Source organism: Aegilops tauschii, chromosome 4, assembly GCF_002575655.3.
Source record: "Aegilops tauschii subsp. strangulata cultivar AL8/78 chromosome 4, Aet v6.0, whole genome shotgun sequence".
Classification (NCBI taxonomy): Eukaryota; Viridiplantae; Streptophyta; class Magnoliopsida; order Poales; family Poaceae; genus Aegilops; species Aegilops tauschii.
Window position 1 is genome coordinate 41,160,787 of NC_053038.3, and position 72,089 is coordinate 41,232,875.

The 72,089-nt window shown below is 48.5% G+C and overlaps 3 protein-coding genes across 3 annotated transcripts; all 3 read left to right on the top strand.

The window, feature by feature from the left end:
* The first annotated feature begins 19,260 nt into the window (after positions 1–19,260).
* Positions 19,261–23,620, top strand: LOC109786463 (glycosyltransferase BC10). The gene is made up of 2 exons (XM_020345035.3): positions 19,261–20,101; positions 22,732–23,620. The coding sequence occupies exons 1-2, from the start codon at positions 19,565–19,567 to the stop codon at positions 23,371–23,373; spliced, it is 1,179 nt and encodes a 392-aa protein (XP_020200624.1). The 5' UTR covers positions 19,261–19,564; the 3' UTR covers positions 23,374–23,620.
* A 143-nt stretch (positions 23,621–23,763) lies between these two features.
* On the top strand, positions 23,764–25,136 carry LOC109786464 (uncharacterized). The gene is made up of 3 exons (XM_020345037.4): positions 23,764–24,093; positions 24,198–24,244; positions 24,741–25,136. Exons 1-3 carry the CDS (start codon positions 23,895–23,897, stop codon positions 24,873–24,875), a joined length of 381 nt encoding a protein of 126 aa, XP_020200626.1. The 5' UTR covers positions 23,764–23,894; the 3' UTR covers positions 24,876–25,136.
* Positions 25,137–25,425: 289 nt separating this feature from the next.
* Positions 25,426–26,594, top strand: LOC120961789 (uncharacterized). The gene is made up of 3 exons (XM_020345036.4): positions 25,426–25,747; positions 25,834–25,880; positions 26,259–26,594. The coding sequence occupies exons 1-3, from the start codon at positions 25,549–25,551 to the stop codon at positions 26,391–26,393; spliced, it is 381 nt and encodes a 126-aa protein (XP_020200625.1). The 5' UTR covers positions 25,426–25,548; the 3' UTR covers positions 26,394–26,594.
* The last annotated feature ends 45,495 nt before the right edge of the window (positions 26,595–72,089 follow it).

A 72,089-nucleotide genomic window follows, 5' to 3' on the forward strand; every position in this document is an offset into this window, starting at 1 on the left:
GAAATAGTTTCACTACTCACGCCACCTGGAACACCACAGTGTAATGGTGTGTCCGAACATCGTAACCGTACTTTATTAGATATGGTGCAATATATGATGTCTCTTACCGATCTACCACTATCGTTTTGGGGTTATGCATTAGAGACAGCTGCATTCACGTTAAATAGGGTACCATCTAAATCCGTTGAGACGACATCTTATGAACTGTGGTTTGGCAAGAAACCAAAGTTGTCGTTTCTTAAAGTTTGGGGTTGCGATGCTTATGTGAAAAGGTTTCATCCTGATAAGCTCAAACCCAAATCGGAGAAATGTGTCTTCGTAGGATACCGAAAGGAGACAGTTGGGTACACCTTCTATCACAGATCCGAAGGCAAGACATTCGTTGTTAAGAATGGATCCTTTCTAGAGAAGGAGTTTCTCTCGAAAGAAGTGAGTGGGAGGAAAGTAGAACTTGATGAGGTAACTGTACCTGCTCCCTTATTGGAAATTAGTTTATCACAGAAATCTGTTCCTGTGACTCCTACACCAATTAGTGAGGAAGTTAATGATGATGATCATGTAACTTCAGATCAAGTTACTACCAAACCTCATAGGTAAACCAGAGTAAGATCCGCACCAGAGTGGTACGGTAATCCTGTTCTGGAGGTTATGTTATTTGACCATGACGAACCTACGAACTATGAGGAAGCGATGATGAGCCCAGATTCCGCGAAATGGCTTGAGGCCATGAAATCTGAGATGAGATCCATGTATGAGAACAAAGTATGGACTTTGATTGACTTGCCCAATGATCGGCGAGCCATTGAGATTAAATGGATCTTCAAGAGGAAGACGGACGCTGATAGTAGTGTTACTATCTACAAAGCTAGAATTGTCGCAAAAAGGTTTTCGAAAAATTTAAGGTGTTGACTACGATGAGAGTTTCTCACTCGTATCTATGCTTAGGTCTGTCCGAATCATGTTAGCAATTGCCGCATTTTATGAAATCTGGCAAATGGATAAACAAAACTGCATTCCTTAATGGATTCATTAAAGAAGAGTTGTATATGATGCAACCAGAAGGTTTTGTCAATCCTAAAGGTGCTAACAAAATATGCAAACTCCAGCGATCCATCTATGGACTGGTGCAAGCATCTCGGAGTTGGAATATACGCTTTGATAAGTTGATCAAAGCATATAGTTTTATACAGACTTGCGGTGAAGCCTGTATTTACAAGAAAGTGAGTGGGAGCACTACAACATTTCTGATAAGTATATGTGAATGACATATTGTTGATCGGAAATAATGTAGAATTATTCTGCAAAGCATAAAGGAGTGTTTGAAAGGAGTTTTTCAAAGAAAGACCTCGGTGAAGCTGCTTACATATTGAGCATCAAGATCTATAGAGATAGATCAAGACGCTTGATAAGTTTTTTCAATGAGTACATACCTTAACAAGATTTTGAAGTAGTTCAAAATAGAACAGTCAAAGAAAGAGTTCTTGCCTGTGTTACAAGGTGTGAAATTGAGTAAGACTCAAAGCCCGACCACGGCAGAAGATAGAAAGAGAATGAAAGTCATTCCCTATGCCTTGGCCATAGGTTCTATAAAGTATGCGATGCTGTGTACCAGATCTATTGTATACCCTACACTGATTTTGGCAAGGGAGTACAATAGTGATCTAGGAGTAGATCACTTGACAGCGGTCAAAATTATCCTTAGTGGAATAAGGATATGTTTCTCGATTATGGAAGTGACAAAAGGTTCATCGTAAAGGGTTACGTCGATGCAAGTTTTGACACTAATCTAGATGACTCTAAGTCTCGGTCTAGATACATATTGAAAGTGGGAGCAATTAGCTAGAGTAGCTCCGGGCAGAGCATTGTAGTCATAGAAATTTGCAAAATACTTATGGATCTAAACGTGACAGACCTGTTGACTAAAATTATCTCACAAGCAAAACATGATCACACCTTAGTACTCTTTGGGTGTTAATCACATAAGTGATGTGAACTAGATTACTGACTCTAGTAAACCCTTTGGGTGTTGGTCACATGACGATGTGAACTATGGGTGTTAATCACATGGTGATGTGAACAATTGATGTTAAATCACATGGCGATGTGAACTAGATTATTGACTCTAGTGCAAGTGGGAGACTGAAGGAAATATGCCCTAGAGGCAATAATAAAGTTATTATTTATTTCCTTATATCATGATAAACGTTTATTATTCATGCTAGAATTGTATTTACCGGAAACATAATACATGTGTGAATACATAGACAAACAGAGTGTCACAAGTATGCCTCTACTTGACTAGCTCGTTAATCAAAGATGGTTATGTTTCCTAGCCATAGACATGAGTTGTCATTTGATTAACGGGATCGCCTCATTAGGAGAATGACGTGATTGACTTGACCCATTCCGTTAGCTTAGCACTCGATCGTTTAGTATGTTGCTATTGCTTTCTTCATGACTTATACATGTTCCTATGACTATGAGATTATGCAACTCCCGTTTACCGGAGGAACACTTTGTGTGCTACCAAACGTCACAACGTAACTGGGTGATTATAAAGGTGCTCTACAGGTGTCTCCAAAGGTACTTGTTGGGTTGGCGTATTTCGAGATTAGGATTTGTCACTCCGATTGTCGGAGAGGTATCTCTGGGCCCACTCGGTAATGCACATCACTATAAGCCTTGCAAGCATTGTAACTAATGAGTTAGTTGCAGGATGATGTATTACAAAACGAGTAAAGAGACTTGCCGGTAACGAGATTGAACTAGGTATCGAGATACCGACGATCGAATCTCGGGCAAGTAACATACCGATGACAAAGGGAACAACGTATGTTGTTATGCAGTCTGACCGATAAAGATCTTCGTAGAATATGTGGGAACCAATATGAGCATCCAGGTTCCACTATTGGTTATTGACCGGAGAGGTGTCTCGGTCATGTCTACATAGTTCTCGAACCCGTAGGGTCCGCACGCTTAAAGTTACGATGACAGTTATATTATGAGTTTATATGTTTTGATGTACCGAAGGTTGTTCGGAGTCCCGGATGTGATCACAGACATGACGAGGAGTCTCGAAATGGTCGAGACATAAAGATTGATATATTGGACGACTATATTCGGACACCGGAAGTGTTCCGGAGAAGTTTCGGATAAAACCGGAGTGCCGGAGGGGTTACCGGAACCCCCCGGGGAAGTATTGGGCCTTAGTGGGCCTGAGGGGAGAGAGAGGGTAGCAGCCAGGAGGTGGCGCGCCCCCTCCCATGAGGAGTCCGAATTGGACTAGGGGAGGGGGGCGCGACCCCTCTTTCCCTCTCCCTCTCCCTCTGTTTCCTTCCCCCTTCTCTCTTCCTAGTTGGACTAGGAAATGGGAGTCCTACTCCTACTAGGAGGAGGACTCCCCCCCTCTCCTTGGCGCGCCCCAAGGGCAGCCGGCCTCCCCCCTTGCTCCTTTATATACGGGGGCATGGGGGCACCTCTGAACACACAATTGATATACGATATTTTAGCGGTGTGCGGTGCCCCCCTCCACCATATTACACCTCGATAATATCGTTGCGGAGCTTAGGCGAAGCCCTGCGTCGGTAGAACATCATCATCGTCACCACGCCGTCGTGCTGACGAAACTCTCCCTCAACACTCGGCTGGATCGGAGTTCGAGGGACGTCATCGAGCTGAATGTGTGTTGAACTCGGAGGTGTCGTGCGTTCGGTACTTGATCGGTCGGATCGTGAAGACGTACGACTACATCAACCGCGTTGTGATAACGCTTCTGCTTTCGGTCTACGAGGGTACGTGGACAACACTCTCCCCTCTCGTTGCTATGCATCACCATGATCTTGCGTGTGCGTAGGAATTTTTTTGAAATTACTACGTTCTCCATCACAAGGCACCCCAAGGTAATATTCAAGGACAAACAAGAGCCTAAGCTTGTGGATGCCCCGGAAGGCATCCCCTCTTTCGTCTTCGTCTATCCGTAACTTTACTTGAGACTATATTTTTATTCACTACATGATATGTGTTTTGCTTGGAGCGTCTTGTATGATTTGAGTCTTTGCTTTTTAGTTTGCAACAATCATCCTTGCTGTACACACCTTTTGAGAGGGACACGCATGAATCGTGATTTATTAGAATACTCTATGTGCTTCACTTATATCTTTTGAGCTAGACAATTTTGCTCTAGTGCTTCACTTATATCTGTTTAGACCACGGCGGTGGCTTTATTTTATAGAAATTGATGAAGTCTCATGCTTCACTTATATTATTTTGAGAGTCTTTTTAAACAGCATGGTAATTTGCTTTAGTTATAAATTTAGTCCTAATATGATAGACATCCAAGAGGGATATAATAAAAACTTTCATATAAAGCGCATTGAATACTAGGAGAAGTTTGATTCCTTATGATTGTTTTTAGATATAAAGATGGTGATATTAGAGTCATGCTAGTGAGTAATTGTGGATTGTAGAAATACTTGTGTTGAGGTTTGTGATTCCCGTAGATGCACGTATGGTGAACCGTTATGTGATGAAGTCGGAGCATGATTTATTTATTGATTGTCTTCCTTATGAGTGGCGGTCGGGGACGAGCGATGGTCTTTTCATACCAATCTATCCCCCTAGGAGCATGCGCGTAGTACTTTGTTTCGATAACTAATAGATTTTTGCAATAAGTATGTGAGTTCTTTATGACTAATGTTGAGTCCATGGATTATACGCATTCTCACACTTCCACCATTGCTAGCCTCTCTAGTACCGCGCAACTTTCACCGGCACCATACACCCACCATATACCTTCCTCAAAACAGCCATCATACCTACCTATTATGGAATTTCCATAGCCATTCCGAGATATATTGCCATGCAACTTTCCACCGTTCCATTTATTATGACACGCTTCATCATTGTCATATTACTTTGCATGATCATGTAGTTGACATCGTATTTGTGGCAAAGCCACCTTTCATAATTCTTTCATACATGTCACTCTTGATTCATTGTGCATCCCGGTACACCGCCGAGGCATTCATATAGAGTCATATTTTGTTCTAAGTATCGAGTTGTAATTCTTGAGTTGTAAGTAAATAAAAGTGTGATGATCGTCATTATTAGAGCATTGTCCCATGTAAGGAAAGGATGATGGAGACTATGATTCCCCCACAAGTCGGGATGAGACTCCGGACAAAAAAAAGAGGCCAAAAAAAGAGAGAATGCCCAAAATAAAAATGAGATAAAAGAGAGAAGGGGCAATGTTACTGTCCTTTTACCACACTTGTGCTTCAAAGTAGCACCATGATCTTCATGATAGAGAGCCTCCTATGTTGTCACTTTCATATACTAGTGGAAAATTTTCATTATAGAAGTTGGCTTGTATATTCCAATGATGGGCTTCCTCAAATTGCCCTAGGTCTTCGTGAGCAAGTGAGTTGGATGCACACCCACTTAGTTTCTTTTTGAGCTTTCATAAACTTATAGCTCTAGTGCGTCCGTTGCATGGAAATCCCTACTCACTCACATTTATACCTATTGATGGGCATCTCCCTAGCCCGTTTGTACGCCTAGTTGATGTGAGACTATCTCCTTCTTTTTGTCTTCTCCACAACCACCATATTCTATTCCACATATAGTGCTATGTCCATGGCTCACTCTCATGTATTGCGTGAAAGTTGAAAAAGTTTGAGAACACCAAAAGTATGAAACAATTGCTTGGCTGCTTGTCATCGGGGTTGTGCATGATTTGAATATTTTGTGTGGTAAAGATGGAGCATAGCCAGACTATATGATTTTGTAGGGATAAGCTTTCTTTGGCCATGTTATTTTGAGAAGACATAATTGCCTTGTTAGTATACTTGAAGTATTATTGTTTTTATGTCAATATTAAACTTTTGTTTTGAATCTTATGGATCTGAACATTCATGCCACAATAAAGAAAATTACATGGATAAATATGTTAGGTAGCATTCCACACAAAAAATTCTGTTTTTATCATTTACCTACTCGAGGTCGAGCAGGAATTAAGCTTGGGGATGCTTGATACGTCTCCAACGTATCTATAATTTTTTATTGTTCCATGCTATTATATTATCTGTTTTGGATGTTTTATATGCATTAATATGCTATTTTATATTATTTTTGGGACTAACCTATTAACCTAGAGCCCAGTACCAGTTTCTGTTTTTTTCCTTGTTTTTGAGCTTCACGGAGAAGGAATACCAAACGGATTCCAAACGGAATAAAACCATCGCGGTGATTTTTCTTGGACTAGAAGACACCCAGGAGACTTGGAGATCAAGTCGGAAGAGCCACGAGGCAGCAACAAGGGGGAGGGCGCGCCCAAAGGGGTAGAGCGCGCCCCTGCCTTGTGGGCCCCACGTGACTCCACTGACCTACTTCTTCGTCCTATATATTCACATATATCCCCCAAACCACCAAAAGCATCCACGAAAACACTTTTCCACGCCGCAACCTTCTGTTCCCGTGAGATCCCATCTAGGGGCCTTTTCCAGCATCCTGCCGGAGGGGGATTCGATCACGGAGGGCCTCTACATCAACTCTATTGCCCTTCCGATGAAGCGTGAGTAGTTTACCTCAGACCTACGGGTCCATAGCTAGTAGCTAGATGGCTTCTTCTCTCTCTTTGATTCTCAATACCATGTTCTCCTCGATGTTCTTGGAGATCTATCCGATGTAATATTCTTTTGCGGTGTGTTTGTCGAGATCCGATGAATTGTGGATTTATGATCAGCTTATCTATGAGTATTATTTGAATCTTCTCTGAATTCTTATATGCATGATTAGGTATCTTTGTAATTCTCTTCGAACTATCGGTTTAGTTTGGCCAACTAGATTGGTTTTTCTTGCAATGGGAGAAGTGCTTAGCTTTGGGTTCAATCTTGCGGTGTCCTTTCCCAGTAGGGGCAGCAAGGCACGTATTGTATTGTTGCCATCGAGGATAAAAAGATGGGGTTTACATCATATTTCTTGAGTTTATTCCTCTACATCATGTCATCTTACTTAATGCGTTACTCTGTTCTTCATGAACTTAATACTCTAGATGCAGGCAGGAGTTGGCCAATGTGTGGAGTAATAGTAGTAGATGCAGAATCGTTTTGGTCTACTGGACACGGACGTGATGCCTATATTTCATAATCGTTGCCTTAGATATCGTCATAACTTTGCACTTTTCTATCAATTGCTCGACAGTAATTTGTTCACCCACCATATTATTTGCTATCTTGAGAGAAACCTCTAGTGAAACCTATGGCCCCCGGGTCTATTTTCCATCATATAAGTTTTCGATCTACTATTTTGCAATCTTTTATTTTCAGATCTGTAAACCAAAAATACCAAAAATATGTACTTTATCTTTTTTTAGTTTTATCTATCTCTATCAGATCTCACTTTTGCAAGTAACCGTGAAGAGATTGACAACCCCTTTATCGCGTTGGGTGCAAGTTGTTTGATTGTTTGTGCAGATATTGGTGATTTGTGTGTTGTCTCCTACTGGATTGATACCTTGGCTCTCTAACTGAGGGAAATACTTATCTCTACTTTACTACATCACCCTTTCCTCTTCAAGGGAAAAACCAACGCAAGCTAAAGAAGTAGCAACGGTTCATATAATACAACCGTTTGCGATATTAACGTGTCAGCTATTTGTTTCAAAAGGACTTCATTGGCTATTAATGTGTGCGCCTTGTCTCAAACTGGACGTTTTTTTTACCACGGCATATATGTGCCATGTCATGAAACAATGCCAAGTTTCATGTTTTTGGGGTGAGTTTTCGATTTACTGGGATTTAAAAACCAAGATTCTCAATGTTTCGGGACGACGAGAAGTTTGTAATTCATTCCCATTCCTTCAATGAGACCTAAACATGCACCCAATGAAACATGTACGATTTCCCACCCATTTTGCTTCACTGGAGCATGTGTTTGTAGTTCAAATTTGAATTATGGACTACATTAAATGCCTAGAAAACTCAATTAATATATAAAATGGCCGAACGAACCCTGAACAGTTTCAAATTTCAGCACGACACTCCTGTTATTTTATGTTGCCTGTAGAAAACAAAGTTCAAGGCGAGAAGAGGCAGTGATTATCGTTTCGCCCACAAGAGGGGCATGTTTCCCTACCGGAACCACGAGGGTTGCGAGAAGCTTCGGTTCGTAAGAGGCTTGCAATATAGCTTGGCCCAAGTTAGACAATTATTTCACCACGACATATATGTGCCATGTAGTGACACCATGCCAAGTTTCATGATTTCCTGGTGAGTTTTGGATTTATAGAGATTTAAAAACCAAGATTCGCAATGTTTGTGGCTGAGCCAGGATGCCGAGACGGTTGAATTCATTCCTATTCCTTCCATGGGACCTAAACATGCACCCCAAGGACACATGTACGTTTTTTCTAACCATTTTGGTGCACTGGAGCATGTATTCGTAGTTCGGATTTGAATTATGGACATTAAATGCCTAGAAAACTCAATTAATGAATAAAAAAGGTCAAACGAACCCTGAATAATTTCAAAGTTCAGCGCAAATCTCCCGTTGTTCCATGTTGCGTGTAGAAGAAAATACAAGGCTAGAAGAGGGAGCGGTTATCGTTTCGCCCACAAGGGGACACGTTTCCCTATCGAAACCACGAGGGTTCTTGCGACAGGCTCCGGTTTGTAAGAGGTTTGTAATAAAGCTTGGCCCAAATTGGACAATGTTTTTACCACGACATATATGTGCCATGACGTGACACCATGCCAACTTTCATGACTTTTTGGTGAGTTTTGGATTTATGGCGATTTAAAAACAGAGATTCCAAATGTTTGAGGACGAGCCAGGACGTCGGTACGGTTGTAATTCATTCCTATTCCTGGCATGGGACCTAACCATGCACCCAAGGACACATGTATAATTTTTCTAGCCATTTTGGTGAACTTGAGCATGTATTTGTAGTTCAGATTTGAATTATGGACATTAAATGCTTAGGAAACTCAATTAGTGTATAAAAAGGCCAAATGAACCCTGAATAAGTTTAAATTTCACCATGGATATCCTGTCGTTCCATGTTGCCCGTAGAAGAAAATACAAGGCGAAAAGAGGCAGTGATTATCGTTTCGCCCACAAGGGGGACACGTTTCCCTATCGGAACCACGAGGCTTCTTTGAGAGAAGCTCCGGTTTGTAAGAGGCTTGTAATAAAACTTGCGCCAAAATGGACAAAAAAATTCCTCGACATATATGTGCCATGTCGTGACACCATGCCAAGTTTCATGATTTTTGGGTGAGTTTTGGATTTACGGGGATTTAAAAACCGAGATTCTTCTCACAAAATGTTTTCAAATAGCACACGGTTCACTCACGAAATCCGTGTGCCTACCAAACTGTGGCCGATGCCCCCCTGCTGCGCGCGCGATCTGAGTCGTGCGTTCTGATTGGCCAGAACCCAAACCCCACGGATCGTACGTTTGCACCGTTGGATGCTCCCGATCGAACGGCAATCCTCATCCCTTTCGACAGCACATGCAGTATATGGGTAAGTACTATGCGCATGCGTCGTGCTAGCTCACGCTTCCTTCTCTACTAAGTTTTCTATATTAATGTTGTTATATATCCAAACACGCTACTGTTTCCCGCCACTCCTCTCATCAGTTTCCCGCCTCTTCTCCCATCGTTTTCCCGCTGCCTGTGTCAGTGCTCATTGAAGGCTAGGCGGCGACACAGCGTCCATGTAAATATCGCACACAGTTTCCAAAAGCACAAATGTGTGTGATAGGAGGGAGTAGGTCCCATAGGGTGACCAGTGTGAAACGCCTTAAAGGCAAGGAGGCAATTCCTATCAGGTAGGGGCGGCTTCCCATCCGCTAGCCTAGTCGAATAGAACGCATAAGTTAAGCGTGCTCGGGCTAGAGTAGTCTAAGGATGGGTGACCCAGTGGGAAATTGCATATCTGAAGCTTCATTTAAACGCTATGACACGGTCATTATAGAGATAAATGTCTCTATAGTGACCTGTCATGGCGATTATATAAACCTTGGTATCCTTGTTTGGTAATTTGTAGACTATGTTTTATTGGTTATTTTTTGTTCTCAAAAATCAAAGAATGATTGACATCTGTAGGCCCACACAAATTATCCCTTTGACTCAACGCATGAGAAGGTTTTACTCTTTGCTCCGTGCTATGTTAGAGCAAATCAAGTTTCAGCACATGCCTTGGACGGCACCCGGCCCCTACCCCCCATCCGCCTCGAAGTTGCGTTCACGACATCGTACGTCTTTAACCTGGCCGCGGGGGGTACGATGTTTAGTTTGTAATGTTATTGATGTAGTTGGTGCCCCATCGAACTTGTGCTTTCGGGATTTGAACAATCACACACCAGACCCATACATTTTTCAGGTTGCATGCAGGGTATAGGGGGCCGGGTGTTCGGATCGAGCATGTCTCCCTTGTGCGGTTTATAGACGCCGCACATATCTGTGGGTTCCCCGAGGTATATATCATATCCTTGACGATAACGAGGGGGGGCACACAATCTATCCCTTTGACCCAACATACGAGAAGGGTTTGACCATGATGGTTTCCTATTGCTATGTGTGCCATGTTAGACCAAATAAAGTTTGAGCGCATGCGTTGGACGACACCCCCCCTCCGCCGCCTCGAAGTTGGGAAACCGACATCGTACGTATTGAACCAGGCTTGGGGTCGGGTACGGTGTTCGGTTTGTAATATAGTTGGTGGCCCATCGAAGTTGTGCATTCGGGATTTAAACACATCACATACCATCGTACCCATACATTCTGATAGACCACGTCTCCCTTGTGCGGTTTTTTGTGATGACACGCATATCTGTGGACTCCCTGAGTGTATATATATAACCCCTTTGACCGATAACGAGGGGTATGTGTTGGCCATGAATGGATTCCACCTAGTCCGTGTTAGGGCCGGTCACCGTCACATGTCGTTCAACCAAAGCTCGAGCTCATGCGTTATCAGGATTCCCTCCCACATGCTCGGATTGTTGGGTTCGACCTACACCGTACCATGTGTATCTCGTCCTTAACTACATGGCCTTCATGGTTGTTGTCTGTATCGAGAGGCATGCACCACATCTAAATTGTACATTATTCTATATTGAAAACACACATCACCCCTTCCAACGTACATCATTTTGGGCCGCATGCAAGAGGTGCTGGTTTTGTGGTCCCTCTCGTGCGATTTTTTATGATGGTTCAATCTATTGGCCCAAGCGGTTTATCGATAACAACAGTTGTCGTTTGACCAAACGATAGTTCACTGGTCCATCTTATGGTAGGTCATGGCGACATGCATGTATGACCAAAGTATCATTACGTCATCCGCCCCGCTTACACGAAGTGGGAGGTGGGTCAAGCACCGCAGCTAGCTACGACATTGTGTCATTATATATATATATATATATATATATATATATATATATCCAAGGGTGCTTTCGGGTTTGTGAGGCAGGTGCCACCAAAGTTGTGCATTGTGTATTTAAAGTTTTAAACATCACACCCTATATTCCTACATATATTTGGCCACTTCCAGGTGGCTTTTGACTTTTGGCCCCTCTCATCGATCTTCGACGACGCGCCCAACCATGGGCCCGCGCGGTCAAAGTTGTGCATTGGAATTTTGAACATCACATACCACCCTTTTCACTCATATATATTTGGGCCACATGCTGGTGTGGCTGTCTTCTGACCCTCTCTAACTTTTTTTTGCTGCAAAGACTCTGATGACGCTCAACGAACACGGGTATAATGTCTTAACCGTGCGCGATGCAAGTGCGCTGTGAATCACCACAACTGCGCAAGCGCGAGCAAATGTGTGATGGGAACATAGTAATTTCAAAAAGTTTCCTACGCACACGTAAGATCATGGTGATGCATAGCAACGAGAGGGGAGAGTGTCATCCACGTACCCTCGTAGACCGTAAGCAGAAGCGTTATGAGAACGCGGTTGATGTAGTCGTACGTCTTCACGATCCGACCGATCCAAGTACCAAACGCACGGCACCTCCGAGTTCAGCACACGTTCAGCTCGGTGACGTCCCACGAACTCACGATCCAGCAGAGCTTCGCGGGAGAGTTTCGTCAGCACGAAGGCGGGATGACGACGACGATGATGCTATCAACGCAGGGCTTCGCCTAAGCACCGCTACGATATGACCGAGGTGGATTATGGTGGAGGGGGGCACCGCACACGGCTAAAAGATCAATGATCAACTTGTGTGTCTATGGGGTGCCCCCCTCCCCCGTATATAAAGGAGTGGAGGAGGGGGAGGGCCGGCTCTCTACTATGGCGCGCCCTGGGGAGTCCTACTCCCACCGGGAGTAGGATTCCTCCCCTTCCAAGTAGTAGGAGTAGGAGAGAAGGAAGGGGAAGAGAGAAGAGAAGGAAGGAGGGGGCGCCGCCCCTCCCCCTAGTCCAATTCGGACTAGGCCTTGGGGGACGCGCGGCCTGCCCTAGGCAGCCCCTCTCTCTCCCCTAAAGCCCAATAAGGCCCATGTACTCCCCGGCGAATTCCCGTAACTCTCCGGTACTCCGATAAATACCTGAATCACTCGGAACCTTTCCGATGTCCGAATATAGCCTTCCAATATATCGATCTTTACGTCTCAACCATTTCGAGACTCCTTGTCATGTCCCCGATCTCATCCGGGACTCCGAACTACCTTCGGTACATCAAAACACATAAACTCATAATACCGATCATCACCGAACGTTAAGCGTGCGGACCCTACGGGTTCGAGAACTATGTAGACATGACCGAGACACGTCTCCGGTCAATAACCAATAACAGAACCTGGATGCTCATATTGGCTCCCACATATTCTACAAAGATCTTTATCGGTCAAACCGCATAACAACATACATTGTTCCCTTTGTCATCGGTATGTTACTTGCCCGAGATTCGATCGTCGGTATCTCAATACCTAGTTCAATCTCGTTACCGGCAAGTCTCTTTACTCGTTCCGTAATGCATCATCCCGCAACTAACTCATTAGTCACATTGCTTGCAAGGCTTATAGTGATGTGCATTACCTAGAGGGCCCAGAGATACCTCTCCGACAATCAGAGTGACAAATCCTAATCTCGATCTATGCCAACCCAGCAAGTACCTTCGGAGGCACCTGTAGAGCACCTTTATAATCACCCAGTTACGTTGTGACGTTTGGTAGCACACAAAGTGTTCCTCCAGTATTCGGGAGTTGCATAATCTCATAGTCATAGGAACATGTATAAGTCATGAAGAAAGCAATAGCAATATACTAAATGATCGAATGCTAAGCTAACGGAATGGGTCAAGTCAATCACATCATTCTCTAATGATGTGATCCCGTTAATCAAATGACAACTCATGTCTATGGCTAGGAAACTTAACCATCTTTGATTCAACGAGCTAGTCAAGTAGAGGCATACTAGTGACACTCTGTTTGTCTATGTATTCACACATGTACTAAGTTTCCGGTTAATACAATTCTAGCATGAATAATAAACATTTATCATGATATAAGGAAATATAAATAACAACTTTATTATTGCCTCTAGGGCATATTTCCTTCAATGTGGAGGTACTGGCTCAACCGTGTGCGATGCAAGTGCGCTGTAAAATCACCACGACTGCGCAAGCACGAGCAAAGGTGGAGGTACTGGCTTAGCCGTGTGCGATGCAAGTGCGCTGTAAAATCACCACCCGCGCAAGCTAAAGGCGGGTAGTTTATTTAGATTGAATTCCACATCTACGTTTGAAAATTAGGACGCACCGTGTGCGATAGACCAGCTAGCTAGAAATCTAAAAACAAACTACATGCCTTGAGCGTTGCAAAAATCGGCGGTTCCGCCACTTTTCCTTATTATCATACACACATATTCTTATTCGACCGTGCGCGATCTTGGGTACTCCCGCCCTGCATCTATTCCTTTACCCAAATTTTAGTAGCCGCCGTACTTCAACCGTTGCCCACACTCCTCCAGCACCGACCTTATAGTAAAATTGTAGTAGTCGAGGCATTTGAACCGTCGCCCTCCCTCGTCCACCACCATCTCCACCGGCCATTACTAAATTTTTTAGTAGCCACGGCGTATCCTCAAACACCACCCTCTCCACAGTCCCCCCACCCGGCCCCCTCCCCCCTCGAACCCTAGCTCACCCCCGACGCCGCCAACCCGGTCTGCCCGTTCCTCCTAGCTTAGATAATAAAGTTCAGGTTACCCAGCTATTCCCATACCATCGCCCCACTCCCCTGAGTACTTAGATGAAGCCAGATCCACATCCCCTACTCCGGAATGTTGCAGCCTAAGACCGACCACGTATCCCGGGGAGCCCGGCGAGCGTTTGGCCAGGAAGAGGTTTATCATGGCCTCTCCGGCGGACGTTGGCGAGGTGGCCGTCATTCGCCCCGACCTGCCGATCTCGGAGCAACACCTCGCCGCGGAAGCCGGCGAAGACGTTGACTATGTTGCCATGCCGAAGGCTTGTCAGCGGGCCAGCGTATTACTGTATCTCGGGAAAGCTGGCTACGACATCAAGCTCGTCGACAGCGACGGCTTCACGCGAGCCATGTCACAGGTTAAGTGGTCCATCCCCAATCCCTCTGGTTCAACCGCCGTCGATCTCTTCGACGGCCCTGCCACTGATCTCCTCCGCCACGCGGTCAAGGATTTACGATCCTTGTACACCATCGAGCCCATTTTGTCATTTTTGAAGGACACATTCTACGGCGGCGGCTTGGGATCCTCAATTGCCAAGTCAGATCTCATCGACCACGACCACGCGGAGGGCACCCACAAAGGTTTTTCCAAGGTGAAACAACCCATCTGTGACATCAGAGAGCGCACCATGGGTCTGTGCTCTTCCAACTGGAAGGATTCCGTCCATGACATGTGAGGCAACATCCGATCAGCAAATCTTACCTTTTCTAGCTTGCCAACCCGTACCCTTTGTTGTAGTAGCATTTGCCGTGCGGTGTTTTAACTGTGTCGTGTTTAATTATTTCAGTTATGCAAAAATGTATTCTTTAATAGGGCTATGTGATGTTTAAGTATGAATTGTCCACTTCAGTTTCACGAATGGCTATTTTTGGTTGTTTATAGTGAGTAGATGCCTTGTTTATCTATATTTGGTTGTTAGGTTGGTTGTAGTGAGCATTTTTCCAATTATCGAGCAGATGCCTTGTTTATATGTATTTGGTTCTTAGGTTGGTTGCAGTGAGCATTTGTCCAGTTATTAAGCAGATGCCTTGTTTATCTGTATTTGGTTGTTAGGTTGGTTGCAATGAGCATTTGTCCAGTTTTCAAGCAGATGCCTTGTTTATCTGTATTTGCTTGTTAGGTTGGTTGCAGTGAGCATTTGTCCAGTTTTCAAGCATATGCCATGTTTATTTGTATTTGCTTGTTAGGTTGGTTGCAGTGAGACTCTGTCCAGTTTTCAATGGCTATATTTGGTTGTTATACTGATCATTTATGCCTTGTTTATTTTAGTCATTCACAATGTGGTGTTCATTATGTGCAAGTCGGAACTGTGCCGCTCGATTGCATCAATATCAGTTTGAACTGCTATATTTGGTTCCATTTATGCCTGATGTAGTTAACACATGCCCTTTATTTCAGTTTTACACATTTATCCAGTGTGATGTTTAAGCATTACCTACGTTCTATTCATTTATAACAATACTAGTTTGAATTGCAATATTTGATGGCTGTTAAGCCTGTCGTCGGTAACATTGCCTTCCATTTTATATCTACTTTAACAACATGCTGAAACCAACTCATTCAAGCTATCATTTGGAGATGATGTTGTTTACCTTTGCTATATTTGTTTGATGTTAAGGTTGCTGTACTTATCATGCCTTTCCACTACTTATGCAGGACAACAACGGGAGCGGCCACCATTTTCCGCCGAGGTTAGTTTCATCCCTCGGCTTGTACTCCCCCCGTCGTTCCATAATGTAGCGCATATAGATTCAGGATATAGATTCAGGCCTGGACACTTGTTAGCTTCTAATATTGACTTGTTGCTTGTAGGTACATATGCCCTTGGCAAGGATCCATGCATCGACCCTTTTTGCGTATGGGGCAATGAGATATTCATGAACAAGCATCAAGTGAGGAAACTGATAAGGATTATTTGCAAAAAGGTACGAATGGTGGCAAGCAAATTATTTGTTTATGTTCTATCCAACACAACAGTGAGTTGTAGGATGGTAACTACAAACTCTGCAGCCTTCTCTTTTTACTGCCCATAATGAGTTGTTAGACAACAATGTCTGAATCCTTTTCGTTCGCAGTGGTTCTCGAAGCAGTTCACTCAAGATTACCTCGCAAAGTACATGATTGGTGGACACGCAATGAAGGTTAAAGTATTTCATCCAAATTACAATGAGCATCGAGAAGTCCTAATTAAGACAGTGAAGGATGGACGGGCAGCCACCACAAGGGGTTGGCCTAGAGTCGTGCGCGCAGTACGCATGGAGGAGGGCACAATATGGGCATTCCGCTTCACCTTATCCAGCAACCAGAATGTCTTTCGCCTCTCTCTTTACAGTCTTTAGTACAACCGTGGTTCATCATTCTTTATTTGGTGCTTCTGTAGTTCTTGGGTATATGTACCTGTGCATCGAATTATGCATTTGTGGTTGAACCTATATTTGTAATAAACATGGTTGGATATGAAATAAGTGATTGCCTACTTTCAAATTCAAAATGTGTGATTTTTTAAATTAGGGATTATTAGGGATTACACTGCACATGGTTTGCGAAAGCGAAACGTCTGCGATAGACGTGGAGATCAGACACGTTTCTAGGATTCACTACATGTGCGATCAATCTCTACTGCACACACGATCAGCCAAAAAAAAAACGTGTGCGATTAACAACAGCATCGCACACAGTTCTTTCTTATTAAATGTTTGCGATAGTCACCTTATCACACACGCTTCGCAATTATGGATTGTTTGTGATGTTGTGCGCATCACACACGTTTGGTCATAGAAGAACGCGTGCGATAGATCGATCATCCGACGTGGGTACGACGGATGAATCATGTGGGATGTATTCAAGCTTCGCATACAGTTTTATGGCGACAACTGTGTGCGCTCTTACATCAAATCGCATACAGTCGAGAAAAAGTAAATGTGTGTGATTGTCTGCTTCTATAATCGTGAACCGTTTGTGATGGGTCACGCATCGTAAACGTAGCACCACAGAATATCGACTGCGATGGCAACCCGAGCACAAACGAGTTGCAAGGATGGAGCGTTTCGGATATTCGAGATATCAGAAACAGTTTAGTAGGGACAACTATATGCATCAAGGCCCCCTATCCCCGACGGTTTCTGGGTCGTGTGGGAAGGACCCCCCTATCGCAGTCACTCACTTAGCGACGGTTCGAAACGCCGTCGTGAAAAGGGGTTAAAAACCGTTTGTATAGCACCTCGCTGTACCAGTGATCTTATTAAAATCAAGATATTGAAGCAAAGGAGCATGTGTTAACTTATCTTTCAATACCGTGAAGGTTTCTTTCTGTGCGGTAGGCCAAACAAATAAGTATCCTTTTTTTCTAAACTCATTGAGAGATGCAACAATGATGCTGAAATCTCTCACAAAACGCCTATAAAATCCAACGAGTCCAAGAAAATTCCACACTTATGTGACCATTTTGTGTTGCAGCCAATTCTCAATCGCTAATCGCTTCGATCTTGGCTTTATCAACTTCAATTTTTCGTGAGCCAATATTCAGTCGGTGCAAAAGGTGCACTTTCCAAGCTTACCAAACAAATGTGTATCGCGTCGAGCAATAAAAACAACGCGTAAATGATCCAAGTGTTCCTTCAAAGATTTACTATAAATCAGTATATCATCAAAATAGGCTACCACAAACCGTTTAACAAAGGCACATAAAACTTTGTTCATTAATATCATGAAAATGCTAGGTGCATTATTAACCCAAAAGGCGAGGGTGTGATTGTGAGGTGAGACAAATGGGTACGCCCGGTCACTTTCAGCGGACACGCCCGGACGCGTCACATGTGTATAGGGAGCCAAATTAGACAACTCCCGTTGTAGGTATTCGACATGGCCAATGCTTCATGCTGGACAACTGCCCCAATTATCACATCAGCCACAGTGATTCAAACGAGTTTTTTTTCTTTTTTTGCGGGTGGATCCAAATGAGGTTAACTAAGTTGCTTTTTTTGAGAATTTTTTCATTCAAATTACGCAAACAATACAACGTAGTTGACCCTTACAAGCACACTGAAACGCAAACACAAAGGACCATGGACACCTAGAGTACCCTAAGACAACCATAACACAAGATCTCCGGAGCCCTGTGTCATCATCCCTAAATCTTGAGAGAAGACCCCTGCAACAGAAGGATCTGCAACCAGGCGCAAGCAGGTCATCATCTTCGACCACGGTACAATTGCCGCCACGCTGCTTCCTCCTTTCTTGACACCAACGCTGAGAGGGCATGGACATCAATCCAACACACCTGCAACAGCCGCCGCCATCTTTGGCTTTGAGTACCGCGAAAAGTGTCCCTTCCGGAAGGAAGAGAACCCGAGTCATTCGACCGGTCCAGCACCGCGGCCGGGCCATCCGCCCAGACAAAGCAGGATCTCCCACCAGCATCAGCACAGAGGAAGGAGAAAGCTACCTCTTGCAAGTTAACCGGTCTCTTCCCTACAAAAAAGATGAAGGAAATGGGGAAAAGAGAAGAGATAGAAAAAAGAAAGAAATAATGAAACGGTGAAAGATGGTGAAAAATGCATGAACAGAAGAGTGAGGGGAGAGGAAAAGATAGTCATTGATGTCTAATAAACTACTACTATTGTGTTGTCTATCTTGATGCGTGTAAATCTCACTGGTAGCCTCATCTACCTGGATGGGCATGAGGCAGGACCAACACGACGGCCTCCATGGTTCATGCCCTAATGAGCATTTCTGGAGACGCATGAGACCAGATTTCTTGGATGTTGTTAGGGAATTCCGGTTCTAGTGGTACAAACATTGCTCTCGGGATTGGCCACTCCACCGAAAACCACGGCAACACGTCGTCACGACTCCACGAGACACAAAGATCTCTCCCGTCCTCTGCCAAATCCGAAACCTCGACGAACCCGGTCTTCAAGCACCGCTCTCCGTACCCAAGAGCACAGAATCCTCTCCCCACCTTCGCAGCTCCCGTAGACCCAGTCCACCCATCCGCAGCTCCTCCGTCACTGAGTAGGGCACCCGTGAGACGTTACTCGTCCCCTAGGCGGCCTCCACCCTCCAACCCCACCCCACCCCACCCCCACCACCGCCGTCCCCCACCGCCACCAGCCGCTCCGTCCGCTGAATCGAAGTCCGCGCCGCACCAACCACCGCCCCCTCCCAGATCTAGCCCCCCCATCCAACCTACGTGTTGCCCCTCGATTCGGCGCGCCCCTGACCCGGCGTCGTGCCCGGAGCATGCCACGCGCGGCCTCAAATCTGCCAGATTCCACCACCTCCCGATAGCAGCAGCACAGCAGCACCACCACCAGCCGCGAGCCGTCCGGCGGGCGCGATGCAGGCGCGGGTGGCGTCCATGGAGGACATGAAGGAGGCGAGGCTGGCGGGGCCGGGGCAGGGCGGCGGCAGGGTGTTCCCCACCGGGATGCTCAAGGTCTTCCTCGGCTTCCTCCTGCTCGGCGTCGGCCTCTCCGCGGCCGGCATGTACATGGCGCGCCACACGCTGGCGGCCGCCGCGCCGGCCATCTTCCGCCCCTGCCTCGGGGCCTCCGCCGGCGCGGGGGAGGAGCAGCCGCTCGACGGGCTCGAGCGCTGGACCCGCCCCCCGTCCCGCGCGCGCCACGCGATGACGGACGAGGAGCTGCTCTGGCGCGCCTCCTTCGCGCCGCGGGTGCGCCCCTACCCGTTCCCCCGTGTGCCCAAGGTCGCCTTCATGTTCCTCACGCGCGGCCCGCTGCCGCTCGCGCCGCTCTGGGAGCGCTTCTTCCGCGGCCACGAGGGCCGCTACTCCGTCTACGTGCACGCCCTGCCCTCCTACCGCGCCAACTTCACCAAAGACTCCGTCTTCTACCACCGGCAAATCCCCAGTAAGGTTAGTTAGCTCCCCTCTCGCGTGCTCGACCTGGCCTCCTCATGCCGTAGTACACCAGTAGTGTGATCGCATACTCAACCTAGCAAGATGCCGTGATAGTGTGATAGGTGGCCTGCCCACTCATGCTGATCTAGTGATACCAACAGCAAACCATATCCAATCGTAGTGCCAACTGCCAAGATTGTACATTGAGCTGTACTGTACTGCACTGTACTGTTTCTCCACGACTTCATACGTTATACCATGACAGACCAAGATTGTACATTGAGCTGTACTGTACTGTACTGTTACTCCACGACTTCATATGTGATACTATGACAGACTTGTAACTGAATCCCAACGTTTCAGCCATTACACTGAGCTGTGGTTCTACTTACTACTCCCTCCGTCCGAAAATACTTGTCGGAGGAATGGATGTATCTAGTCATATTTTTAATTTTAGATGCATCCATTTTTATCCATTTGTGCGACAAGTATTTCCGGACGGAGGGAGTAGTTACTACAGTAAGGAGCCTATGATCAATGCACATGTTAGAGCTCAGGCACTGCATATGTTGGGCAATGTTCAAGAAAGCGGTAAGCGTAAGGCCTTCCACTATGTAGGCCAAAAGCGGTGCCAAATTCAACTTTTACATATTTGGCACCGGTGCCCTCCATTGCTCAGCCGATGCCAAACAAAATATTCAGGGCATCGATGCCTCTACTTGCTCCGGTGCCACATTCCTTGAGGCAATAAACTAAGCTCGTCACTGTACTTTCTCAAGCGAAGCAACAGCCGGAGACACAGGCTTGGGCTGATCTATTACTACTTTATATATATGTGGGGTCAAGCTGGAGTCGATGCCAAATCCTCCACGCTGTGGGAGGGGTGCTAAATTTCTCTCATTTGGCATGGATATGTACGTGGGATACTTTTCAAAACTTTAGCACCGAGCACACAGTGGAGGGCCTAAGCGGAGCGGAAGGCCACAGCTTAGAGCAATGGCCGCTTAAGCGCAGCTTAACCGGGATTAAGCGTTTTTTTAAATTGGCCAGAATTTGGCTGTTTTCAATAATATGCAGAAGAAAACAGGTAACATAGCACATAAGTAACTGAAAATCTGAAATAGCATATAATATTGAGGTTCAGTGGTTCACACACCATAACAAATAGGCAAATAACACATAAGGATAAGGTTCAGTGGTTCACACAGCAAGCAAAAATGCATAATATTGTCTTAGAATGAGCATATAAGATAAATGGCAGCAGCCAAGCAGCAGCTCATGAAACTGCAGCAGCAGCCCAAGCAGCAGCTGCAGCAGCAGCCAGGAGGAGCTGAACTGGTAGTAGTGGATGTCCAGGAGGAGGAGGAGGAGGAGGAGCTGCCGGCGTCCAGATCCAGTAGCTGCTGAGGAGGAGGAAGAACGCCAGAGGAGCCGCCGCTGGATGCAGAGCAGAAGCAGCCGCCACAATGCTCTCTTCTTTCCCCTCCTGGAAACCCAGTAACCCTAGCCGAACAGGCCTCTTTTGGGCCAGGCCTTATATACCCCCTTTTTCCCCTCCCGCCTGTGGGCTATTTCAGCTCCCGTCTGACCTTTGGGCCTGCCTTCTACGCTTTTCTGCCGCTTAAGCGCGCGCAGCGAACGCTCAGCCAGCGCTTAGCGCTTAACCGATCGCTAAATCACGCTTTTTTCCGCTCAAACGCTAAAAGTTGCGCCTAGGCCAAAAGCGAAGCGTTTAGCTACCGCTCAGCGCTTAAGCGCGCTTAAGCGACACTTAAAAACGCTTTCTTGAACACTGATGTTGGGTGCTGACTTGGGTGATTAAAATAGTTGTTGACAGTGAAAATTTCTGAACTTCCTTTGTTAGGTTTGTTTTTATAAATATACAAAAGAGAACTGTGCATTTTTGCATTGAAGGAGAAAATGTAGGTACAGCGAGCTACCTTCCTGAGCATGGACCACCATTACAACGAAAAGTTTAGTAGGTGTGTTGATTGATAGCCCTGATAGGTTTGTATTATGGTGCTGTATTTATGAGTTTACTTGACGCCTACCTGATGTGATCCACATTTTACTAACTATATTACTCTGGGGCAAGGTTCTTAAAATGAGTAACTGGTATGCATTCTGTCACCCATATATCTAGTAGCCACCGCGCCCTAACTGGAACTCGTACTATAATAGGTAGAGTCAGAGAACTCTAGAACAGGCATAGCTAGGGCTCTAATCAGAACTTATAACCCATTCCTTGTATGCGGAAGCGTATGGCCTAGTAGAGCCATTTTCTAGACAGTCTGTCAGGAGACAAACATTTCCAGCTTGACCAGAACCCAAGCAGATCTGCAGTTGGTCAGACTTGTCTCTGTCTTCTTTCACCGAGAACAACCTATGACTTCTCCTTTCAGGATTTCCGCATATCAAGTACTCCCTCCGATCCAAAATAAGTGTCGCAGTTTTGAACTAAGTGTCGCAGTTTTGAACTAACGTTAGTTCAAAACTGTGACACTTATTATGGATCGGAGGGAATAGTAATTTAGCAACACACCCATGTAGGAAGACTAAAAAAAATCTTTACCTTCCCTGTTGTGCTCAGAACTTGAGATGACCGTGTACCTGAAATTAATATGTGATCTGTTTGGTGCTCACAGGTTGCCGAATGGGGTCAGATGACCATGTGTGATGCTGAGAGACGCCTGCTGGCAAATGCTTTGCTGGATATATCTAATGAGTGGTTTGTGCTTGTGTCCGAGTCATGCATTCCCATATTTGATTTCAACACCACATACGACTACTTTCAGAATTCAAGCCAAAGCTTTGTCATGGTGTTTGATGATCCTGGACCATATGGACGGGGCCGATATAATTATAACATGACCCCTGAGGTTGAGCTCGAACAATGGCGCAAAGGCTCGCAATGGTTTGAAGTAGACAGAGATCTTGCCATCGAGATCATCAGAGACACACGCTATTACCCGAAATTCAAGGAGTTCTGCAGGCCTCATTGTTATGTCGATGAACATTATTTCCCTACAATGCTCACGATTGAAGCTCCGCAAAGCCTTGCTAACAGAAGTGTCACCTGGGTAGATTGGTCGAGAGGCGGTGCACATCCAGCCACGTTTGGTAGGGGAGATATCACTGAGGAATTCCTGAGAAGAGTTCAAACGGGACGGACTTGTCTATACAATAATCAAAATTCGACAACATGCTTCCTGTTTGCTCGGAAGTTCGCACCAAGTGCGCTGCAGCCATTGTTAGTGCTAGCGCCCACTGTGCTGGGTTATGGTTGATGTGTGCTTTCAACAGGTGCCCCCCCTGTAAGTTTTGATACTAGATCATAGGTAGGTTTACATGTGTGGAGGCATGGGCTTATTTCTGTGGATGACAACCTGTACTCTGCCCACATCATTATACACAAATTTGTACTATTATTTTGTACAGTAACCTGACAGTGGACAAGAGAACTCTTCCCTTGCTCTATTGCACTGTATATTTTGTGTTAATCAGAATGTATTACCAGACATTGTGTTGGAAAAATGTCTGAGATAAAGGCAACAAAAATACTTCAAACATGTGGCCCGAAAATAAAAAATAAAATGCAGATACCAGGAAAGCAAAAATGTTAACGGAAGTATGTTTATACATATGTAAACAGTTCTGCATGTGGTCAGATTTGCCCCTGTCTGTTTCCATCCAGAGAAAAACCTGTGGCCTTGGTCCATTCCAGGATTTCAACATCTAGCAACCTGGCGACGCTTCCATGTAGGAATTGAATTAAGAGAGCACACAGGAGAGCAAACTCATCTCACCCATGGCTCAGCCTCAAGGTAAACTGATGGACACGATCAGAAGGCCGGTTGCAGCAGCTTCATCTCTTCATCATTCAGCGGCTAAGCATCTGGTCACCTTGGCCCAGAGGAATGGAGTTAACAGGAGGTGCCTCCTCACTCTGCTGGTATCCGCCGCAGCCATACCTGAGGCCGGTGAATCAAGAAAGGCCCTATTGCAAGGTACGCAAGCATCCGGTCCGATTTTCCGGGTTTATTGCATCCGATGTTTGTAGTCGGTTTGCTGTTCACCTTGGATAGATAAATAGTTCTGCCTGCATTTGTAGATTATGTGAAGAGATCAAAGGAAAACAAAGAAAAGAATGACAAGGAGGTATGTAGCCTTCCTTCAACCGTTTCCTTGGTATCCCAATCATTGCTAATGGAAGAAGCCTTTTGCTTTTGTTTTGAGTCAGTAATCTATATGCATTTCTCTGCGAAATCATGAGCCTTTTTCAACTACTAATTTGGATCCGTATGCTCTCAGTTTCATTGCTTCTGTTGCTTTATACTTATTGTCCCTTTGCTTTTTCATTTTTCATGAAAAACTTGGGGATGGTTTGACCTGTGTTGTAATTTTCTACCCTTATTACTCGTAGTACACGTTCTAGTTTGTTTGTTTTGCAGTAGATATCTCTGATTAAAATAGGGAAACCTTGTGCAACCTGCAAACCATCATACCAGTTTACGTCTCAAGTGAAATCAGCTGCAGCCCTCTTCAGAATGTTGTCAATTTTATCACTATAAGTTTACTGGACTAACAAATTGACCGAGAAGATTTTACAGCGTGGTTGCAACTAATTGTGCTGCTGTTTTCTCATATATTCCAGAGGCGGGACGCCGTTTACAAAAGGAATTACAAGGATTATTTCGGTTTCATGGAAGGCCCGGTCAGAGAGAAGCCGGCGGAAGAGCTCACGGAGTCGGAGAAAGGAATTCTTGCGTGGCTTGACAAGAACAAGTAGCTAGTGTTGGAACATGGGAGGAACATGCCAACCAAATAGCTGAAACAGCTTTTTTCTGTAGGGAAATTCCTTCCGCGGTGAAGTTCTCATTGAGTTAATAAGCTTAGCATATAGCACCTCACTTGCCTCTTAAACCTGGTGCAACTTGTTCTGTTTCATCATTGTTTCTTATCTGTGCAGTAGCACAAATTGTTGCTTGACAGTATGTTTCATGTTTGCAAAATCAGAAAAAATCAGAAAATGGACATCATTATACACAAATTTGTACTAGTATTTTGTACAGTACCCTGACAGTGGACAAGGGGACTTTTCTCTTGCTTCTTTTGTTAATCAGAATGCAATACTAGAAATTTGTTTGGGAAATGCTGAGATAATGGTAAGAAAAATAATTCAAATATGTGGCCTAGAAAAATAAAAATAAAATGCAGATACCGGAAAGGCAAAAAGATTTAATGGAAGAAGGTATACATATCAAACAGTCTGACGTGTGACTTGTCCAAAACCCAAGCAGGACTGCATATTGTCAGATTTGCCCCTGTCTGTTTCCGTCCAGAGAAAAACCTGTGGCCTTGGTCCATTCCAGGATTTCATCATATCATATCATATCAAGTAGCAGCAACCTGCCATGTAGGAAATCAAGAGAGCACACTGGAGAGCAAACTCATCTCATCCCATGGCTCAGCCTCCAGGTAAACTGATGGACACAATCAGAAGGCCGGTCGCAGCAGCTTCAACCCTTCATCATTCAGCGGCGAAGCATCTGGTCACCTTGGCTCAGAGGAACGGAGTTAACAGGAGGTGCCTCCTCACTCTGCTGGCATCCGCCGCAGCCATACCCGAGGCTAGCGAATCAAGAAAGGCGCTATTGCAAGGTATGCAAGCATCTGGTCCAATTTTCAGGGTCTAGTATTTGTGGTCAGTGTGCTGTTCACATATGATTCTGCCTGCATATGTGTAGATTATGTGAAGAGGTCAAAGGAAAACAAAGAAAAGAATGACAAGGAGGTATGCGGCCTTCCTTCAATTGTTTTGTTTCCGTGGTATCCCATCATATGTCTAATGGAAGAAGCCTTTTGCTTTTGTTATGCATTTCAGTGTTAAATCATGAGTCCTTTTTCCAACTACTCACTTGGGTCCATATGGTCCTAATTTCATCGCTTCAGTTGCTTTATGCCTATTGTCCCTTTGCTTTTCCGTTTTTCATGAAAAACTTGAGGGAAGTTTGAAATGTGCTGTGACTTTCTACCCTTAGTCAGTTGCAGCCTCTTTAGAATGTTGTTAATTTTATCACCATAAGTTTACTGAAGCAACAGATTGATCGACAAGAGCTTCTATGCCGTGGTTGCAATTAACTATGTTCTGCTGTTTTCTCATATGTTCCAGAGGCTGGACGACTTTTACAAGAGGAATTACAAGGATTATTTTGGTTTCATGGAAGGCTCGGTTAGAGAGAAGCCAGTGGAGGAGCTCACGGAGTCGGAGAAAGGAATTCTCGCATGGCTCGACAAGAACAAGTAGCTAGTGTTGAACATGAGAGGAGCAGGCCAACCACCAAATGGCTGAAACAGCTTTTCCGATAGGAAAATTCCTTCCCCGGTTAAGTTCTCAAGGAGTTAATAAGCTTAGCATTTAGCACCCCACTTGCCTCTTAAATCTGGTGCAACTTTCTCCGTTTCATCATTGTCATCTCATCTGTGCAGCACAAATCTTTGCTTGACCTGATATTATGTTTCATTTTTTGCAAAATCAGAGATTTTCGTAAGTTTTAGAATTCAGGACAGGGAAAAATAGAAAATTATTCCATCCCAAATTTGCAATCCACATACATTGTTGTTCTGCCCTCAGAAAAATATGGCTCCTTCTCCTCGGACGGCAGGGTCAGGTATGATATTAAGAAGGAATGACGGGAGCGTAATCTTTGCTGCGTACCGTCACTTATTCTTTTGTGATAATGCTCTTGAAGCCGAGCTCCATGCAATCAGTGGTGATTCAATCGGATTTCTCAACAGCCTTGATCTGTTGGCTTATGGTCATCTTATTTTAGAGATCAGAGTCTTATGGTCGGTGCTCGGTAGGGAGTTTGTTCCAATGAAAATTTACAGGGACCAGAACAGAGTGGCAGATCATGGTAGAACTGTCTATAACAGAGCTTGTTAACTTCAGAATAAAACTCCCCTTCCCCTCACAAATAAAAAAAGAAATGAAAGCTAAACTCAATGTGCATGGATAACCAAAAAAAGAGAGGCAAATATACTGATTTGAAGAAAGGGGATTATATATATTAATTAGGTGATCACAATTCACAGACACATCCCGGAATGACTGAAGATATACATGTTGGTACGTTAAACTAGTTGTCTCAGAACAGCGTCATAACCAAATACTCAGATGAGACGGAACACGTAGCTAAGCCTTGCACAATGAAAATTCTAGCCACTGCCGATGCCGACAGTGAAACCAGCACAAGCTCTGGCGAGCACGTCGTATGTGCCCTGCAGCGGAGCCGGCAGATCGGCCCCGTGTATGCAGTTGGAGCGCGGTCGACGTTTGTCTCCGGCAGAGAACACGTTGAGCAGCTCATACGGCCCCAGATAGTAGACATTACCCTGCGTCAAACCAAGCTCCCATGCAGAATACGACGCCGCGGAATGCAACCCGCCCAAGAAGAACACCTGGTCGTAGACGCGATCCACCTTGGACCATGCAAGCGACGAGAAATCCATCTTGTAGAGGGCGATGCTGGCCAGGTAGAGCCTCCCGCGGGACTCCACCAGATGAGGGAACGCCAGCTCCCAGGAATCCCATGCGACTCTCGCTCCCTTGGTGTCCATCATGGTGAACGTCGGGCCCGGGACGAAGTCGAGGACGCCGAGCTTCGAGGAGGTCACGTCGAAGTAGAACTTACCGTCGACGGCGGCGATGCTCCGTATCTGGAATCGATGGTTGTCATGCCCGTCGCTTGGTATTCTTACTCTTTTCCAGTTGTGTCCCTCCAAGATGTATTCTGTTCTTGTTTCTTCGTCGGGAGAGATGAGGTTCGTTGCACACCCTGCTTCTTCGAAAGACTGTTTTTTTCACCAAGCGAAAATTGGGTGAACCCCGTGGTTTCTCGACAATGATCTCGTACTCGTGCCTGGTCCATTGCTCGCCTCCGACATGGCAGAACCAGATCTCCGGCTCGTCGTCGTCGACGACCAGCACCACGCAGCCGGCGCGGGAGCCGGGCTCGCGCGACAGCAAGCACTTGCAGTTCTGGGGCAGGCCCTTCTCCATTGATGGGAGCTCCACCTTCTCCTTGGTCGAGGGGTTCCACAGCGCGGCGCGCAGCGAGGGCGTGTCCAGCGTGAGCAGCCACCGCTGGGGAGTCGCCCAGCACCTCGTCGTCTTTGCCGCGTCAGGGTCGTCGGTCTTGGTCGCCGCCGTTAGCAGATGCTGGAGCGTGCTTATGAACACCTGGGACTCTTTTATGCTCCAGCCGCCGCAGAAGAGGGCGTGTGCTTCCTTCATCAGTTCTTCCATGGATGGACCTCGGTTTAGTAATAGACACCACAAGTAATGGACGGATGGGGTAAAGTAAACTGAGATCGATCTTGATTCTGTTCAATTCAGTTCGATTGTTCAACAACAACAACAGCAGCAGCAGCAGTCGTGAGCTGGGGCTTTTTTGGGGACGCACGCAAACAAGGGGTTTGGGGGTGAGAGCCGCGGACATGCCAGAGGCGGGCTTTGATAAGTCCAGCCACGCGGGCTATGGTGAGACGGACCGTGTCGGACACCAGGTCTTGTCCTATTAGCTAGGAGTAATTCCAAAAAAAATATATTAAAAAAATAGGCCGTGAATATCTGACGAACTTCGCTTGGGAGCAAAATTTAAGGCTACGGGGCCTGAGCACTCCGTAAGCTAAATTATACCCAAATGATAATGCCCACACGTGTGTCATATTTGCACATTGTCCACACGTCTTGATCCACGTTAATTTTATTTTGCACGAATTCTAAAGAAATCTGTTAGAATTTGAGTGCCATATGGGCATCATCGTGTGTGTGCGCGTTGGAGAGTTCGCCCACACGCCCCGCAACACGCGGTTTGCCAGCTGCGCTGTGTGGGCGAACTAGTTTCTGCCCACACAGCCACCACCTAGTCCATCCATGCGTGGGCGAACTGCTTTTCGCCCACACGACACTCGCATGTTGTTGGATGGCAATTGCAATTGCGCGTACGTGGCAACTAGGTAAACACACGTGGCAACTATGATCATTGCTAGACGGCAACTGCAGTTGCACGTACGTGGCAACCATGGTACACACATGGCAACTGTGATTAACCATACATGACAACTATTGTTGGACCACATGTGGCAACTAGGTAAACACACATGGCAACTATGGTTTGACCATATGTGGCAAGTAGTTAATCAAACACGACAACTATGGTTTGATTACATGCAGCAACTACCATGAATTAGACATGGCAACTATAGTTAACCAAAACAGAGAGAGTTGCCATGCTTTTACAACTGCATTTGCCATCCTAGATAACTACATCTGCCATCCTGGATGGCAACTAAATCATCATCATGCGGGTACCTAACGTAGCTGCGCCAGGACATGTGGGCATATTTGCTTCGTGCCACACACGCGGGGTGGAGATGAGTAATACTTGTTGGGCGTGTAGCACGAAGTAGTTGCGCCCACACGTGTGGGCAATTCTAATGTTCGCCCCCACACAGCCCGTGTGGGTTGCCTCCTGCTCACGCCACACACGGTGTATGGGCGGATGTCTAGTATCCACACGTGTGGGCGTTATCTTGGATGAGCATGCTATGTAAGCCATTGTGATCAGAGAGGAAGCTCTCTTTATCATGAAAAAAAAGATAAACGTCATGTGCAATATGATGGATTATGGATGGACTTAGGCCCTGATTAATCTCTAAGGCCCATGAATGTGCACGGCAAGTGGTGAGAAATTTAGTACCATACTGCTACAGTAGGAAGAGTGAGACCTCTTTATAAGGGCTGCTCTACCACTTGCTATTGGGAGCTTGGGAATAGGAGTTGTATACACGCGCTCCTCCTTCGCCGCCCGCCTCGTCACGACGCACGCGCGCGCCGCGGGTTGCGGGAATGAGCCGAGCCGAAGCTTATTTTTGCCGGTCTATATAAGAAGGCGCTGGCTAGTGGAGTGAACCCTAACTCAGTTCACTCACTCCCTCTCGCACAACCCTAGATGTCATCTATTGTTCCTCTCTATGTGCTGCTTCCGACGATTCCATCCCGGCGACCGCGTGCACGGTTGGTCGGGAGAACAGGTGCCTCCAGAACCCTGTCGTTCGAGATCCTGCCCGGGAGAACGGCAATAAGGTTTTTGGGGAGCATCTCGACGCGACTACTCCCGATCCATCCCCGTCTCCGCCCGCCTCTGCTTCCCCTACATCGACAACATGGTCGAAGACGCCGCAACCAAGAAGAAGGCCACGGACGACGCCGAGGCTGCTGGTGCCGTCGCCGCATTGGCCTGGCCAACCGGAGGGTATGGACTGTTCATCCATCGTTTACTCCTATATGTGCTAGTCGTATATATGTCGTTCATAGATGTTTCAGTTCTATGTACTGTACGTGCTCACATGCTTAGGTATCGATATAAGATGCATATCGTAATTGCTATGTGTTGGAAATATGCCCTAGAGGCAATAATAAAATGGTTATTATTGTATTTCCTTGTTCATGATGATTGTCTATTGTTCATGCTATAATTGTATTAACTGGAAACCGTAATACATGTGTGAATACATAGACCATAACATGTCCCTAGTAAGCCTCTAGTTGACTAGCTCGTTGATCAATAGATGGTTATGGTTTCCTGACCATGGACATTGGATGTCATTGATAACGGGATCACATCATTGGGAGAATGATGTGATGGACAAGACCCAATCCTAAGCATAGCACAAGATCGTGTAGTTCGTTTGCTAAGAGCTTTTCTAATGTCAAGTATCATTTCCTTAGACCATGAGATTGTGCAACTCCCGGATACCGTAGGAATGTTTTGGGTGTACCAAACATCACAACGTAACTGGATGGCTATAAAGGTACACTACAGGTATCTCCGAAAGTGTCTGTTGGGTTGGTACGAATCGAGACTGGGATTTGTCACTCCGTATGACGGAGAGGTATCTCTGGGCCCACTCGGTAATGCATCATCATAATGAGCTCAATGTGACTAAGTAGTTAGTCACGAGATCATGCATTACGGAACGAGTAAAGTGACTTGCCGGTAACGAGATTGAACGAGGTATTGGGATACCGACGATCGAATCTCGGGCAAGTAACATACCGATTGACAAAGGGAATTGTATACGGGATTGATTGAATCCCCGACATCGTGGTTCATCCGATGAGATCATCGTGGAACACGTGGGAGCCAATATGGGTATCCAGATCCCGCTATTGGTTATTGGCCGGAGAGGTGTCTCGGTCATGTCTGCATGGTTCCCGAACCCGTAGGGTCTACACACTTAAGGTTCGGTGACGCTAGAGTTGTTATGGGAAATAGTATGTGGTTACCGAAGGTTGTTCGGAGTCCCGGATGAGATCCCGGACATCACGAGGAGTTCCGGGATGGTCCGTCGATGAAGATCGATATATTGGATGAAGGGTATTGGAGTCCGGAAGTGTTCCGGGGGTACCAGGCTATGGCCAGCATGACCGAAAGGTGTTTCGGGAGCCCCGACAAGTGTTGGAGGGCCTCATGGGCCAAAGGGGAAGGGGCAAACCAGCCCACTAAGGGGTGGTGCGCCCCCCACACCATTTCCCACGTTACTTGGGGAGGTGGGGCACCTCCACCTGGCTTGGGAGGCAAGCCTCCACCTGCTTGGCTTGGGGGGCAAGTCTCTCTAGGATTTTCCCTAGGGAGATCCAATCTGCTTGGCCGCCGCCCCCTAGGGGAAACCCTAGGGCGCCTCCCCCTCTCCCCTTGCCCCTATATATAGTGGAGGGGTGGGAGGGCAGCCGCACCTCTTCCCTGGCGCAGCCCTCCCTCCTCATACACCTCCTCCTCCTCCTCCGTAGTGCTTAGCGAAGCTCTGCCGGAGAACCACGAGCTCCATTGCCACCACGCCGTCGTGCTGCTGGAGTTCTCCCTCAACTTCTCCTCTCCCCTTGCTGGATCAAGAAGGAGGAGACGTCCCCGGGCTGTACGTGTGTTGAACGCGGAGGCGCCGTCCGTTCGGCGCTAGATCGGATCTTCCGCGATTTGAATCGCTGCGAGTACGACTCCATCAACCGCGTTCTTGTAACGCTTCCGCTTAGCGATCTTCAAGGGTATGAAGATGCACTCCCTCTCTCTCGTTGCTAGCATCTCCTAGATTGATCTTGGTGACACGTAGGAAAATTTTGAATTATTCCTACGTTCCCCGACAATGGCATCATGAGCTAGGTCTAAGCGTAGATTCTATGCATGAGTAGAACACAAAGTAGTTGTGGGTGATGATTTGTTCAATTTGCTTACTATTACTAGTCTTATCTTGATTCAGCGGCATTGTGGGATGAAGCGGCCCGGACCGACCTTACACGTACTCTTACGTGAGACAGGTTCCACCGATTGACATGCACTTGATGCATAAGGTGGCTAGCGGGTGTCTGTCTCTCCCACTTTAGTAGGATCGGATTCGATGAAGAGGGTCCTTATGAAGGGTAAATAGCAATTGGCATATCACCGTTGTGGCTTTTGCGCAGGTAAGAAACGTTCTTGCTAGAAACCCATAGCAGCCACGTAAAACATGCAACAACAATTAGAGGACGTCTAACTTGTTTTTGCAGGGTATGCTATGTGATGTGATATGGCCAAAAGGATGTGATGAATTATATATGTGATGTATGAGATTGATCATGTTCTTGTAATAGGAATCACGACTTGCATGTCGATGAGTATGACAACCGGCAGGAGCCATAGGAGTTGTCTTAATTTATTGTATCACCTGCGTGTCAATGAAAACGCCATGTAATTACTTTACTTTATTGCTAACCGTTAGCCATAGTAGTAGAAGTAATAGTTGGCGAGACAACTTCATGAAGACACGATGATGGAGATCATGGTGTCATGCCGGTGACGAAGGTGATCATGCCGCGCCTCGAAGATGGAGATCAAAAGGCGCAAGATGATATTGGCCATATCATGTCACTTTATGATTTGCATGTGATGTTTGTCATGTTTACATCTTATTTGCTTAGAACGACGGTAGCATAAATAAGATGATCCCTCACTAAAATTTCAAGAGATGTGTTCCCCCTAACTGTGCACCGTTGCGAAGGTTCGTTGTTTCGAAGCACCACGTGATGATCGGGTGTGATAGATTCTAACGTTCGCATACAACGGGTGTAAGCCAGATTTACACATGCAGGTTGACTTGACGAGCTTAGCATGTACAGACATGGCCTCGGAACACAAGAGACCGAAAGGTCGAACATGAGTCGTATAGTAGATACGATCAACATGGAGATGTTCACTGATGATGACTAGTCCGTCTCACGTGATGATCGGACACGGCCTAGTTGACTCGGATCATGTATCACTTAGATGACTAGAGGGATGTCTATCTGAGTGGGAGTTCATTAAATAATTTGATTAGATGAACTTAATTATCATGAACATAGTCAAAAGGTCTTTGCAAATTATGTCATAGCTTACGCTTTAGTTCTACTGTTTAAGATATGTTCCTAGAGAAAATTTAGTTGAAAGTTGATAGTAGCAATTATGCGGACTGGGTCCGTAAACTGAGGATTGTCCTCATTGTTGCACAGAAGGCTTATGTCCTTAATGCACCGCTCGGTGTGCTGAACTCGAGCGTCGTTTGTGGATGTTGCGAACATCTGACATACACGTTTTGATGACTATGTGATAGTTAGTGCGTAATGTTGAACGGTTTAGAATTGAGGCACCGAAGACATTTTGAAACGTCGCGGAACATATGAGATGTTCCAAGAGCTGAAATTAGGATTTTAGGCTCGTGCCCACGTCAAGAGGTATGATACCTCTGACAAGTTTCTTAAGCCTGCAAACTAAGGGAGAAAAGCTCAACCGTTGAGCATGTGCTCAGATTGTCTAAGTACTACAATCGCTTGAATCGAGTGGGAGTTAATCTTCCAGATGAGATGGTGATGGTTCTCCATAGTCACTGCCACCAAGCTATTAGAGCTTCGTGATGAACTATAACATATCAGGGATGGACATGATGATCCTTGAGCAACTCGCGATGTTTGACACCGCGAAAGTAGAAATCAAGTAGGAGCATCAATTGTTGATGGTTAGTAAAACCACTAGTTTCAAGAAGGGCACGGGCAACAAGGGATACTTCATGAAACGACAAATCAGTTGCAGCTCTAGTGAAGAAAGCCAAGGTTGAACCCAAACCCGAGACTAAGTGCTTCTGAGATGAGGGGAACGGTCACTGAAGCAGAACTACCCTAGATACTTCATAGATGAGAAGGCTGGTAAGGTCGACAGAAGTATATTGGATATACATTATATTAATGTGTACTTTACTAGTACTCCTAGTAGCACCAGGGTATTACATACCGGTTCGGTTGCTAAGTGTTGGTAACTCGAAATAAAAGGCTACGGAATAAACGGAGACTAGCTAAAGGTGAGATGACGATATGTGTTGGAAGTGTTTCCAAGGTTGATGTGATCAAGCATCGCATGCTCCCTCTACCATCGAGATTGGTGTTAAACCTAAATAATTGTTATTTGGTGTTTGCGTTGAGCATAGACATGATTGGATTATGTTTATCGCAATACAGTTATTCATTTAAGGAGAATAATGGTTACTCTGTCTATTTGAATAATACCTTCAATGGTCTTGCACCTAAAATGAATGGTTTATTGAATCTCGATCGTAGTGATACACATGTTCATGCCAAAAGATATGAGATAGTAATGATAGTACCACATACTTGTGGCACTGCCACTTGAGTCATATTGGTATAAAACGCATGAAGAAGCTCCATGTTGATGGATCTTTGGACTCACTCGCTTTTGAAAAGATTGAGACATGCGAACCATGTCTATTAGTATATATGCATGAAGAAAGTCCATACAGATGGATCGTTTGGACTCACTTGATTTTGAATCACTTGAGACATGCAAATCATACCACATGGGCAAGATGACTGAAAGGCCTCGTTTTCAGTAAAGATGGAACAAGAAAGCAACTTGTTGGAAGTAATACATTTGATGTGTGCAGTCCAATGAGTGCTGAGGCATGTAGTGGATATCGTTATGTTCTTACTTCACAGATGATTTGAGTAGATGCTGGGTATATTTACTTGATGAAACACAAGTCTGAATTATTAAAAGGTTCAAGTAATTTCATAGTGAAGTTCAAGATCGTCGTGACAAGAGGATAAAATGTCTGTGATATGATCATAGAGATGAATATCTGAGTTACGAGTTTGGCACACAGTTAAGACATTGTGGAAATTGTTTCACAACTAATACCGCCTGGAACACCATAGTGTGATGGTGTGTCCGAACATCATAAATGCACCCTATTGGATATGGTGCATACCATGATGTCTCTTATCGAATTAGCACTATCGTTTATGGGTTAGGCATTAGAGACAACCGCATACACTTTAATAGGGCACCACGTAATTCCGTTAAGATGACACCGTATGAAATATGGTTTAGAGAAACCTAAGCTGTCGCTTATTAAAAGTTCGGGGCTGTGACGCTTATGTGAAAAAGTTTCAGGCTGATAAGCTCGAACCCAAGGCGGATAAATGCATCTTCATAGAATACCCAAAACAGTTGGGTATACCTCCTATTTCAGATCTGGAAGTAAAAGTGATTGTTTCTAGAAACGGGTCCTTTCTCGAGGAAAAGTTTCTCTCGAAAGAATTGAGTGGGAGGATGGTGGAGACTTGATGAGGTTATTGAACCGTCACTTCAACTAGTGTGTAGCAGGCACAAGAAGTTGTTCCTGTGGCACCTACACCAATTGAAGTGGAAGCTTATGATAGTGATCATGAAACTTCGGATCAAGTCACTACCAAACCTCGTAGGATGACAAGGATGTGTACTACATCAGAGTGGTACGTAATCCTGTCTTGGAAGTCATGTTGCTAGACAACAATGAACCTACAAGCTATGGAGAAGCGATGGTGGGCCCAGATTCCGACGAATGGCTCGAGGCCATAAAATCTGAGAGAGGATCCATGTATAAAAACAAAGTATAGACTTTGGAAGAACTACTTGATGGTCGTAAGGCTGTTGGGTGCAGATGGATTTTAAAAGGAAGACGGACAATGATGGTAAGTGTCACCATTAAGAAAGCTTGACTTGTCGTTAAGATGTTTTCCGACAAGTTCAAGGAGTTGACTACGATGAGATTTTCTCACTCATAGCGATGCTAAGAGTCTGTTGGAATTATATTAGCAGTTACTGCATTATTTATGAAATCTTGCAGATAGGATGTCAAAAAACATTGTTTCCTCGTCGATTTTCTTGAGGAAAGGTTGTATGTGATACAACCAGAAGGTTTTGTCAATCCTGAAATATGCTAACAAGTATGCAAAGCTCCAGCGATCCTTCCAAGGACTGGAGTAAGCATCTCGGAGATGGAATGTATGCTTTGATGAGATGATCAAAGATTTTGGGTTTTTACAAAGTTTATGAGAAACTTGTATTTCCAAAGAAGTGAGTGGGAGCACTATAGAATTTTTGATGAGTATATGTTGTTAACATATTGTTGATCAGAAATGATGTAGAATTTCTGGAAAGCATACAGGGTTATTTGAATTTTTTTTAATGGAAAACCTGGATTAAGCTACTTGAACATTGAGCATCAAGATCTATAAGGATAGATAAAAAATGCTTAATAGTACTTTCAAATGAATACATACCGTGACAAGATTTTGAAGGAGTTCAAAATAGACCAGCAAAGAAGGAGTTCTTGGCTGTGTTACAAGGTGTGAGTATTGAGTAAGACTCAAGACCTGACCACGGCAGAAGAGAGAGAAAGGACGAAGGTCGTCCCCTATGCTTTAGACGTAGGCTCTACAGTATGCTATGCTGTGTACCGCACCTGAAGTGTGCCTTGCCATGAGTTAGTCAAGGGGTACAATAGTGATCCAGGAATGGATCACATGACATCGGTCGAACTTATCCTTAGTAACTAGTGGACTAAGGAATTTTCTCGATTATGGAGGTGGTAAAAGAGTTCGTCGTAAAGGGTTACGTCGATGCAAACTTTGACACTAATCCGGATGACTCTGAGTAGTAAACCGGATTCGTATAGTAGAGCAGTTATTTGGAATAGCTCCAAGTAGCGCGTGGTAGCTGCATCTACAAGATGACATAGAGATTTGTAAAGCACACACGGATCTGAAAGGTTCAGACCCGTTGACTAATAACCTCTCTCACAAGCGAGATATGAACAAACCCCATGGGTGTTGGATTCATTACAATCACATAGTGATGTGAACTAGATTATTGACTCTAGTGCAAGTGGGAGACTGTTGGAAATATGCCCTAGAGGCAATAATAAAATGGTTATTATTGTATTTCCTTGTTCATGATGATTGTCTATTGTTCATGCTATAATTGTATTAACTGGAAACCGTAATACATGTGTGAATACATAGACCACAACATGTCCCTAGTAAGCCTCTAGTTGACTAGCTCGTTGATCAATAGATGGTTATGGTTTCCTGACCATGGACATTGGATGTCATTGATAATGGGATCACATCATTGGGAGAATGATGTGATGGACAAGACCCAATCCTAAGCATAGCACAAGATCGTGTAGTTCGTTTGCTAAGAGCTTTTTCTAATGTCAAGTATCATTTCCTTAGACCATGAGATTGTGCAACTCCCGGATACCGTAGGAATGCTTTGGGTGTACCAAACGTCACAACGTAACTGGGTGGCTATAAAGGTACATTACAGGTATCTCCGAAAGTGTCTGTTGGGTTGGTACGAATCGAGACTGGGATTTGTCACTCCGTATGACGGAGAGGTATCTCTGGGCCCACTCGGTAATGCATCATCATAATGATCTCAATGTGACTAAGTAGTTAGTCACGGGATCATGCATTACGGAACGAGTAAAGTGACTCGCCGGTAACGAGATTGAACGAGGTATTGGGATACCGACGATCGAATCTCGGGCAAGTAAGACACCGATTGACAAAGGGAATTGTATACGGGATTGATTGAATCCCCGACATCGTGGTTCATCCGATGAGATTATCGTGGAACATGTGGGAGCAAATATGGGTATCCAGATCCCGCTATTGGTTATTGGCCGGAGAGGTGTCTCGGTCATGTCTGCATGGTTCCCGAACCCGTAGGGTCTACACACTTAAGGTTCGGTGACGCTAGAGTTGTTATGGGAAATAGTATGTGGTTACCGAAGGTTGTTCGGAGTCCCGGATGAGATCCTGGACATCACGAGGAGTTCCGGGATGGTCCGGCGGTGAAGATCAATATATTGGACGAAGGGTATTGGAGTCCGGAAGTGTTCCAGGGGTACCAGGCTATGGCCAGCATGACCGAAAGGTGTTTCGGGAGCCCCGGCAAGTGTTGGAGGGCCTCATGGGCCAAAGGGGAAGGGGCAAACCAGCCCACTAAGGGGTGGTGCGCCCCCACATCCTTTCCCATGTTACTTGGGGAGGTGGGGCGCCTCCACCTGGCTTGGGAGGCAAGCCTCCACCTGCTTGGCTTGGGGGGCAAGTCTCCCTAGGATTTTCCCTAGGGAGATCCAATCTGCTTGGCCGCCGCCCGCTAGGGGAAACCCTAGGGCGCCTCCCCCTCTCCCCTTGCCCCTATATATAGTGGAAGGGTGGGAGGGCAGCCGCACCTCTTCCCTGGCGCAGCCCTCCCTCCTCATACACCTCCTCCTCCTCCGTAGTGCTTAGCGAAGCTCTGCCGGAGAACCACGAGCTCCATTGCCACCACGCCGTCGTGCTTCTGGAGTTCTCCCTCAACTTCTCCTCTCCCCTTGCTGGATCAAGAAGGAGGAGACGTCCCTGGGCTGTACGTGTGTTGAACGCGGAGGCGCCGTCCGTTCGGCACTAGATCGGATCTTCCGCGATTTGAATCGCTGCGAGTACGACTCCATCAACTGCGTTCTTGTAACGCTTCCGCTTAGCGATCTTCAAGGGTATGAAGATGCACTCCCTCTCTCTCGTTGCTAGCATCTCCTAGATTGATATTGGTGACACGTAGGAAAATTTGAATTATTGCTACGTTCCCCAACACTATGTTTGCTGCTTACTCGTGGATTAGATTAGTCGGAAAAGTGCTAATATCTCCAACAATCCAAAAACCTTATTTTAGGCACTTTTCGACTCATGGCTTCGTCGCTACTATGAAACCGGAAAATTTTACCGGGACGCATTTTAAGCGTTGGCAGACTAGGACCAGCTTGTGGCTCACAACAATGAACGTGTTCCGAGTTAATGGTGTGTCTCCCACAGTAACGATTGCTCCTGAACAGGAGAATGTGTTCAGGGAGGCAACCACCATCTTCGTCGGAGCCATTCTTACTGTGATCGGAGACATGCTGGTTGACGCATATCTCCATATACGCATTGCCAAGAATATGTGGGATGCGCTCGAAGCTAATTAAATTCGGAGCAACCGATGGTGGAAGCGAGTATGGAGCAGTTCCATGATTACAAAATGGTTGATAACCGTTCTGTATTGGACCAGGCCCATGAGATACAATGCATCGCTAAGGAGTTGGAGCTCCTGAAGTGTGAGTTACCGGACAAGTTTGTCGCGGGTTGCATTATTGCAAAACTCCCTCCTGGATGGAGGAACTTTGCTACTTATCTCAAGCACTTGAGACGTGAATTCTTTGTTGAGGATGTCATCAGTCATCCAAGTGTTGAGCAGAACTCGAGAACAAAGGACTCACACGTGAAAGGGGTAGAGGGTTCTTCTAGCGCCAATGTGGTGCAGAAGAATTCCCACAAGTTCAAGGGAAAGAACTATGTCCAACAGAATACTACCTTCAAGAAGAAGGGTAAGAAGAAGGACAAAAAGAGAGATGGTTGCTTTACTTGTGGTTCAGAGGAACACTGGGCAAACAAGTGCCCAAACAAGTACAAGAAGCCAGGATAGGACTCAAAGTTTGTCAATGTCACTCTGAGCAACAATGATGGGGCATCTGGGTATGGTAATCTGTTTACCATACTTTCAGTTTGTCAGTCCACCGATTGGTGAGGTTACACTGGGGCCAATATTCATGTGTGTGTTGATGTGTCTTTGTTTTCTTCTTACCAGGTTGCACGAGATTGTTCCATCCTGATGGGGAATGTCTTGCATGCTTCTGTTCATGGTGTTGGCACAGTAGATCTGAAGTTTACTTCGGGAAAGATCATGCAACTGAAGAACGTGCAACATGTCCCCGCCATCAAGAAGAATCTCGTTAGTGGCTCCCTTCTATGTAAAGAATGGTTCAAGTAGTATTTGAGTGAGTTATTTACCCAAAACCACCACAGTTGAGGCTAGGGTAACAATTTGCTACCATATTTGCGCCAGGGCACAAAAAACCACCAACTCTGTGCCTAATGACTAACGGAGAGCACTGATCGGCTGATAACCTCACGAAAACAGCAGAGCTGACACATTGGGCCCACCTGTCAGGCCAATGTGGCATGACCACATGGATAATTTGTTGAGGTGGCCAAAGGCCCACCTGTCAGCCTATATCTCTCCCCAAGCACCTTCTTCCCCACCAACCTAGCAAATCCAGCGCCGCAGCCGGAGCCTTACCTTGGTGAGCCATCCCACCACCGGAGAGCTTCCCCGCCTCCCCAGCCACCTACCATCCGCCGCCACAAGCCACTTCCCCGCGCGGGATTCAACCCCAGCCACACCTCTGATACGTCTCCAACGTATCTATAATTTATGAAGTATTCATGCTGTTATTTTATCATTCTTGGATGTTTTACAATCATTTCATAGCAACTTTATATCAATTTTTGGGACTAACCTATTGACCTAGTGTCCAGTGCCAGTTGTTGTTTTTTGCTTGTTTTTTACATCGCAGAAGATCAATATCAAACGGAGTCCAAACACCGCGAAACTATTTTTTCGATTTTTGATGGACCAGAAGGAAACCAATGGGCCAGAGCAGCACCTGGGGGTGCCCCGACGGGCCTGGCACACCCACGTGGGTTGTGCCCACCTCGGTGGCCTCCCGTACCCCTTCTTTGCACTATACATTCCCAAATATTCCAAAAGCCATCGGGGTTAACCTAGATCAAAAGGTCCGCCGCCGCAAGGCTCTGTATCCACCGAAAACCAATCTAGACCCGTTCCGGCACCCTGCCGGAGGGGGGAATCATCTCCGGTGGCCATCTTCACCATCCCGGCGGCCACCACGATGAGGAGGGAGTAGTCCACCCTCGGGGCTGAGGGTTTGTACCAGTAGCTATGTGTTTAATCTCTCTCTCTCTCTCTCTCTCGTGATCTCTATCATGGGCTTTGTTAATATAGTCGGATCATATGATGTTTCTCCCCTCTATACTCTTGTTATGATGAATTGAATCTTTACCCTTTGAAGTTTTGTCTTGTCGGACTGAATATTCAGAGATGAGAACACATGATACGTATCTTGCAATATGAATACTTGAGGTGACAATTGGGGTATCTTATTGATTCACTTGATATATGTTATGGCATTCAACTCGCGGATTCCCGCGGTGATATTGGGGTAATCTATGCATAGGGGTTGATGCACGTTTTTCTCCGACGGAAACTTCGGGGTCTCTTTATAGTTCTTTGTGTGGATTGCGTATTATGAATATGAATTTGCTTTGGTGTTATCTTAGTACGAACTCTTGATTAGATCGATCGGAAAGAATAGCTTGCGTTATTATAGTACGAACTCTAGGATAGATCGGATGGAAAGAATAACTTTGAGATGGTTTCGTACCCTACAAACAATTCCTATCTTTTGTTCTCCGCTAATAGGAACTCGGGAGTGATTCTTCGTTACACTTTGAGGGATAATCATATGATCGAACTATGTTAGCATTGTTGAGAGTTTGCACTAGCGAAAGTACGGACCCTAGGCCTTGTTTTCAAGCATTGCAATAGCGTTTTTGTGCCCGTTTACTACTTGTTACCTTGCTGTTTTTATTTATTCAGATTATAAAAATATATTTCTACCATCAATATTACACTTTTATCATCATATCTTCGCCGAACTAGTGCACCTATACAATTTGCCATTGTATTGGGTGTGTTGGGGACACAAGAGATTTCTTGTATTTGGTTGCAGGGTCGTTTGAGAGAGACCATCTTCATCCTACACCTCTCACGGATTGATAAACCTTAGGTCATCCACTTGAGGGAAAATTGCTACTGTCCTACAAAACTCTGCGCTTGGAGGCCCAACACATGTCTACAAGAATAAAGTTGCGTAGTAGACATCAACCTCCAACTCTTGTCCGCCCCGCCACCCATGAATCGGGCACCACAGTCATGGTCGGGCCGCTGTGGCTAGCCGTCCATGGCCGCGCCCATTACCACTGCCGAGCCGCTGTGGCTAGCCGTCCATGGCCGCGCCGAGGGCTTCACCGATGTCAATGTTAAAGGCGCGGCTGCGCGTGAATCGGGCACCACCGCTCCGTTGTGGGTAGCGTCTAGGGCCGCGCCACCGCCCAAAGAGCATCACCGACGTTAGAGTCACCTTGTTGGGCGGCGTCTCGAGGCTGAGAACCTCTCCGGGTCCAAAGGTCGTCGGCACTCTTCGGTCCGGGGATCCACCGTGGGGCACCGCCACGAGCACAGCCGTGGCTCCATGACGGCGCTTGATACGTCCATTTTGCATCATACTTTTATATTGATATTTATTGCATTATGAGCTATTATTACACATTATGGTACAATATATATATGCCTTTTGTCTCTTATTTCACAAGGTTTACATGAAGAGGGAGAATGCGACAGCTAGAATTCTGGACCGGAAAGGAGCAAATCTGAGAGACCTATTCTGCACAACTCCAAAAGTCTTGAAAATTTATGGAGAATTATTTTGGAATATAAAAAAAATATTGGGTGAAGTAAATACCAGAGGGGACCCACCAGGTGGCCACAAGCCTGGGGGAGCGCCCCTAGGGCTTGTGGGCCCCCTGGCAGGTCTTCGGTGCCCATCTTCTGCTATATGGAGGGTTTTGACCTGGAAAAATCATAAGGAAGCTTTCCGGACGAAGCGCCGCCGTCTCGAGGCGGAACCTAGGTAGAAGCAATCTAGGGTTTCGGTGGAGCTGTTCTGCCGGGGAAACTTCCCTCCCGGAGGGGGAAATCGAAGCCATCGTCATCACCAACAATACTCTCATCGAGAGGGGGTCAATCTCCATCAACATCTTCACCAGCACCATCTCCTCTCAAGCCCTAGTTCATCTCTTGTATCCGATCTTTGTCTCAAAACCTCAGATTGATACCTGTGGGTTGCTAGTAGTGTTGATTACTCCTTGTAGTTGATGCTAGTTGGTTTATTAGGTGGAAGATCATATGTTCAGATCCTTAATGATATTTATTACCCCTCTAATTATGAACATGAATATGCTTTGTGAGTAGTTACGTTTGTTCCTAAGGACATGGGAGAAGTCTTGTTATAAGTAATCATGTGAATTTGGTATTCGTTCGATATTTTGATGAGATGTATGTTGTCTTTCCTCTAGTGGTGTTATTTGAACGTCGACTACATGACACTTCACCATGATTTGGGCCTAGGGGAAGGCACTGGGGAGTAATAAGTAGATGATGGGTTGCTAGAGTGACATAAGCTTAAACCCTAGTTTATGTGTTGCTTCGTAAGGGGCTGATTTGGATCCACATGTTTCATGTTATAGCTAGATTTATCTTAATTCTTCTTTCGTAGTTGCGGATGCTTGCGAGAGGGGTTAATCATAAGTGGGAGGCTTGTCCAAGTAAGGACAGCACCCAAGCACCGGTCCACCCACATATCAAATTATCAAAGTAACGAACACGAATCATATGAGCATGATGAAAACTAACTAGACAGTAATTCCCATGTGTCCTCGGGAGCGCTTTGCTTTATAAGAGTTCGTCCAGGCTTATCCTTTGCTACAAAAAGGATTGGGCCACCATGCTGCACTTTCATTACACTTGTTACTTGTTACCCATTACGAACTATCTTATCACAAAACTATCTGTTACCGACAATTTCAGTGCTTGCAAAAGTACCTTGCTGAAAACCGCTTGTCATTTCCTTCTGCTCCTTGTTGGGTTCGACACTCTTACTTATCGAAAGGACTATGATAGATCCCCTATACTTGTGGCTCATCAAGACTCTTTTCTGGCGCTGTTGGCGGGGAGTGAAGCGCCTTTGGTAAGGAAAAAATTATATAGTGTGCTGAAATTTACTGTCACTTGTTGCTATGAGAAATAATCCTTTGAGGGGCTTGTTCGGGGTATATTCGCCCCGACCGGAAGAACAAAGATTTGCTCCTCAACCTACTACACCTACTTAAAATATTTATTATGAAAGTCCTTCGTGCATGATAGAGAAACTGCTAGCTAATCCTTATGCAGGAGACGGTACACTACATCCCGATATGCATCTAATCTATGTGGATGAAGTTTGTGGATTATTTAAGCTTGCAAGTTTGCCCGAGGATGATGTCAAGAAGAAGGTCTTACCTTTATCTTTGAAGGGAAAGGCATTGACATGGTATAGGTGTTGGAAATATGCCCTGGAGGCAATAATAAAATGCTTATTATTATATTTCCTTGTTCATGATAATTGACTATTGTTCATGCTATAATTGTGTTATCCGGAAATCGTAATACATGTGTGAATACATAGACCACAACATGTCCCTAGTGAGCCTCTAGTTGACTAGCTCGTTGATCAATAGATGGTTACGGTTTCCTGACCATGGACATTGGATGTCGTTGATAACGGGATCACATCATTAGGAGAATGATGTGATGGACAAGACCCAATCCTAAGCATAGCACAAGATCGTGTAGTTCGTCTGCTAAAGCTTTTCTAATGTCAAGTATCATTTCCTTAGACCATGAGATTGTGCAACTCCCGGATAGCGTTGGAATGCTTTGGGTGTGCCAAACGTCACAACGTAACTGGGTGGCTATAAAGGCACACTACGGGTATCTCCGAAAGTGTCTATTGGGTTGGCACGAATCGAGAGTGGGATTTGTCACTCCGTGTGACGGAGAGGTATCTCTGGGCCCACTCGGTAGGACATCATCATAATGAGCTCAATGTGACCAAGGAGTTGATAACGAGATGATGTGTTACGAACGAGTAAAGAGACTTGCCGGTAACAAGATTGAACAAGGTATAGGGATACCGACGATCGAATCTCGGGCAAGTATCATACCAGTAGACAAAGGGAATTGTATACGGGATTGATTGAATCCCCGACATCGTGGTTCATCCGATGAGATCATCGTGGAACATGTGGGAGCCAACATGGGTATCCAGATCCCGCTGTTGGTTATTGGCCGGAGAGATGTCTCGCTCATGTCTGCATGGTTCCCGAACCCGTAGGGTCTACACACTTAAGGTTCGATGATGCTAAGGTTATAGGGAAAGTATGTACGTGGTTACCGAATGTTGTTCGGAGTCCCGGATGAGATCCCGGACGTCACGAGGAGTTCCGGAATGGTCCAGAGGAAAATAATGATATATAGGAAGTGAGGATTTGGACACCGGAAGTGTTCCGGGCATCACCGGTAATGTACCGGGACCACCAGAAGGGTTCCGGGGGGGGGGGAGGGGTCCACCGGGAGGGGCCACCTGCCCCGGAGGCGTGCTTGGGCCAAGTGTGGGAAGGGACCAGCCCCTGAGTGGGCTGGTGCGCCTCCCACCAAGGCCCAAGGCGCAGCTAGGAGGAGAGGGGGGAAACCCTAGGCGCAGATGGGCCTAAAGGCCCACCCTAGGGTGGCCCCCCTCTCTCCCCCTCTTGGCCGCCCCTCCATCCCATCTAGGGCTGCTGCCCCCCTTTAGGGTGGGAACCCTAGAGGGGGCGCACCCCCTCCCCTCCTATATATAGTGGGGGTTTTGGGGCTGCCATACACGAAAGTCTCTCTCTCTTGGCGCAACCCTACCTCTCCACCTCGTAGTGCTTGGCGAAGCCCTGATGGAGAACCATGCTGCTCCAACACCACCATGATGTCGTGCTGCTGCTGGAGTTGTCTTCCCCAACCTCTCCCTCCTCTTTGCTGGATCAAGGCGCGGGAGACGTCACTAGGCTGCACGTGTGTTGAACGCGGAGGCGCCGTTGTTCGGCGCTGAGATCGGAATCGACCGCGATCTGAATCGCTGCGTGTATGACTCCACCAACCGCGTTCTTGTAACGCTTCCGCATCGCGATCTTCAAGGGTATGAAGATGTACTACCCTCTCTCTCGTTGCTAGTCTCTCCATAGATTGATCTTGGTGATGCGTAGAATTTTTTTGATTTCTGCAACGATCCCCAACAGTGGCATCATGAGCTAGGTCTATGCGTAGTTTCTATGCACGAGTAGAACACAAGTTGTTGTGGGCGTCGATTTTTTCAATTTACTTGCCGTTGCTAGTCTTATCTTGATTCGGCGGCATCGTGAGATGAAGTGGCCCGGACTGACCTTACACGTACGCTTACGTGAGACAGGTTCCACCGACTGACATGCACTAGTTGCATAAGGTGGCTAGTGGGTGTCTGTCTCTCCCACTTTAGTCAGATCAGATTTGATGAAAAGGGTCCTTATGAAGGGTAAATAGAAATTGGCATATCACGTTGTGGTTTTGGCGTAGGTAAGAAACGTTCTTGCTAGAAACCTATAGCAGCCACGTAAAAACTTGCAACAACAATTAGAGGACGTCTAACTTGTTCTTGCAGCATATGCCGTGTGATGTGATATGGCCAAAAGGATGTGATGAATGATATATGTGATGTATGAGATTGATCATGTTCTTGTAATAGGAATCACGACTTGCATGTCGATGAGTATGACAACCGGCAGGAGCCATAGGAGTTGTCTTAATTATTGTATGACCTGCGTGTCAATGAAAACGCCATGTAATTACTTTACTTTATTGCTAACTGTTAGCCATAGTAGTAGAAGTAATAGTTGGCGAGACAACTTCATGAAGACACGATGATGGGGATCATGATGATGGAGATCATGGTGTCATGCCGGTGACGAAGGTGATCATGCCGCGCCTCGAAGATGGAGATCAAAAGGCGCAAGATGATATTGGCCATATCATGTCACTTTATGATTTGCATGTGATGTTTGTCATGTTTACATCTTATTTGCTTAGAATGACGGTAGCATAAATAAGATGATACCTCGCTAAAATTTCAAGAAAGTGTTCCCCCTAACTGTGCACCGTTGCGAAGGTTTGTTGTTTTGAAGCACCACATGATGATCGGGTGTGATAGATTCTAATGTTCGAATACAACGGGTGTAAGCCAGATTTACACATGCAAAACACTTAGGTTGACTTGACGAGCCTAGCATGTACAGACATGGCCTCGGAACATGAGAGACCGAAAGGTCAAACATGAGTCGTATAGTAGATACGATCAACATGGAGATGTTCACCATTGATGACTAGTCCATCTCACGTGATGATCGGACATGGCCTAGTCGATTCGGATCATGTATCACTTAGATGACTAGAGGGATGTCTATCTGAGTGGGAGTTCATTGAATAATTTTGATTAGATGAACTTAATTATCATGAACATAGTCTAAATATCTTTACAATATGTCTTGTAGATCAAATGGCCCACGCTAATGTTGCCCTCAACTTCAACGCGTTCCTAGAGAAAACCAAGCTGAAAGACGATGGTAGCAACTATACGGACTGGGTTCGTAACTTGAGGATCATCCTCATAGCTGCCAAGAAAGCATATGTCCTTGAAGCACCACTAGGTGAAGCACCCATTTTCCCAGCAACTCAAGACGTTATGAACGCCTGGCAGTCGCGTAGTGATGATTACTCCCTGGTTCAGTGCGGCATGCTTTACAGCTTAGAACCGGGGCTCCAAAAGTGTTTTGAGAAGCACGGAGCATATGAGATGTTCCAATAGCTGAAAATGGTTTTCCAAGCTCATGCCCGGGTCGAGAGATATGAAGTCTCCGACAAGTTCTACAGTTGTAAGATGGAGGAAAACAGTTCTGTCAGCAAGCATATACTCAAAATGTCTGGGTTGCACAACCGCTTGTCTCAGCTAGGAGTTAATCTCCTGGATGATTCGGTCATTGACAGGATCCTCCAGTCGCTTCCACCTAGCTACAACAGCTTTGTGATGAACTACAATATGCAAGGGATGGAGAAGTCCATTCCTGAGTTATATTCAATGCTGAAATCAGCGGAGGTGGAGATGAAAAAGGAACATCAAGTGTTGATGGTGAATAAGACCAGTAGTTTCAAGAAGGGCAATGGTAAGAAGAACTTCAAGAAGGACGGCAAGGGAGTTGCCGCGCCCGGTAAATCAGTTGCCGGGAAGAAGCCAAAGAATGGACCCAAGCCCGAGACTCAGTGCTTTTATTGCAAGGGAAATGGTCACTGGAAGCGGAACTGCCCCAAGTACTTAGCGGATAAGAAGGCCGGCAATACCAAAGGTATATATGATATACATGTCATTGATGTGTACCTTACCAGCACTCGTAGTAGCTCATGGGTATTTGATACCGGTGCGGTTGCTCATATTTGTAACTCAAAACAGGAGCTGCGGAATAAGCGGAGACTGGCGAAGGACGAGGTGACGATGCGCGTCGGGAATGGTTCCAAGGTCGATGTGATCGCCGTCGGCACGCTACCTCTACATTTACCTACGGGATTAGTTTCAAACCTCAATAATTGTTATTTAGTGCCAGCTTTGAGCATGAACATTGTATCTGGATCTCGTTTAATGCAAGATGGCTACTCATTTAAATATGAGAATAATGGTTGTTCTATTTATATGAGAGATATGTTTTATGGTCATGCCCCGCTGGTCAATGGTTTATTCTTATTGAATCTCGAACGTGATGTCACACATATTCATAGTGTGAATGCCAAAAGATGTAAGGTTGATAATGATAGTCCCACATACTTGTGGCACTGCCGCCTTGGTCACATTGGTGTCAAACGCATGAAGAAACTCCATGCCGATGGACTTTTGGAGTCTATTGATTATGAATCATTTGACACGTGCGAACCATGCCTCATGGGCAAAATGACCAAGACTCCGTTCTCCGGAACAATGGAGCGAGCAACCAACTTATTGGAAATCATACATACTGATGTGTGCGGTCCAATGAGCGTTGAGGCTCGCGGTGGTTATCGTTATGTTCTCACCCTCACTGATGACTTAAGTAGATATGGGTATGTCTACTTAATGAAACACAAGTCTGAGACCTTTGAAAAGTTCAAGGAATTTCAGAGTGAGGTTGAGAATCAATGTGACAGGAAAATAAAATTCTTGCGATCAGATCGTGGGGGAGAATATTTGAGTCACGAGTTTGGCACACACTTAAGGAAATGTGGAATTGTTTCACAACTCACGCTGCCTGGAACACCTCAGCGTAATGATGTGTCCGAATGTCGTAATCGTACTCTGTTGGACATGGTGCGATCTATGATGTCTCTTACCGACCTACCGCTATCATTTTGGGTTTATGCTTTAGAGACTGCCGCATTCACTTTAAATAGGGCTCCGTAGAAATCCATTGAGATGACACCGTATAAATTATGGTTTGGGAAGAAACCTAAGTTGTCGTTTCTAAAAGTTTGGGGATGCGATGCTTATGTCAAGAAACTTCAACCTGAAAAGCTCGAACCCAAATCGGAAAAATGCGTCTTCATAGGATACCCTAAGGAAACTATTGGGTATACCTTCTACCTCAGGTCCGAAGGCAAGGTCTTTGTTGCCAAGAATGGATCCTTGCTGGAGAAAGAGTTTCTCTCGAAAGAAGTAAGTGGGAGGAAAGTAGAACTTGATGAGGTATCGCCTCTTGAATCGGAAAGTAGCCCAGCTCAGGAAGATGTTTCTATGGTGCCTGCACCGACTAGAGAGGAAGTTAATGATAATGATCATGAAACTTCGGATCAAGTTACTACTGAATTTCGTAGGTCCACAAGGACATGTTCTGCACCAGAGTGGTACGGCAACCCTGTCCTGAAAATCATGTTGTTAGACAATGGTGAACCTTCGAACTATGAAGAAGCGATGGCGGGCCCGGATTCCAACAAATGGCTTGAAGCCATGAAATTCGAGATAGGATCCATGTATGAAAACGAAGTATGGACTTTGACAGACTTGCCCGATGATCGGCAATCCATAGAGAATAAATGGATCTTTAAGAAGAAGACTGACGCGGATGGTCTCACTAAGGGTTATCGACAAGTTCAAGGGGTTGACTATGATGAGACCTTCTCACCCGTAGCGAAGCTGAAGTCCGTCCGAATCATGTTAGCAATTGCCGCATTCTATGACTATGAAATATGTCAAATGGACGTCAAAACGGCATTCCTTAATGGTTTCCTTAAGGAAGAATTGTATATGATGCAGCCAGAAGGTTTTGTCGATCCTAAGAATGTTGACAAGGTATGCAAGCTCTAGCGCTCAATCTATGGGCTGGTGCAAGCATCTTGAAGTTGGAACATTCGCTTTGATGAGATGATCAAAGCGTTTGGGTTTACACAGACTTATGGAGAAGCCTGTGTTTACAAGAAAGTGAGTGGGAGCTCTGTAGCATTTCTCATATTATATGTGGATGACATACTATTGATGGGAAATGATATGGAAAGCATAAAGGCCTACTTGAATAAGTGTTTTTCAATGAAGGACCTTGGAGAAGCTGCTTACATATTAGGCATCAAGATCTATAGAGATAGATCGAGACGCCTCATTGGTCTTTCACAAAGCACATACCTTGACAAGATATTGAAGAAGTTCAATATGGATCAGTCCAAGAAGGGGTTTTTCCCTGTATTACAAGGTGTGAGATTGAGCACGGCTCAATGCCCGACCTCGGCAGAAGATAGAGAAAAGATGAGTGTCATCCCCTATGCCTCAGCCATAGGGTCTATTATGTATGCCATGCTGTGTACCATACCTGATGTGAACCTTGCCGTAAGTTTGGTAGGGAGGTACCAAAGTAATCCCAGCATGGAACACTGGACAACAGTCAAGAACATCCTGAAGTACCTGAATAGGACTAAGGATATATTTCTCGTTTATGGAGGTGACGAAGAGCTCGTCGGAAAGGGTTACGTCGATGCTAGCTCCGACACAGATCCGGATGACTCGAAGTCACAAACCGGATACATGTATATTTTGAATGGTGGGGCAGTCAGCTGGTGCAGTTGCAAGTAAAGCGTCGTGGCGGGATCTACATGTGAAGCGGAGTACATAGCAGCCTCGGAGGCAGCATAGGAAGCAGTCTGGATGAAGGAGTTCATCACTGACCTAGGAGTAATTCCCAATGCGTCGGGCCCGATGACTCTCTTCTGTGACAACACTGGAGCTATTGCCCTTGCCAAGGAGCCCAGGTTTCACAAGAAGACCAGGCATATCAAGCATCGCTTCAACTCCATTCGTGAATATATTCAAGATGGAGACATAGATATTTGTAAAGTGCATACGGATCTGAATGTCGCAGATCCGTTGACTAAACCTCTTCCACGAGCAAAACATGTTCAACACCAGAATTCTATGGCTGTTCGATTCATCACAATGTAACTAGATTATTGACTCTAGTGCAAGTGGGAGACTGTTGGAAATATGCCCTAGAGGCAATAATAAAATGCTTATTATTATATTTCCTTGTTCATGATAATTGACTATTGTTCATGCTATAATTGTGTTATCCGGAAATCGTAATACATGTGTGAATACATAGACCACAACATGTCCCTAGTGAGCCTCTAGTTGACTAGCTCGTTGATCAATAGATGGTTACGGTTTCCTAACCATGGACATTGGATGTCGTTGATAACGGGATCACATCATTAGGAGAATGATGTGATGGACAAGACCCAATCCTAAGCATAGCACAAGATCGTGTAGTTCGTCTGCTAAAGCTTTTCTAATGTCAAGTATCATTTCCTTAGACCATGAGATTGTGCAACTCCCGGATAGCGTGCTTTGGGTGTGCCAAACGTCACAACGTAACTGGGTGGCTATAAAGGCACACTACGGGTATCTCCGAAAGTGTCTGTTGGGTTGGCACAAATCGAGACTGGGATTTGTCACTCCGTGTGACGGAGAGGTATCTCTGGGCCCACTCGGTAGGACATCATCATAATGAGCTCAATGTGACCAGGAGTTGATCACGGGATGATGTGTTACGAACGAGTAAAGAGACTTGCCGGTAACAAGATTGAACAAGGTATAGGGATACCGACGATCGAATCTCGGGCAAGTATCATACCAGCAGACAAAGGGAATTGTATACGGGATTGATTGAATCCCTGACATCGTGGTTCATCCGATGAGATCATCGTGGAACGTGTGGGAGCCAACATGGGTACCCGCTGTTGGTTATTGGCCGGAGAGATGTCTCGGTCATGTCTGCACGGTTCCCGAACCCGTAGGGTCTACACACTTAAGATTCGATGACGCTAGGGTTATAGGGAAAGTATGTACATGGTTACCGAGTGTTGTTCGGAGTCCCGGATGAGATCCCGGACGTCACGAGGAGTTCTAGAGGAAAAGAATGATATATAGGAAGTGAGGATTTGGACACCGGAAGTGTTCTGGGCATCACCGGTAATGTACCGGGACCACCGGAAGGGTTCCGGGGGTCCACCGGGAGGGGCCACCTGCCCCGGAGGCGTGCATGGGCTAAGAGTGGGAAGGGACCAGCCCCTGAATGGGCTGGTGCGCCTCCCACCAAGGCCCAAGGCACAGCTAGGAGGAGAGGGGGAAACCCTAGGCGCAGATGGGCCTAAAGGCCCACCCTAGGGCGCGCCCCCCTCTCTCCCCCTCTTGGCCGCCCCCCTCCATCCCATCTAGGGCTGCTGCCCCCCTTTAGGGTGGGAACCATAGAGGGGGCGCACCCCCTCCCCTCCTCCTATATATAGTGGGGGTTTTGAGGCTGCCATACACGAAAGTCTCTCTCTCTGTTGGAGCAGCCGTACCTCTCCACCTCCTCGTCCTTCGTAGTGCTTGGCGAAGCCCTGCTAGAGAACCACGCTGCTCCAACACCACCACGCCGTCGTGCTGCTGCTGGAGTTGTCTTCCCCAACCTCTCCCTCCTCTTTGCTGGATCAAGGCGCGGGAGACGTACCGGGCTGCACGTGTGTTGAACGCGGAGGCGCCGTTGCTCGGCGCTTAGATCAGAATCGACCGCGATCTGAATCGCTGCATGTACGACTCCACCAACCGCGTTCTTGTAACGCTTCCGCATGGCGATCTTCAAGGGTATGAAGATGTACTCCCCTCTCTCTCGTTGCTAGTCTCTCCATAGATTGATCTTGGTGATGCGTAGAATTTTTTTGATTTCTGCAACGATCCCCAACAATAGGCTATGTGATGATATTGGAGCTTGGAACTACAACCGATTGAAATTGGAATTTCATCAGAAGTTTTATCCGATGCATCTGGTTCATCATGATCGGAATTATATATATAATTTTTGGCCTCATGAAGGAGAAAGTATTGCTCAAGCTTGGGGGAGGCTTAAGTCAATGTTATATTCATGCCCCAATCTTGAGCTCTCAAGAGAAATTATTATTCAGAACTTTTATGCTCGTCTTTCTCGTAATGATCAATCCATGCTCGATTCTTCTTGTACTGGTTCTTTTAGGAAGAAGACTATTGAATTCAAATGGCATTTACTGGAAAGAATTGAACGCAACTCTGAAGATTGGGAACTCGATGAAGGTAAGGAGTCAGGTATAAACCTTAAGTTCGATTGTGTTAAATCTTTATGGATACCGATGCTTTTCATGAATTTAGCACTAAATATGGACTTAGCTCTGAGATAGTAGCTTCTTTCTGTGAACCATTTGCTACTCATGTTGATCTCCCTAAGGAGAAGTGGTTTAAATATCACCCTCCCATTGAAGTGAAAGTAGTAGAACCTATTAAAGCTGAAGATGAAACCATTACTTATAATGTTGATCCAGTTGTTCCTACTGCTTATATTGAGAAACCACCTTTTCCTATTAGAGTAAAGGAACGTGCTAAAGCTTCAACCGTGGTTCGTAAGAGTTATACTAGAACACCTACACCCCCTGAACAAATTAAAGTTGAACCTAGTATTGCTATGGTTAAAGATCTCTTGGTTGATAATATTGATGGACATGTTATTTATTTCTGTGATGAAGTTGCTAGAATTGCTAAACCCGATGATAAAGATAAGCATAGAACCATCGTTGGCATGCCTGTTGTTTTTGTTAAGATAGGAGATCATTGTTATCATGGCTTATGTGATTTGGGTTCCAGTGTGAGTGCAATTCCCTTTACTCTATATCAAGAAATTATGAAGGATATTGCACCTGTTGAAATAGAAGATATTGATGTTACTATTAAGCTTGCCAATAGAGATACTATATCACCAATTGGGATTGTTAGAGATGTTGAAGTCTTGTGTGGGAAAATAAAATACCCTATTGATTTTCTAGTTCTTGGTTCCCCGCAAGATGATTTTTGACCCATTATATTTGGTAGACCTTTTATTGATCAAATGCTAGAAAGACTATCCAGACATACACACTTTTGCTTTCTAGATGGTTATTCTAGTTTTCTCAAATACCTGTGTCACAAGAGGTCAAGAAAAAACTACTTTTACTTGCCCTTTCGGTACCTTTGCTTGTAGACGTATGCCTTTTGGTTTATGTAATGCACCTGCTACCTTTCAAACATGTATAACTACTATATTCTCTGACTTCTGTGAAAAGATTGTTGTCGAAGTAAATGGCCACGGGTAGCCTAACCGACTCCCCCTGGCTCTTCGAAAAATTATCAGGCCATTCAAGCCTTCAAGCATACAAAGCATAGGGCCGCCTTCCCCCGGCCGGCTATCCCTAGGGCCGACTCCCAGAAGGCGACCCAGCCTCAGAAACCTCCCCCAAGAAAGATACGAGATAGCCGACTCCAGGGAGCCGGCCCCAAGAGGACCGACTCCCAGAAGCCGGCCATGAAGAAAGCCGGCTCCCAGAAGCCGGCCAAGACTGCACCCACTAAGACTGTACCCACATAATGGCGATAGGATGGGGCGTGGCCGCAGTACATCCCACTACCCCCGAATCCCGGAACAGGCATGGCCGCAGGGCGCAGTACGGGCCAGCCATCCCCCGTCCGGCGCGGCACTGTAGCCGTGTTGGCCTCGATGTCACCCACGACAGGCGCCAGTACGACCCATAGGCGGCGGGCCCCTTTTGCCAGAGAGACACCCGAAGGCGGCCTGGCCTCCTCTAGTCGGCCAGGGGTGTGGCCGGCTCCCAATAGCCGGCTACCTCCCTCCCTCGAAACATGTGCCTCATTAAGGAGACAAGACGAGGTAAGGCTACAGTGAGAGCCCGCAAGGCGGCGACACTGTAGCTATGCTTACCTCAACAAAGCTCTCGTCATCAGAGGCGAGGCAACAGTAACCAGCCGCCGACAAAGCCCCCAAGCGGTGGGGCCGGCCTGTTGGCCAAGAGGCCGGCAGCCGGCGGGACCCACCAGTCGGCGGGCCCCAATGACCGGCGGAGAAGCCGGCGTGCATAGACGCTGACAGCTAGGACCCGCGCCCAGCCGGATTACCATTGTACCCCTGGGGGTAGGCCTATATAAACCCCCCGGAACACCCATGCAAAGGGTTGATCTCAGAGAATTCCACACACCACATAGAGAGAAAAGGAGAGCTAGCCTTGCCCTTCTTCTTCCTCTAGCCAAACAGGTCAAGGAGCACTTGTAGCTACTTGTATTGATCTAGTGATCATGCGGAGACCCCGCAGAGCAGGACTAGGGGTGTTATCTCCACGGAGAGCCCCGAACCTGGGTAAGATCCGCCGGCATGCATGTCTTCGCCTCATCCCGTTTCCAGGCACCGGCGATGTTTTACTGGCTCCCACAATGATAAGCCACCCGTTGGCATATGTCGCACCTACCACCCGACATTTGGCGCCCACCATGGGGCCAGGTGTCGTCCGGAGACCTGTTCTGGACGGGAACCCTTTTCCTCCCCCGCGAGCGCAGCCAGCCTGCTGCGCCCGATGGCGCTTGCCCCGACGCGCTGCTAGGCGTCGACGACGCCTGCGCAGCGAGCTGCCTCGCCGATCTTCTTGGCGAGACTCGCATCTCTGACGAGCCCGCGTCCGACGTGGGCACGGACTACCCCGAGAGCCGCCTCGTCAGCCTCCTCGACCAGCTTCACGTCTCCAGCGAGCTTGCTATGGACTTGGAGTCGGTCGGCTCCACCGACCCGATGCTTGTCGACTCCGACACGGCATCGCTCGACGCCTAGCCCTCCGACGTGGTAGTCTTCGACGACCCTCTCCCTCGAGCTGACAGCGGCAGCAGCGCAGTCACTGAGGTGCTGGTCATCAGCCACGTCGCCGACTCGGGCGAGAACGCCCACGACGCCCTACAAGCGGTGATGCATGACTTGTCCATCCCCATCCCGGCCGACGCCGACGCCGAGACCCTGGAGGCACGCCACCTCGCCCTCATCGCGGAGGGTCAGAAGATAGCCTCCATGAGACGCCTCATCGAGGCTCACCAGCGCGAAGTCGACCGCGCCGCCTTTGGCACGCCGCCTCATGCCGGGCCGAGCCGAGCCGGCCTCGTCAAGAAGCGCGGCGTGGCCATCGCCAGCATGCTGGGGGCAGACCGCCCCGTCTACGCCACACCGCTCGAGAATCTGCGAGCCGCTCAGGCGGCCGCAGAAGAGCTGAATGGGCTGGGGGCTGATGAGCTCCCCTACATGACAAGGCGCATCCAGCAGATGATCAACGCGACCGCAGAACGGCATGAAGCCGGCGCCCGCGCTGAGAGTCCTCCCCCACGCCGAGAGCACGCCGCGACATCCCGGTCGCCGACTACGAGCGGCGCCCGTGCAAGGAAAGACAAGGAGCCGGCTGCTAGCCGCAGCCGGACTCGAATCACCATCGAGCGCGACGCGGAAGGCCGCCCTTGAGCAGTGGAGCACCAAGGCAATCCGCCTCCTCCCCCGCCTCGTGGGGAGAGATATCCCACCCCGCCGCCTATCACACATCCGACTCTCGGTGGCCGACTAGGCCACCGCGAAGGAGTCAGCGAGAATGACGCCCGCCACCGGATCGATCGCCTAGCTCGATCCCTGGCGCTAGAAGAAGAAGACGATGTCGGCCCGCCATGCTTTGGCCCCCGCATCCGCGACGAGCCCTTCCCCAAAGGGTTCTCGCTCCCCAGAGACACGCCCAAGTACAACGGCTCTGTGAAGCCGGAAGATTGGCTCATCGACTACTCTACCGCTGTCAGCATAGCGAACGGCAACAGGCGCGTAGCCGTGAAGTACGTCCCTCTCATGCTGCAAGGCACGGCACACACCTGGCTCAACAGCCTCAAGCCCTACAGCGTCAACAGCTGGCTAGACTTCACGGAAGTCTTCGTCCGCAACTTCACCAGCACGTACAAGCGGCCTCCCAAGCCCCGCCAGCTCTCCTTATGCGTCCAAGGGCCCAGCGAGTCGACCCGCGACTACCTCACACGGTGGGCCGAGCTCCGCAACTCCTGCGAGGGGGTGCACGAGGTTCAAGCCATCGAATACTTCACCGCCGGGTGCCGAGAGGGCACCCTCCTCAAGCACCGACTCCTCTGCAACGAGTCGGCTACCCTCGATGAGCTGCTATTCATTGCGGACAAGTACGCCACGGCCGACTCCTCGATGAAGACCGAGCTCCGAGTGGACGCCTCTGGGAAGGTGCTCGCTCCGGCTCCGAAGACGCCGGCTGGCGACTCCAATCGGCGCCCCTACCAGAACGACCACAAGCGCAAGGCCCCTATACCACCTTCCACCAGTCGGCAGGTGGCCACAATCGAAGATGAGCAGCCCGAAGAACGGCCCGCTCCCAAGAAGAAGGGCGGCAGGCCGGCTTGGCAGCCGGCCTTCTCCTACGAGCAGACTCTCGATGCCCCCTGCAAGTTCCACTGCAGCGCGAAGCTGTCCAACCACACGACCCGAAAGTGCCACTGGCTCACACGGATCTCCAAGGGCGAGGGGCTGGTGCCGCCTCCGCCTCCCGGCCCGCCGCCTCCAGCCCCTCAGCAGCCGGCTGCTCGACCAGCAGTCGGAGCCATTCAAGATGAGTTCCCTGATGAGCACGCAGCCTACGTCGTCTTCACGAGCCAGGTTGAAGACAAGCGCAGCCGGCGCCGACAGCACCAAGAGGTCAACGCAGTCGCCTCCAGCAACCCCGAGTTCATGCATTGGTCCGAAAGGCCTATCAACTGGAGCCGTGCCGATCACCCAGAGGTGATGCCGTCCCCTGGCTCCTACGCATTGGTGTTGGATGTCACCCTCGCAACGGAGAGGCGGGCTGCCCGATTCTCCCGCGTTCTGATTGATGGCGGAAGCAGTATCAACATACTGTACCGCGACACCATGGAGAAGTTGAACCTCAAGGTGAAGCAGCTCATGCCAAGCCGGACCGTGTTTCATGCATCGTACCCGGCCTGTCCTGTTCCCCGATCGGCAAGATCAAGATGGATGTTCTCTTCGGAGACAAGGATCACTTTCGCCGAGAAGCAATCTGGTTCGAGGTAGTGGATCTGGAAAGCCCTTACCACGCCTTGCTTGGCCTACCTGCTCTGGCCAAGTTCATGGCTGTGCCCCACTACGCCTACCTGAAGATGAAGATGCCGAGCTCGAAGGGGATCATCACTGTAGCCGGCGACTACAAGAAGTCCATCGAGTGCGCTGCAGCCAGCAGCCGGCTGGCCGAGTCCCTCATAGTGGCAGAAGAGAAAAAGATGCTGGAGCGAGTTGTGGCCATGGCCGGCAAGCAGCCGGCCTTGTCCCCCAACCCCAAGGAATATGATGCGCAGGGCTCCTTCCAGCCGGCCAAGGAGACGAAGAAGATACCTCTGGACCCGGAGAACCTAGAGAGGTTTGCAGTCATTGGTGCAAACCTGGACAGTAAATAGGAAGGCGAGCTCGTCGACTTCCTCCGTGAGAATCGAGACATCTTTGCATGGTCCCCAAAGGACATGCCGGGTGTTCCGAAGGATTTCGCCGAGCACAAGTTACACGTCCGAGCAGACGCGAAGCCGGTCAAGCAGCCTCTCCGCCGACTGTCAGAAGAGAAGAGAAGAATCGTAGGAGAAGAGATAGCCCGGCTCCTTGCCGCCGGCTTTATTATGGAAGTGTTTTTCCCAGAGTGGCTTGCCAATCCAGTCTTGGTGTCGAAGAAGAAGAACAAATGGCGTATGTGTATAGACTACACTAGCCTCAACAAGGCCTGCCCCAAAGATCCGTTTGCTCTGCCACGGATTGATCAAGTAATAGACTCCACAGCCGGATGCGAGCTGTTGAGCTTCCTGGATGCCTACTCAGGATACCACCAGATCAAGTTGGACCCAGTAGACCGCCTGAAGACCGCCTTCATCACACCATTCGGAGCTTTCTGTTACCTGACTATGACATTCGGCTTGAGGAATGTCGGTGCCACTTTTCAGCGTTGCATGCAGAAATGCCTCCTCAAGCAACTCGGCAGAAATGCCCACGTCTACGTAGACGATATTGTGGTGAAGACAGAGAAGCGCGGCACCCTGCTGGAAGACCTCAAAGAAACATTTGCCAACTTGCGCCGATTCCAGATCAAGCTCAACCCCGAGAAATGCGTGTTCGGAGTACCAGCCGGTCAGCTTCTAGGCTTTCTGGTCTCCGAACGCGGCATTGAGTGCAACCCTGTGAAGATCAAGGCCATTGAGAGAATGGAGATTCCCACCAAGTTGGGAGATGTGCAGAAGTTCACCGGGTGCCTGGCCTCCCTAAACCGCTTTATCAGCCGGCTAGGAGAGAAGGCTCTCCCCCTGTACCAACTCATGAAGAAATCCACTCATTTCGAGTGGAATGACCAAGCAGACCAAGCCTTCCATGAGTTGAAGAAGATGCTGACCACTCCACCTGTCCTGGCGGCGCCGACTGAGAAGGAGCCCATGCTCCTCTACATTGCCGCAACTAGCCGAGTGGTCAGTACAGTCATCGTGGTCCAGCGCCCAGAAGAAGGCCGAGCCCAGCTAGTCCAGAGGCCGGTATATTATCTAAGTGAAGTACTCTCCAGCTCAAAGCAAAACTACCCACACTACCAGAAGATGTGCTATGGAGTGTACTTCGCCGCCAAGAAGCTGAAGCCCTACTTTCAAGAGCATCCCATCACGGTTGTATGCACCGCCCCGCTTGCCGAGATCATAGGCAGCCGGGACGCATCCGGCCGGGTGGCTAAATGCGCCATTGCGCTGGCGCCTTACACAATCTTCTACCAGCCCGGCACCGCCATCAAGTCCCAAGCATTGGCCGACTTCCTCGTCGACTGGGCCGAGACCCAGTACCTACCGCCGGCTCCTGACTCTACTCATTGGCGGATGCACTTCGACGGGTCCAAGATGCGCACCGGCTTGGGAGCCGGCATCGTCCTCACCTCTCCCAAAGGCGACAAGCTCAGATACACGGTGCAAATCCCTTTGCCGCCTCCAACAAGGTGGCTGAATACGAGGCGCTTATACACGGGCTCCGGCTAGCCAAAGGGCTCGGCATACGCCGGATCCTGTGTTATGGCGACTCAGACTTGGTGGTCCAGCAGTCATCTGGCGACTGGGAGGCCAAGGATGCAAACATGGCGAGCTATCGATTCCTCGTCCAGCAGATCAGTGGGTACTTCGAAGGGTGCGAGTTCCTTCACGTGCCACGGGCCAACAACGACCAAGCAGATGCCCTGGCACGGATCGGCTCCACCCGACAGGCTATACCAACCGGTGTCTCCCTCCAGCGCCTCCTCAAACCGTCTATCAAGCTGTCTCCAGAGTCGGACTCTATCTTCGTACCACCCGCCCCCGATGCAGCCGGATCCGACTGGAGGAACCCAGCAGGCGGCTCGGGGACTTTGACAAGCGGCCCGGGGACTGCCGTAGTCGCACCCGGCTCGGGGACTTCAGAACCCGGCCCGGGGACTGCAACAGTCGGCCCGGGGACTGCAGCGACACAAGAAGCGGTGGCCGACTCCAACTCTCCACCACCCAACCCACCCACCCGAGTCACAGTGGCCGTACTAACAGTAGAAGAAGTCACAGCTCCATCATGGGCCCAGCCCATCCTCAACTTCCTAGTCAACAGAGAGCTGCCGACTGATGAGATCTCGGCAAGACTAGTGCAACGCCGAGCCAGAGCATATGCAATAATAAACAGAGAACTTGTCAAGCGCAGCGTCACTGGAGTCTTCCAGCGCTGCGTCGAGCCAGAGAAGGGTGTAGCAATCCTCAAGGATATCCACCAAGGCGAATGTGGCCACCACGCAGCCTCAAGATCACTTGTGGCCAAAGCTTTCCGCCATGGTTTCTTCTGGCCGACTGCTTTGGAAGATGCCAAAGAGATAGTCAAACGCTGCAAAGGATGCCAAGTCTTCAGTTCCAAGCAACACCTGCCGACTTCTGCACTCAAGACCATCCCCCTCACCTGGCCCTTTGCCGTATGGGGGCTGGACATGGTGGGCCCATTCAAGACAGCCCGTGGCGGCTTGACACATCTGCTTGTCGCCGTGGACAAATTTACCAAGTGGATCGAAGCGAAGCCGATCAAGAAGCTGAACGGGCCGACTGCCGTGACATTCATTGCCGACATCACTACTCGGTATGGCATGCCACACAGCATCATCACCGACAACGGCACAAACTTTGCCAAGGGAGCACTGGCATGTTTCTGCGCGACACAGGGCATCCGACTGGACTTAGCGTCCGTTGCCCACCCGCAGTCAAACGGCCAGGTCGAGCGAGCAAACGGGCTCATCCTCTCCGGCATCAAGCCCCGACTGGTCGTACCACTGGAGCGATCGGCCGGCTGCTGGCTCGATGAGCTGCCGGCTGTCCTCTGGAGTCTGTGTACTACCCCAAACAAGTCAACTGGCTTCACTCGGTTCTTCCTTGTATATGGTGCCGAGGCTGTCATCCCAACTGACATCGAGTTCGACTCGCCTCGGGTCACCATGTACACGGAGGTGGAGGCCAAGGAAGCGCGAGAAGACGGCGTCGACCTGCTGGAAGAAGGCCGGCTGTTAGCACTCAGCCGATCCGCCATCTACCAGCAGGGTTTGCGCCGTTACCACAACCGAAAGGTCAAGCCAAGATCCTTCCAAGAGGGCGACCTTGTGCTCCGGCTGATCCAGTGAACAGCCGGCCAGCACAAGCTCTCGGCCCCTTGGGAAGGCCCTTTCGTCGTGAGCAAGGCACTAGGCAACGACTCCTACTACCTGATCGACGCACAAAAACCAAGAGCACGCAAGAGGGATGATTCCGGCAAGGAGTCGGAACGACCATGGAACGCAAACCTCCTGAGAAGATTTTACAGTTGAAAGCAGTATGTATCATGCTACCGTTTTTGTATTAAATATGAGACAAACGGGCCCCCCGAGGCGCACTCGGGGACTGCCCTCCTTTATCTATGAATGACGAGTTTCATACTCATGAATGTATTATTACATTTGATTTTCTGTCTGGCACCGGGTTCGACTAGTCGGCCCGGGGACTGGCCGCCTTGAGTTATATTAAAAGTTCTACCTGAAGTCAGACAAGTAGTGTGCCGGCACCCGAGCCCTCTCTTGTTGAAAGTCGCAGCTCGAAGAACCGACTGTTCGACTGGCAAGAGCCAAAGGCAGAAAGGATGCCCACACGAAAAACGGCCAAGGACTAACGAACTTGTATAACGCAAAGACGGCCTCCAACCATGCCTGTCGGCTGTCAAAACAGCCGGCTGGCCGGCCTCCCAGTCACTTTTCTATAATCCAACAAAGCTAGAGTACTTGCTCTCCCAACTGGCCAAGCACTTCTCCAGCCACAGATTGCAGAGCAGCTGTCCGGCTGGGAAGGCGGCAACCAAGGGAGGGCGGCAAAGGAAACAGCCGAAGGATGAAAAGCAAAGAACAAGGGAAAGCCAAACGAATGCATAATTATATTTACACATAAGGCCCCCAATAGGCCGGCAGTCAATATAGTTCGAATACACCCCCAGTGGGTGGAATTGTGCAGACTTAACAAAATACTGTTCCAAGAGTGGTAAAACAGGAAAGTAGAGGCAGTAGACTAGACTAAGGGCGCAGCAGGGGAGCCGGGCTGGTCGGTGGAGATGGCGCCGCCGGCTGGAGGAGTGGCTGGCTGGCGGGTCTCGGCTTGATCATCGCCGGCTGCAGGCGGTGCACCTGCGCGTGCCTTGTTGCTGGAGGCACGGTCAAGCTGAGGCTGACCGGCCGCTCCACCATCTGGCGCGGCGTCTTCACCCTCCTCCTCCTCCTCCTCGCCCTCGTCGCTGGAGTCGATCTCCTTCGCCGAGTCCTCGCCATCTGCCGGGTTCAGCCCGAACCACTCATCCGGCTGGGCAACGCCGTTGTCGTCCACCTCAGGAGCGAAGGCTCTGGTGTCGGTGTAGTCGGCAATCGCCGAAGCCCGCTGGATGATAGCCGGCCGCACCGGCTCCAGCTCCGTGTAGGCCTCCTGCCGCCAGGTGGCCAGCTAGTCCAGACTCAGCTCGGGATACCAGGCCTTGACGAACTCCAGCGCCCGCCTGGCGCCGGACCGAGCCGCAGAAGCCTTCCAGGCCTCGAAGCGGCCGACCGCCACCTCCAGCCAGTCGGCAGTCCGACTAGGGGTGCGGGGAATCAACTCACCAGGCCAGAGAGCGGCCAACACCTGCGCCCCAACACGCTGAAGCCGGCGGAGCATGCGGTGAGCCGGCTGGAGGCGGGCTTGAATCGCCAAGAGCTGCTCCTCCAGCGACCGGCGAGCGTTCGGCGCGATCTCGGCGCCAGCCTGCCTTTGTGCCTCGCGGTGGGCCTCGACGACCTGGTTGGCGGCAGTAGAGTAGCCAGGGAAGTACTCTGCACAAGAAAGAAAGAGAAAGAAGAGAAAAACACCAAGTCAGAAAATGAGCCAAACGGCAAGCGGCAAGCAAGGACGAAGAAGAGGGCGGCCTACCATCAACCAAGTCTTCAATCTGGCCGTAGTCGTTGATCAGCGCCTGCCTCGCTTCGGCCCAGCTTGCCGCCTCTGTCTCATATTCGACTTGGAGGGTGGCCTCGCTGTCCTGCACCGCCTTCAGGTCCGCCTTGTGGCTCTTCTCCTGGTCGGCCAGCCTCTTGGCCAGGCGGTCACGCTCCTGGGCCAAGGCGTCAAACTTGGCCTCCTTAGCGCGGAGGGTGGCCTGAGTCCCACCCAGCTGCTCCCTCAGTCTGGCGTTGGTCGCTGCAGGCATGGCAGAAAAGAAAGAAGCAATAAGGAAGAAGTCGTCAAGGAAGATCCGACCCAACTGCTCAGCAGTCGGCCCAAATCTCGGGGACTACACCCAGTGGGTGCGCTGACGCGCCCCCACGTGAGATAAAGAATGAAGCACTTACCTGGCTCTCAGATAGATCAGCATTCTTCTGGGTCAGCTCCCGAGCCAGGGAGTTGAAGGCAGCCGCGCGGAGGTTGCGGTAGTCCTGCAAGTCAGGCAGAGAAGCGAATAAGAACAAGATAGCAAAACAAAGCCCGCTAAGAAGTTCCAAGCCGCCTGCTCAGCAGCCGACTCGGAACTCGGGGACTACACCCAGTGGGTGCGCTGACGCGCCCCCACGGAAGAAACCAAGATCAAAAAAGCAAAAATAGGAAGACTAACCTGAATGGCCGCTCACGTCGCAAGGAACTCGTCATTGTATTTCCTCAGCGCCGCAGCCTGGGACTGAAGCCGGTTCCGGACGTCCTGCGCCGCCACGTTCACCACGGCCGTCCCTCCACCCGGCGTCCACCCCGAGCTGGCGCTGGCCGCCTCCACGTCCTGGGCCGACGAGCCAGAGCCCGCGGCCTTCTGCGGGTCCGATGCGGCCTTCCCCGGGCGCTGGCGCGATGGCGACTGGACCACCAGGTCCGTCCTCGCGGCCGGCTCGCCCCTGGCCGATTGCGCAGGCGGCACGTTAGGCCGGCTGCCTTGAGCCGCCCCAGTCGGCAGGGTCGGTGCCGCCTCCCTCTCCGGGACGACGACGTCGTCCTCCCTCTCCAACACCGGCTGGTCGCCGCTGGCTTCCTCCGGCGGGGGCTCCGGGACCTCGGGCGCCGCGACACACAGAGGGGTGATGAGCAAGGCCCCCTCCGCTGTTGCCGCGGCCGCAGCCTCCGCTTGGGCCTTGGCCGCCGCTTCGGCATGCGCCTTCGCCGCCTGCTCCTCCTCCTGTGCCGCCTTGGCGGCAACCGCCATCAACTCCTCCGCCTCCCGCTCCTCCCGCGTGTTTTGCTCCGTCGCCGCCTGAAGCTCGGCGTGGGGGTCCACGCGGCGGGTGCTCCCGGATCCTCCCGGCGATCCAACGACGGATGCGACAGCAACCCGCTCAAGCGAAAGCGGAGCCCTGATTTTTATGAAAGGACAAGGATTCAGAAATCACTAAGAAAAGAAGAAAGAATGTACAAAGGAATATACAGTTACGCCGACACCGTCTGCGGCTGCTTCACCACCTTGCGGAAGCGGGCCGCCTTCGCGGCCGCCTCATCCCGCCTGGTCGCCGCCGCCCTACCCTTGGGCTTCTTCGGCCGACTGCCGAACAAACCCGATGCGGCCTGGCGCTTCTGCCCACCGCCCCGGGCAGGCGGCGTGGCAGAGGAACCCGCGCCGTGGCCGGGCGCCGGCTGGCAGCGTGGGACGATTTCTGCCTCGTCGTCATCCGGCCAGTCGTCAAAGCTGGCTCCGAGCCCGGAGCCGCCTGCTTCGCCGCCGGCTTCGCCGCCACTCGCCTCGGTGTTTTCATCCATGGCGGCCGCCCCCAAGTCATGGTCCTCCAGGTCATGCTCCGCCCGGTCGGGGAGGAATCCGGCGCTCCGCCTCCGACCCGGCTGCAGGTCGAAGGAGAGGGCTCTGCCAAGACGTGCCGACTGGTCAGAGTCGGCCAAGAGGAACTCGGCGACAAAACTAAGAGAAGAAAGGGAAAAAGAGAACATACCATGGGCGGCGGATGTGCACGGGAATATGGCTCCTTGCCAAACCGCCACTCTGCGGAGAGCTTGCAGTTCGCAAGATAATTCACCATATGGGCCACCTCATCATGCGGCATGTCCTTGGTGCACATCCGACTCGGATCGAGTTGGCCGCTCATTTGACAGATCAGGTGAGGGCGGCTCTAAAGCGGAAGCACCCGGCGCGCGACGAAGGCGGCCAGCAAGTCGGACCCAGTCAGGCCCTCCGACTAGATCATCACCCGCAGTCGGGCGACGGCCGCGGCTCCAGCCTGCGACAGTGTCACGGCCCGATAGGACCACTGGGGCCGCCTCCCAGCCGGCGGGCCGGCTACGTAAGCCGGCAAGTTGACGTAGTCGCCTTGTGGGGCGACGTTCTTCACGTAGAAATATGACTTCTGCCAGAGCTTCACCGACTGGATTAGTGTGATGACGGGGAAGGGGTTGTCGGCCGCCGGCCTCCGCATCGCGATGAAGGCACCGCTCTGGGCCGGCACGCCCTGCATGCGGGTGCCCAGCTTAGATTGGAAGAACTCCCCCCAGAGCTCGAGGGTGGGGAGAACACGGAGAAAGCCTTCACACAAGGTGACGAAGGCGGACAGCAGCACCACCGTGTTCGGAGTAAGGTGGTGCGGCTGGAGTTGATAGAAGTTGAGGAAGGAGCGGAAGAAAGCGCTCGCCGGCAAGCCGATGCCGCGCAGGAAGTGCGAGCGGAAGACTACCCGCTCGCCTTCCTCTGGCGCCGGCGTGATCTCCTTCGCAGGCGCGAGACGGACCCGCACCTAGTCCGCGCCGGGCAACCGCCGCGTCTTGCGGAGGAACTCGATGTGGTCCATATGGACATTGGAGCCGTCCCAGTCCCCGCCGTACTGCATGGTGGCGAGAAGCTAACGAGGAAGAGTGCGGCGGCGGAGAAAGCACGGCCCTGCGGCGGCAAAGCTGCGGGGCGGAGTGAAGATTGGGTGGGACGGCGCAGCGGCGAGGCGCTGCTGCGAGGGAAAGCAGGAGGAAGAAGATGGCGGAGAGGAGAGGAGCGTGCGAGCGTCTGCCGCTTCCCCTCCTCCCCCTACTTATAGCCTCGTGCGGCGAAGCCGAGGAGGCGAGGTGTGGGGAGGAACGTGGGATTAACTGCGCCCACTCCCCCACGTCCCGCGATTATTGAGCCCTAAACGGCGTGCGGAAACCGCCGCCGGATGACATGCGGACAGCTTTGGGCCACAAATAATCCGCGCCTGGGCCTAGGCGTAGGAGTGGTGAGCCCTCGGCCTGCGGCGACGTCTTGTCGCGCGCGTGGGTTGGCAGACTCTTTTCAGCCAAGGGACGCCACATGGTTCGCAGGCGACGAGCGGCCGGCCCGTTGCCCGGCGCACGCGCCAACAGACTCCCGCCTTCCGACTTTAAAAATTTCGCCAAGACGGCGCGCCCAACCGAAGCCGGCTCCCAGCTGCTGGCTCGTCAAGATAAGAAGCTGCCCGAGCTTCTCGACCTCCTCTCAGCCTCGAAGCCCAACCAGCTTCGGGGACTACTGTCGGAGTAAATGGCCACGGGTAGCCTAACCGACTCCCCCTGGCTCTTCGAAAAATTATCAGGCCATTCAAGCCTTCAAGCATACAAAACATAGGGCCGCCTTCCCTCGGCCGGCTACAAGAATTTGATTTGCATATTATTGAGAGAAAGGGAGCTAAGAACCCCGTAGAAAATAACTTGTCTAGGTTAGAGAATGTTCTTGATGACCCACAACCTATTCATGATAGCTTTCCTGATGAGCAATTAGCTGTTATAAATGCTTCTCGTAGTACTCCATGGTATGCTGATTATGTTGATTACATTGTTGCTAAATTTATACCTCCTAGTTTCACATACCAACAAAAGAAAAGGTTTTTCTATGATTTAAGACATTACTTCTGGGATGATTTACACCTTTATAAAGAAGGAGTAGATGGTGTTATTAGACGTTGTGTACCTGAGCATCAACATGAACAAATCCTACGCAAGTGTCACTCTGAGGCTTATGGAGGACACCATGCTGGAGATAGAACTGCACACACTACTACAGGATGCTGCTAACGCGACACTATGATCAGAGACCCTTCGAGAAACTATGTGCGATGCCATAATCGCAAACGGTGGTGTATGAAAACCGTCAGAAATGTGTAAAACGTTTGCGATGGAGGACGCATCAAACACAGTTCAGATTTTAGTTGCGTGTGCGATGTAGGGCATACGGTTAACCCGTTCAAACTGTTTGCGATGAGGCAGAACAACAGAAACGGGCATCCATATCAATGTGTGTGTGATATATCGCATATAGTTCGCTCCGATGAACCGTTTGCTATTAGGGATTGCAACATAAACGGTTAGCCAGATCAAGGTGTGTGTGATATAGGGCATACGGTTCACTCGGACGAACAGTTTTCGATTAGAGAATGCAACAGAAATGGATCAACCTAACAAGATGTGTGTGATACGTGGCAAACAGCCGACTCGGATGAACTGTTTGCGATGAGAAATTACAACACAGACGGTCAATACAGTTAGGTCGTGTGCGATTCTGTGTATACAAAAAGCTTTGAAAATACAATCTAGTTGCTTGCGGTGGCTAGGAGTATCGCACACGATGCGTCTGCGAGTACTCGTGTGCGATGATTAGTAAGTTACACATACGTTGCCTTATGTTAACACTTGTGTGATAAATAACACGTGGCACCGGATACGGTATTCAGGTTGTGTGTGTTCTCCACTTAGTCTTCCCGCGCTCCAGCGAATGCTTCCCGCGCTCCACATGGATGAATTGCACAATCCACGCCTATTCCCTCACCGGTTTCCCGCCACCAGCTAACGGCTTGCTGCATATAACCCAGGCGGCAACGCACCGCCGCGACACTCTGCGAAGATCTAGTCCTCACCCATCTACCATTAGTTTTCCAAGCATGCCAGGCAACGACCAAAGCTTCGACGTCGAAGCCTACCTACGTTACATCTTCGGCGAGGAGAACGAGCCGGAGCAGGTCGGGGAGCAAGAGCTTATCGGCCGGTGCAGGCACCATGGCCCATCGGCAACGATATCAGTGTCACAGTCCTTGGGAGCACAATTGACATATTGCAGAGGAGGTGTGATGAGCAGTTTGCCATCCATCGAGCAAAAGATTCAGAGCTGCTCGGCGGCATGATCGACGACCCACCCGAAGAGCCGCCGTCACCAGTGCTCATCGAGAGCCTGATGCCCCGCAAGGAATGCGCAGAGGATCTCTGCGATTCAGTCAAGATAAAGGCAGCCTACGGCTTCATCATTGCCCGCGGCGGCCGTGTCAACCTCGATCCCGATGATGTGGTGGCCAGGCTCGAGCGCATCCTTGGCGGAGTTGACGTCCCCGATGAAGTAGAACATCGCCAACGTGATATCTTGAGGATGCAGGTGATCGACGGAATTTGCTACCAGGCTAAAGACATGGAAATGGAGCAGTTCTGCGGAGTTGTCATGCGCGCGATTGCACGCTGTCAAGCTCTTCTGGAAGAGGCCTAGCAGCCCCAAGAGCCTCCCAGCGCCAGCAGCTCCATAGGCGGAGGCGGGTCGGGACACTCGGAGTAAGGGTGCTATGCTGATCATGGAGTCCGAGAAGACCATCGTCGGAAGGCCGCCAGCTCAGCCTTTTAGCTTATATTTTATTATAATTGTATGCATATGTAGGTCGTGAGTGTTCTGGGCCTTGCCGCATTTGGCATTTTAAGTTATCCTGAATATGTAAGACAATTGTCAAGAATTATTAACAGTTGACATTGTAACTTTGCCTCAATGGCGAGTAGAGTGCGCGCAGGGACGCCAGAGCGGAGCACGCCGCGGCCGCCTCAACGGCGAGCAACCACGTGGTCAACCTTCTGCCATCAATAAATTTTGACCTTGTTTCTCGTCACATTGCTGATTATAACGCAATAAGTAATTGCAAATCTGTTCACACCTATCAAACTAATATGGGTTCATACTTAGCACCGGGCTATAAAACCTACCCACTCGAAAATTACTTCACAGTTCCTCTCCGCATCACCCACAAAACTGGTTTTCTCTGTCAAGTCGTTCCGCCATGACCAGTAGGAGGAGTTTAGGGTGGACATATAACAAGGCAGCAAAGACCAAGGCCGTGGAAGCACTAGAGAGGTCCCGCCACGAAGCCGCAGCCGCAGCAGAGATATTCGGGCGCGCCGCGGAGCCCTCGAACGAGCTCTCACGAGCACGCGAGGGCTCTCACAAGCGCATTCGCGGCATCGGCCATCGCGACGAGCCGGAGTTCCTGAAGTCCTTCGTTGGTGATGACGACATTCTCGCTGGCGTCACTACGCAGCAGGAGCTGGTCGACGGCTTGATGAAGCTGCTCAAGATCAGCGATGCCTCGGTTGACAAGGCGACCGGCCTCGTCGAGCAACTCATGGATGACAATGCGAAGCTCCTCAAGTTGGTCGCCGAGAAGGAGGAGGAGGCCGCCGGCTGGAAGATGCTGATGTCTACTATGCAACCTTCTTCTTGTAGACGTTGTTGGGCCTCCAAGTGCAGAGGTTTGCAGGACAGTAGCAAATTTCCCTCAAGTGGATGACCTAAGGTTTATCAATCTGTGGGAGGCATAGGTTGAAGATGGTCTCTCTCAAACAACCCTGCAACCAAATAACAAAGAGTCTCTTGTGTCCCCAACACACCCAATACAATGGTAAATTGTATAGGTGCACTAGTTCGGCGAAGAGATGGTGATACAAGTGCAATATGGATGGTAGATATAGGTTTTTGTAATCTGAAAATATAAAAACAGCAAGCTAACTAATGATAAAAGTGAGCACAAACGATATTGCAATGCGTTGAAACAAGGCCTAGGGTTCATACTTTCACTAGTGCAAGTTCTCTCAACAATAATAACATAATTGGATCATATAACTATCCCTCAACATGCAACAAAGAGTCACTCCAAAGTCACTAATAGCGGAGAACAAACGAAGAGATTATTGTAGGGTACGAAACCACCTCAAAGTTATCCTTTCTGATCAATCTATTCAAGAGTCCATAGTAAAATAACACGAAGCTATTCTTTCCGTTCGATCTATCCTAGAGTTCGTACTAGAATAACACCTTAAGACACAAATCAACCAAAACCCTAATGTCACCTAGATACTCCAATGTCACCTCAAGTATCCGTGGGTTTGATTATACGATATGCATCACACAATCTCTGATTCATCTATTCAACCAACATAAAGAACTTCAAAGAGTGCCCCAAAGTTTCTACCGGAGAGTCAAGACGAAAATGTGTGCCAACCCCTATGCATAGGTTCCCAAGGTCACGGAACCCGCAAGTTGATCACCAAAACATACATCAAGTGAATCAATAGAATACCCCATTGTCACCACGGGTATCCCACGCAAGACATACATCAAGTGTTCTCAAATCCTTAAAGACTCAATCCGATAAGATAACTTCAAAGGGAAAACTCAATCCATTACAAGAGAGTAGAGGGGGAGAAACATCATAAGATCCAGCAGTAATAGCAAAGCTCGCGATACATCAAGATCGTGCCAAATCAAGAACACGAGAGAGAGAGAGAGATCAAACACATAGCTACTGGTACATACCCTCAGCCCCGAGGGTGAACTACTCCCTCCTCGTCATGGACAGCGCCGGGATGATGAAGATGGCCACCGGTGAGGGATCCCCCCTCCGGCAGGGTGCCGGAACAGGGTCCCGATTGGTTTTTGGTGGCTACAGAGGCTTGCGGCGGCGGAACTCCCGATCTAGGTTATGTTCTGGAGGTTTCTGTATATATAAGAGGTTTTGGTGTCGAGAACAAGTCAGGGGGGTATCTGGGCTGTCCACAAGGTAGGGGCACGCCCAGGGGGTGGGCGCACCTCTGTCGGTGTACAAAAGTAGGGGCTCTCCTTTTGACCCCTTTACTTGTGCACGGGCAGTCAGAGACACGCCCACGGCCACACTTAGCAGGGCAGGGGAGGGAAGCCGGAGCACAAGACATCCAAGGCAACGCCAAGACAAGAGACACAAAGAGCAAGAGGGCGAGGTGGACTCCCCCGGCAAGACCC

Excerpts from the sequence above, each read along its gene's own strand:
- LOC109786464 (XM_020345037.4), top strand. The coding sequence starts at position 23,895 with ATGGCTCAGCCTCAAGGTAAACTGATGGACACGATCAGAAGGCCGGTT. Across the intron at positions 24,094-24,197 it reads AAGAAAGGCCCTATTGCAAG|ATTATGTGAAGAGATCAAAG; the intron begins GTACGCAAGCAT and ends CTGCATTTGTAG. Across the intron at positions 24,245-24,740 it reads AAGAAAAGAATGACAAGGAG|AGGCGGGACGCCGTTTACAA; the intron begins GTATGTAGCCTT and ends CATATATTCCAG.
- LOC109786463 (XM_020345035.3), top strand. The coding sequence starts at position 19,565 with ATGCAGGCGCGGGTGGCGTCCATGGAGGACATGAAGGAGGCGAGGCTG. Across the intron at positions 20,102-22,731 it reads ACCGGCAAATCCCCAGTAAG|GTTGCCGAATGGGGTCAGAT; the intron begins GTTAGTTAGCTC and ends TGGTGCTCACAG.
- LOC120961789 (XM_020345036.4), top strand. The coding sequence starts at position 25,549 with ATGGCTCAGCCTCCAGGTAAACTGATGGACACAATCAGAAGGCCGGTC. Across the intron at positions 25,748-25,833 it reads AAGAAAGGCGCTATTGCAAG|ATTATGTGAAGAGGTCAAAG; the intron begins GTATGCAAGCAT and ends GCATATGTGTAG. Across the intron at positions 25,881-26,258 it reads AAGAAAAGAATGACAAGGAG|AGGCTGGACGACTTTTACAA; the intron begins GTATGCGGCCTT and ends CATATGTTCCAG.